The sequence below is a fragment of the Lissotriton vulgaris genome, chromosome 8 (assembly GCF_964263255.1).
Source record: "Lissotriton vulgaris chromosome 8, aLisVul1.2, whole genome shotgun sequence".
Lineage (NCBI taxonomy): Eukaryota > Metazoa > Chordata > Amphibia > Caudata > Salamandridae > Lissotriton > Lissotriton vulgaris.
Window position 1 is genome coordinate 1118267878 of NC_141696.1, and position 72089 is coordinate 1118339966.

Sequence of the window (72089 nt, forward strand, 5' to 3'; positions counted from 1 at the left end):
AATGTTAGGGAAGGGAGGGGATGTGTTATGATGTAACTTGTTAAGGTTTCTAGAATGGAAGGCTGAGAGTGCTCCAAGGAAGTCAGTTGCTCCTGGCTCCTTGGAATGGATCGACGCCAGATTGTGTGATGCAATAAATTATCTTGAAACTACAACCCTGACAGTGCAGTGGTGTCTTTCTTACAACACAAACATTTGGAAATCAGGCCAGTTTTGAACTTGTAAAGACACACTTTATGCAAAGTATGGGAGACGTCATGCATGTGTGTTTTCCGCATGCAACGTTTGTGGCAATATCCGGGAAATCAAAAGTAGAACCCGGCCCACCTGGTCATAAAACCGGCCCACAAAGCCTTAAAATCGGGCACAGCTTGATTGCCCTATAGACCTGTCCAACCCTGCCCACTACCACAAAGACTCCATTGTAGGAAGGTGGATATCTGACTATGGTTACCCCCAAACTTTTTGCCTGGTGTTTAGCTGGTTTTTGACATAGTTGGCCTGGGATCCTGCTATTCAGGGCCCCGGGCTAATTGCTCTCTCGTTAAAATGGACTCCATGTACCTTAGGTGCATACACAATTGGAACTGGTTCACCTTATAGGCCCCTGTAACAGTGTACCATAGGTACCCAGGGCATAGGTGTAGCCAAGGCCTACCAGGGGCTGCAGCATGTATTGTGCCACCCCTGGCCTGGCCTCCATATTTAGACACAACTGGCTGATCACTCAGCTGGGGTAAGTTGGTGTAATCACCTCTTGCTTAGATATAGTATCCCTATATCTAACCTTAACTGGACACATGTTAACCTATAAGCCATTCCTATGGAAGGCCCCTGCAATCCTGGGGGCAGAGTGCGTGGTTTCATGTGAGATGGTGCTCTAGCATGAGCTGAGCCTGTCTGCAGCTGTCGGGAACAACTCCCTTAGCTGTTCCGGGATATTGCCATACCATATACTCTTAAGTGCATTATAATGCTCGCGGTTATATGCTAACTTTGGTTTGGCTTTATCAAAACATGTCGAGTAAGGTGTCATACGATTTGGAATACTATCCCCTCGACAGTTCTGTCGGCGGGGATAGCATTCCACCCTTCTAGTGGAACACGACATGTACCTAACCTGAACCCCGGTTAAAGTTAACCAGAGCCTCAGCATCACAAAATGGATGCTGCCACACAGACACAAGTCTGACCTCCTGCTGCTGGGAGTCCTTCCAGCGAGGGAGGCTTGGACAAAGGGTTTCCTGCCTTGGGAGGTGCGAGCACCACCCCAGACAGGATTTTGTGTATTGGGTTGGACCTGGCTGAATAGAATCAGACATGCCCGGGGCACACAAGGTGTCCCTGTGCATAAGCCAGTCCAAACCGGTCCTGGGACTTTCCAGACACAGGCCTGGCGAGGAGCTGGACAAAGGAAAGGGGGTGTAACCGCTCCCCTTCCTGGTCCCATCCAGAGGAGGGACCTAGCAGGTGATCCACCCCTCAGATTGGGAAAAAGAGTGGGAGCAGTGCCATAGCACCTCAGATCATCCTGAATCAACTTGAAACTAAGAAGACGACTGGACTTCGACATTCTGCTGCACAGAAGACTGAAGAGCATCTCCCTTGTGGCCTAGGAGTTGCCACCCTGTGAACACAGGCACCATCCAGCAACTCGACGTCTGCTTTGCCGCCGCCTCCCGCCGGAGCCCGAGCCCAGAGCCTGACAAGACCCAGACTCCCAGACTTCTCACCGCCCGATCCACAGTCCCTGCAAAGAAGGGACCCGTGGAGGCACCGAGAGACGTGGGACCGGACCTCTTGAAAGAACCCCGAGACGCTGACTGCCCAGCACCCGAGGCACCCTCGATGTTGTGCTTTGGGGATTGAGAAGCCCCACAACCGAGCAGCCCTTGCACCGAAGATCACCCCCCCAGCATCTCCACGATCTACGTGGGGCCCTTTTGCATCATGCCACTCGATGCGCCATCCCGGCCACTTGCCACGTGGTCAGTCTACACTGCGGGTCTGGTTGCTCCAGACTTGCCCTCGCTCCTGTAAAAGGGAGCACCCGCTCTGACCTTGCTGGTCACTTCCTGCGTGGCTTGCATTAGCCAAGGCCTGTTTGCTCTGATCAAGTTGCCGACACCGCCATCAGCTAGAGCCATCGTGGGACAGCTTGTGATCGACTCCTGGACGTCCTCGACCTCTTCGTGTCCACGTGGCTGCTGAGAGAAGCTACACCTCAACGCCTGTTTGCACTCGACATCGCCTGGTTCCAATCTGGTCCACGGTAGTCACTGGCTAGTGACTTTGAACATTGTCCCCTCTGCTTTCAGGTCTTCACCACTTCCGATCCACCCTTGGATCCACCGGAACTCTTCACATCGAGCCGCCTGCAGCATCTTCAGCTCCAAGCACCATCGACCTGCGTGACGAAACCCGACACTACTTTGCACCTGTGCACCCGCTTCCTGTGGGTGAGGTAACTCAGCAACGCCGGTGTTCCCACACTGGTATACACCTCTAGTGCCTGTGTCTAAAGTTTCATCCTTATAGGTCACTCGGAAGGTTCAACTTTGTAACTTTTACGCACCATAGACAATGCATTGGTGAACGCGTGCACTTCAAGCACTGCACCAGAGTCCCGCGGGCCTTTCCTGACTTAGTCACTGCTAGTCCCGATCAGCTCCAGCGATTCCCAAGGCCCTAGGCCTATTTCCTTTTCGATTGGTATCTCTTATACCACTTTCTTAGTATATGGTTTAGGTGGCCCCTAGGGCTCATCCATATTGTGCAACTTTTGTGTATTTAAACTGTGTTTTGTTTTAACGCTTGTGCTTCTGTGCTCATAAAGAGTATAGGGGATATTTGTAGTTAATAAATATATATATATTTTCAATATATATCTGTGTGGTGTCCTTTCATTTGGTATTCAAGGGGGTTGTATATGGTAAAACAGCTTGCTTCACATGCCTTTCAGAGTTTAGCCTTGTCCACGCTACCACTAGGATAGCTGGTCTATAAGGTTGACTTACAACCAATCATCATAAGGGTTGCTTGGCATGGTACAAGGTGATCACTAGAACTAGTGAGCATCATATACCAGGCCAACTTCTCACATCCATCATCTCGGAAAACGTGGAAATGGTCTAAGAGGTATAGCCTCATACCTCAAAGCTTGGTAGACATCTCACTGTTGCCACTCTGTACCCCACCCTCCTGGGGTATGGTAAGGACTGGCACCCCTCAATACACCCTTCGGGCATCGAAACTGGTACCCAAACTATTTGATCATTTCAAACATTAGTTTCAAACATGATTTTCAATGTGTTCCTTTTGCTGTGCTTGTTCCTTCTATTTCTTAAAATCAATTATTTAGTGAAAAAACAATTAGTCTTTGTATAAAAAGCGTCAAAATAATTACAACAGCTTTAGTCAAAGTATTTCGAGCTGATAATGCACCTTTCCAGGAAAACAACATTCAAAACATTTGAACTGTGGGGAAAAAAGAGCAGGTTACTCATGTAGGTAAGCGCTTCGGAGACTCACTCAGAGATAGTAAGCGCTAGGATAAATGTTACAATACAATATTGCATATTGCTGCGGGGAGCGTGAGGTTGTTTTCTTCAGACAAGTCGGCTAAATCTGCGCACTGCAGACGAGGCGGTCCATGTTGACATTTTTAGACATTTATTCATTTGCATTTATTGTTTATGACCGAATGATGATAAGACGCCCGAGTGTCGCTATTTAAAAAAAAAGTCTGCTGTAGAAGTGACACGCTTTAATGACCCCAGGACATCACACTTACGGCAGAACAGATTCATGAATTTCCAATTGCGGTCAGGCAGGAAAATCGGGATATTAATGCCTGTGACAAAGAGAATTCGTTGAGCTCCGCCCTTCGCTTCCACTCGTGTGATGCCTTTATGTTTCCTGCACTGACTGGTGTGTAATAATTAACAGTTGCGCCTGCCTCCTCCCGCAACCTGTTTTTTAAGTTTACATCACAACTCCAGCCGGCTTAAAGGCAGTGGATCGAAATTTTATTTCATCTGTCAAATGGACTGTTCCCGGAGCCAATGAGAGGGTTCCTTGCTGTGCTGCGCATCTGCTGGTACCCGAGGTAATATATCCAACCAGTGAGTCTGAGCCACGGGAGGGAGCGGGGAGAGGGGGGGCGGGGGGATGGGGGAGGTCACTGGGGGCCGGTGCGCTGTCATTGTCTCGCGGGCTGCTTATACACATAGCCTAAAGCCAGGGGTATATTGCCCCCCACCGTTATCAATAATAAGTCCGGGGAAAACGAGGCCAACAGAGCGGATGACGATATTGGACAAGATCACACAGCGCGTCAAATAGAGAAATCGTATCATCCAAGTCAGTTAAGCTACTAACCCTATCTTTAATTCAACCCTCTGCCCTTCCTGCTCTAATACCACCATTGAAACACCGACAGCCCTCCATTCTTACCACTTGCATATGTGTGTTTATTGCTAACATTCATAATTGTACATTGTTTAGTCATTTATGATTTTTAAATCATATGTACGTATAGGGGAGTCGCGAGTTTTTTTATTGAGCACTAAAGCCCTTTATGGAGGATCGTCGGGTTGTGTGTTTTGCTGCGCTGGCAGGTTTAGTGTTGTTGACCCCTCACACGTGGAAGCGCACACTGCACAGAGATGAAACTATTCGCTGTCTGTTTTCATTCAACCGCTCCCTCCCGGAACCGCCTCCGTTAGGAATGCGCACGAGCCCATGGCCAACTAGGAAAACAAGCACCGTCCGATTAGAGATGTATCTTATTTGAAACATTAGAATGTATGCAGGGAGCTCATTGCATACATTTGCACTCTCGCACGACAATTTTGCATTTGCGTTTGCATTGACCAACCAATGGAAAAGCACCCGCCACTGGTGCAAAATCACAGTTTTTACCTGTCAGTAGGTGCACATGTGGTTCCAAATTCGATGTTTAGTGTAAATGTATGCAAAGTGACCAATTACATTTCCGATACAGCGGTACAAAAGGGGGTGGTGATGGACTGAGCATCTGAATCAATCAAACACTCACACCCAGTCAAAAGATCTGGGTTTAATCCATCACCGTTCTTTAGCCCACCCTGCCACCCCAGTTCAGACATGGCCATATGCAAATCAGTCTGACCCTGTGCCTCATGGGAACAGTCCAGCCCAAACTGCCAAGCCATGTCTTCCCTGGACCGGAAACAAGCTTCCGAGGACCGGTTTCTGGCATTCCAGCCGTCTTCGGCCCGGCTTGCTTTAATCCAATGGCAAAGTGATTGAATCCAGTGGCAAAGTGAGCAAGGGACTCACGTCTGAGCATACCCTGCCACACTAATGGCGGCCAAAAGCGGTACAAAAGGGGGTAATGATGGACAAGCATCTGAATCAATCAAACACTCACACCCAGTCAAAAGATCTGGGTTTAATCCATCACCGTTCTTTAGCCCACTCTGCCACCCCAGTTCAGACATGGCTATATGCAAATCAGTCTGACCCTGTGCCTCATGGGAACAGTCCAGCCCAAACTGCCTTTTGTACCACATTTCCGATACAGGCGTGAACAATACAGTGCTAGCAATCCCTTCATCCACTTGAGAGAAAAAACCTGCACCTGACAGTTTTGCTGTAGAGGAAAATGTTTTTTATTTTTTAAATGCATGAAATAAAACTGTTACAGAGTGAATTTGACTTTTCTGGAAACGTGTAGTAGAATAGGTTATCATAAAACGTGATTAATTAAAAGATGAAATGCTGTTAGCCTTTGTAGTACATTGGAGCTTCTCAAAACATAAACACTGACCAAACCAATTCACTCAGACTTGTGAAATAATTTAACAGTTTATGAGGCCGCTCTACAACATTCCATGTAAATATCCCACTTGATAAAATGCTCCAGGTATGCAGATGGATTATTATCTGGGTGAGACACGGAGAGGGCGTTTAACTACCAATTTAATCATGCCCCCAGCATGCATACCCCCTGTCTCTTTTAGTGGTACGGTATTTATTTTAATTGACTTTAGTATTTCTCATTGTTTTACGGCAAATCAATTTCCAAATACGTTTCCTACAAATGTATTCTCTTTACTTGCAGCCCTGAGCGCAAAAAAATCCTGAAACATTCCAACCCATTAGGGCCTGGCACGAGACTCAGGGGCGTTGTATCTCCACAGCAACAGGTCATGCATGTGCTTAGGTGAACATTGTGCTACACCCAGGGCTGGGTGGGTTGGGGGTTCTTGGGTCCGGTCGCCCACAGCCCGCCAGGTGGCTTCCTGTGGCCCATATGACACTTCTTATGCGGAAGAAGAGTAACTTCTGTTTTTTTATATTCTGTCAGGAAAACGCCACAGGCTCGATTCTCACCCCGTCCAGAAGAGTGCTGACTGGAGAGTTTTGAGAAGGGTGGCTGACCCCGAGTCCTATCTGCACACTTCACACGGCCACGCCAGGCCAGCTGGGGAGGAGCCGGCCACACACTCAGAAATGACCATAATGGACTGCTTCACACACAGCAACCTGCAGCAGTGGACGAAGGACCTGGCCTTAGAAGACGCACATGAAAACCACCACATGGCCAGGCAGGGGCCTCTGCTCGCCTCTATCTCTCACCAAACGGTGGCCCTGAAAACCCTCCGGCATCTGCAGCAGAAGAAGGGCCTGTGCCCTGAAGGCTCAAGCGTACCTGCAGGGGCACTGGATGGTGGAGGTACCCCTCATACGCATCAAGATGGAGGTGACACGTCACGCGTGGCCTGTGACACGAGCTGCAGGGTTGCCAGGGCGGAGAGTGACCCAGAGCAGCAGTGCAGCTCCAGGACAACCGAGAGGAGCGCAGAGGGGGGTCTGCGGCCTACTGCGCACTCCGGCCGCCAGAGGGCGCTCGCTGCCCGGAGCTCGGCTCAGCTGGCTGCATCTCACCTGTCCGGCTCCGGCCGTGTGACCCGGACCCTGGCAGAGAGGGCCTCGGACAACAGACTGTCCAGGGTGACGGACTTAACCTCCCAGCTGCTGTCAGTGGAGCAATGGTTGCTGACCCCACTGGCGGAGAACCAGCCCCTCGACGTTCATCTGAAGGTAGGTGTCGCTGTCACCTGATGTCACTTTGCGTCTTGGTTTGGGAAGTTGGCACTTAAGCACTACGCAGCTTGTAAGGCGCTAGCTTGCAACCAACGTGCGGGCATTGCAGCACACCCTCTTGAAACTCAGTACTTTTTTTTGCAGTGCACTACATCACAGACCACAACACACTATGTCACAGTTTGGTGATAGATTTGGATTTTGGAAACTCGGGTAGGATTTCAGAATGCGTTAATGATTTAACACGTTTTTGAGATATTTGTCAATACTTCGCGATATTTTCTTGTGGGTTCTACTTAACAAACTATTGTCAAACACTCTCATAAGTATGAATTCTGTCTTTCTTTGGGCAGGCGTGTTTTTTAATTCATTTTTATAACACTAGCGAGGATCTGGGTGTTAAGAACTGGAAACTAGTAAACATTCCCCTTGGGATATACGGGCATGTTCCCCTGCCGGAGTGCACATTTGCATGAATTTCCGAATCCGACATTTATCTTGGCTCTGGTGTTTCTAATCTAAGCGTGTGTGCAGAGAGCAGAGGCCTAGGCCTACTCTGATGTGAGGACCTGTCCTATGACCATGATGGATGCACAAAGGGTGCTCTAATTATGGGCAGTGTACGACTATCTCTGTCCTGGGCATAAGGCAAAAGCGGTAGTGGCATGGTAACATGTTTATAGAAAAGATCAGTAGTGTGGGCAGACTTCTTTGTCTGTGTCACAGGAAATGATACCTTTTGGCCTACTTCATTCTGGTGTTATGTGTAGGTATGCTCAGACCCCCACACTGGCATCCCTTGTATATGTTGAGTGCATATGCAAGTTGTGTAGTGCGTGTAACGCATGTGTAGTGTATGTGAGTGTGAGCCTGAGTAATGGTCGCCAGTGGTATCCATTTTGAATGAGCCTGGCCTGACATAGCACACGATGGAGGGTGAGGACTGTTCGCCCAGACAGTGGAAGTACGTTGACTGCATTCCTGTAGCTGGAGGGTTGGAGAATCAGTCGCTCAAGTGAGGAGGATGGAGGCAGGGCTACCTTTAGACATTTCATGAGGCCTTTTGTTAGCACAGAGCTGCTGATTGGTCTTCCTGAGCACTGTCAATTGATTGATGGGAGAGGTGAGGCGGGGGACTGCAGTTTCTCCTGTGTGAGATGATGACGTTTCTAGGTGAGAACTGCTCTTTTGTCTGTCCCTGATTCTTCCTTCAGTTGAAGGTGCAGGAATCTTAACCTCATTATGCCTCTGATATGGGTGCATCTAGATGGAGACAGTCCCAGTCCTATCCGCTGTGAGAAGCATCAGTCTATTCAAAGGCTGTGTCTGGAGAGCAGCCTGAAATGGACACTTGAAAGAAGAAGCACCCCAAATAGATTCTGCAGTTTGAGATAGTGGATCCACATCCCCTGTCTAGAAGTTGTGTATGAAAGTGAGACCCAAACCACCCCACTATTTACCATTTCCAAGTCATTTATAACAATTGCAACAAAGTGGTCCATGGAGTTCTCAAAGAACTGTTGTGCAACTATGGCTGGTATCTGTCTGACAGCCAGTCTCCAAGAGGTTAGGGGCTATCACCTGAATTCTGTACTTTCAGCTGGAGGCAGTGTGGATCTACCTGAAGCACCTAGAAGTCTTCTTGCCTGCCGAGAGAGGGATGGAGAACGTCTGTCTTGGAGACTCCTTTCTTTGGTCTCTTTCACTGGTACCTGGCCAGAGCTGCAACTTCCTTGATCATAGTACCACCGGACAGGATCAGCAACTGTCATGATCATCGTAGGCTTGGAACGGGCCGCCACTACAATGATCATCAAATGGCCAGATGGGGATTGCAACCACTGTGATTATCGTAGGCATGGGTTGCAACTATTGTGATCATTGTAGGCCCAATCATGACCAGAGCTGCTATGACCACTGTTGGCTCAGTCTGGCTGCAACTGTCCTGATCCTAGGCAGGTCCACATAACCGCAACCATCTAAGACTTCTGTAGCTGGGTCTGCACATCACCTCTCAAGGCTCTGAGGCTGGGTAGACTCGCACATGGACGAGACCCACACCCGGCTTCTATCGCAGCCGAACACACTTGCTGCTCACTATGGCCTCCATATGAGATTCACAGGAGGGTCGTTCAAACCATAAATACATAAATAGACAATGAGGACTGAATCATGCCTACCTAATACACAGAGGAGGTAAGACTTCAAACTGAGTGGCTCATGTGACTGTGAGAGATAAAAGGCTGCACTTGCGTTCAATTCACACGATTACCGCATTTCCCAGAAAGGGGGTGGGGGACCCACAGCTAGAAGGATATCCAAGAGGGATTGGTAAAGGGATCTGGTAGGGTGTTGCACCTCAAAGAAAAAGTGCATCCATGGACTGCAACTGGTATAGCAAACTGAACTGTGTAATATTTAGTGCCACTGTATATTTAAAAGTACTTTATTTTCTTAAAAGACAAGCACTGAGCTGTACAATGGAGTTATTGTGCTGGTGAATTGTTGAGTGCTGAGCTTTATCAACCCACACAGCCTCTCTGAGAAGATTATGACTGCTCATCCCTGCTACTCTGAGAGTCAAGGGTGGAAGAGATTGTACTTGGAGCAGTGTGCAGAGTCACAGTAAGATGGTGTCAGATTTATCAGTAGCAAACAACCTCAACCAATAAGGCTGAGGCCCAGTAGACCCTGGCTGCCCTGTTACCCCACAAACTGGGGCTGTCAATACATGCTTTTTAAGGCTTTATGTTTAATAAGCTACGATTTCAATAAACATATGTTTAAACTAAACTGACAATTCCCAACATCATTTTGCACATATGTTCTTACAGGGGGACTGACTCCCTTAAAGATAAGAGAGTAGAAACTTCCCTACGAGCCACAGTATTGCTTGGCCTTTCTATTGAGACAGGTATTCTAATTTTAGGTGTTTCAAATTGGTGTGACAGGTTTTGTGATGGGGAGTGTACTGTATTCAAACAGGTACACGTGCACACCTGGATCATATCTGAGAACATCTACTGTCATATGTGTAAACAATATAATTGATGCCAGCGGTCAGTCTCAAACCTGCATTTATAGAGCTAATGGTCTCACAAAACCAGACTAGTTCAAGTTGAGCCATGTGGTTCCAAGTAGATATAGTATTGCCGATGATGAAATATGCTGCATACAGCCAAAAAAGGAATTACAAGTCAGATTACCATTCTCAACGATTTATCATGACACAATAATGAACCTTGAAAGGATGATTTGCCAAATTGACCCTATCGACATGTGTGTCTGTAACCTACAGCCCACATACAGATATCAGTAGAGAGCGCGTACGCCATTGAGCAGTCTTGTTGACAGCAATATAATATTTTGAGGCAACAATCAAGCTCATGTCACAAAATATAGACCCCCTACAACGTATAAAGCAACTTGAATGGAGTATAGGCCATTAAATATTTGTGTAGTGCATTACGAAAATGGCTTGGAATAAAAGCACAGGAAGTGATAGATGGAACAATTGCACTTACCTGAGCTTCAATCAGCATTCCCTTCCATTGTTTTCTGGCTCGCCTGTATTATTACATATAAGATCCAACCATACGCAAAACGGTTTTGGCTCTATCCTGCACAGGATGGTTCCCAGTGACTTGCCAAACCAGATCCTCTCTAAATAGGAATGCAAGCAATCCAAGACCGGTTCTGGTCTTGTTGGGCCTCATCAGTGAGGGGACGTTTGAGTCCAATGGCACCACGAGTTTGGGAGCCACTTCTTAGTATTGCTATCCTATTTAGGGAGACTCACTTAGAAAGCACAAAACCTGATTGATGGAATACTTGAACGAATCTCTGCCACTGATAATTACTATGGGCCACATTTCAGTCCATCATTTTTTAGTTTGTCTGCGCGTTTGCAGGGATATGAGAATCATTTGTTGTTCCACCCCACTGTGGACTGTCTGGAGCAAACTACCAGACCAGGTTTCTTCTGATTGGCTACACGCGCAAACCCAAACAATTTTTGTCCTTGTTGAGTCTCATTAGTAAGGTGCAGCTTGAGTATTAATGCACAGCAAGCTCAGGACCCTCGTATTGGCATTGCTTGTGTTCCCAATCCTTTTGGTATAGTGGTAAACATCAGTGTATCTGAATCATGTCATTACTTAGCAACACAGTTCTGTGATCCGAAGACTATATTATGCACGTAGCCCTTCTTTCTGATTACACCCAGGCTGGGGCATAAGAGAAGTGCCATAGTAAAGAACCAGGAATCCATGTAAACTGTTAGATGTCTCATAATACAAAGCCCTCTGCACCTGTCATCGAATCTTGAACGGCAGGGCGCCCGACCCTCTGAATAAATTGATCGAAGTGTATCAACCAACACGAGCGCTCCGATCCGCAGGGGGCGGTCTTCTCAAGATCCCCAGAGTCAAGAAAGCTCGCATGGGAGGCAGGTCCTTCAGATGCTTAGCGGCTAATAACTGGAACAAACTACCAGTGGACCTGCGCTTGGAACCGGAGGAAGCCAGGTTCCGAGCGAGATTGAAAACATTCCTCTACACAAAATAATTGTCCGCTCTGCTTTTGTGCTCCCTGCTCGCTGCCTCTCCCTCTTTTAGCACGTGGACACGCCGGTGCGCGTAACGCAGCGCTCTACAAATGCCCCAATAATAATAATAATATCTTGGTGGGACGTTGACAACAAGCATTGGCAATGCCAATAGGTCTGCCTTATGAATGCACTGTCAAGCCAGACATAAAAAATATTTTACGTTAATGACTGCTGTATCCTATCTGTGCTGCTGCCAAAGAAAACACCAAAATATATCCAGTTATCTAAGACACTTTAGTAGCATTACAGTGTGTGCGCCCCTGAAAGTTCAAGCCTAGGCAGCTGGATAAATAAACAAAATTATCACAGCTATGTGGAAGACAAGCACTTAAGCAAAAAACTTTTGCCCAATCAAAACATGTATTGCTACTTCCCAACAAGTGGCGGAGCCAACCGCCTCTCCTGGTAGTTCTCAGCAGTTGTCTGACCACTGCTGCGCTGTCAAGCCAGACCATAAAAAGAATACACATGAAATGTTATTACTAGCAAGACAAGAAGATAAACACTTTGGATTATCCCAATATTTTTCCTATCTAACACTCTAAATTTTGGAAGGAGGAGTTCACAATTTCCTGCCAAAGAATTCAAAACATACAGCCAGATTCATCATTGTCCCGTTTTGCGAGTCCTTAATAGCGATTATTACGGAATCGCTATTAAGGAATTGCAAAACGGGATTCATGTAGGAATCGCAAAATAAATTGTGATTCCTACAGCTTCCTTATTTGCGATTAGCAAATTGCTAATCGCAAATAAGGAATAACTCCCCATTCATTCCTATGGGCCTGCCTAAAGGCCCATAGGAATGAATGGGGAGTTATTCCTTATTTGCGATTAGCAATTTGCTAATCGCAAATAAGGATGCGATTTCAAGGGTGCCAGGGGTGTCCAAAGGACACCCTGTAGCACCCCTGAAATGGAAAGGTAGACTGATGTTGCGCACACACATGTCCAAAGGACATGTGTGTGTGTAACATACAACTTAGAAAAATGCACTAAAGTGCATTTTTCTAATTTTTCGCTATTTACCACGAAGTCAGACTTCGCGGTAAATAGCGGCCAAAAATTGCGAATTCGAAAATAAAAAATGGTTGATGAATTGCATTTAAGGAATCTCTAATAGAGATTCCTTAAATGCAATTTAGCGATTTTGCTATTAGCGATTATTGCATTTGGGATGATGAATCTCAAATGCAAAAATTGCGCTCGCAAAGGGCCAGATTTACAGAATCTGGCCCTTTGCGAGCGTAATTTTCAATGATGAATCTGGCTGTAAGATTAGGCAAATTTGAAACAGCGAAAATCTAACTTTTACACTCACTATTCCTGTAAGGAAGTTTAAACTTTAAATAATTTGTGTTATTTTATTAACATTTGTATAGTAACACCTACCATTAATTTGGCACCATTGTTTTAAGTTTAGAAGGAGTTAGCAATTTCCTGCCCAAAAATATAAAACAAAGATCAGACAAATTTGAAACAGCGAAATCCATTTTTTTTACATTCATCATTCCTGTAAGGAAGTAGAAACTTTAAATCATTTGTGTTATTTTATTACCATTTCTATAGCACATTTGCCATTAGTTTGGCGCCATTGCACACCCCAGTGCTTCCTTAATCTATGTACCATTTTTTTTAATTCAGTTCTAGGATTTCCATCTGTTAGTGCTGAATTACTTTTTAATATGTTGTCTGTAACAAGCCAATTAAACAAAGTGATACATCGATAGAGAAAACACACACACTCAAGGTGTAGTGTGAAGGAAAATTATAGTGTATTTTCGTAATAAATTGAAATTCCAAAACCAAAATTGTAAAAGCGTGCCTGAAACAGGAAATAGAGCTGGGGCGGTTATGAGCAATAGCAGGCGGTATCTGTGTACAAATTATGAAAACTGTTTCAAATATTGTCGGGAATGCTCATCATGCATTCAGAGGTTGTTGTTCCTTGGGCCTGGGTGTGGTGATTCTAAATACGGCCGCGCCTGAAGGGTGGAAGGCACGTGGCCTCAGAAAGCACTTTGGGTGCTTATTAGCATGTGTCTCGCTCGCTCTTCCATTTGTTTTAGCTGATTCATACAACCAGTTTTGAAGTTACGTTTTTATTTTGTTTAATGGGTGGTGTCCTTGATATGTACCGGAAGCGATACTAAATCACATTGATACAGCGAGTTAATCAATGCTTAATTTGTAAAAAAAAATCTTAAGTGCCCGGGCCGTCATCAATAGGCCACCGCAGTTTGCACCACACATTGCCACTGTACTTACACAACCACTAACCATCACACCGTTACAAGTATGACAATTTAGACTGTTTGAGGCAGCCAAAGCTTTAGGAATGGCTTGGGTAGTAGATATTGTTTTTAATCTATATTGAAATAACCAACAACTGTTTTTCTGCTTATCTTTAAATTGCATAAACAGCGCCACCAGGTGGCAGATTTCATAAGTGCAGGTTCCGGTAATTAAGTGCCAGCAATTGTGTTGGTGGGCCCTGGAAACCACCAGCTCAAATCAAGCTCTGTGATTAGTTCCTAAGCTGTAGGCCATTGGTACTCACAAACTTTCACTCGGGGCCCAAATTTACAGTGTGGTTTGTGTCCAAGGGCTGTACTGGTGGGGGCGGGGTCAGTGGGGAAGGGGGCGGGGCTGGGGCTAGAGCAACAAAAAAAACTGTGACCATGAGGTTGAACACAGGTCCCTGCAGCAGACGCCTTCGTCCACTGAGCCACCAGACCCGACATACACACATCTCTCTCTCTCTCTCTCCCTCTCTCTCCCTCTCTCTCCCTCTCTCAACCTCTCTCTCCCTCTCTCCCTCCATCTCTTCCTATTTCTCCCTCTGTCTCACTCTGACTGCCTCACTCCCTCTCTCTCTCTCTGTCTCCCTCTCTCTCTCTCTTTGTCTCCCTCTCTGTCTCCCTCTCTCTCTCTGTCTCCCTCTCTCTCCTTCCCTCTCCCTCTCTGTCTCCCTCTCTCTCCTTCCCTCTCCCACTCTGTCGCCCTCCTCACTCTGTCGCCCTCCCCCTCCCTCCTCCCTCCCTCTGTCTGGCACCCTCCCCCTCTCTGTCTGTCACCCTCCTCCCTCCCTCTGTCTCTCACCCTCCTCCCACCCTCCTTCCTCCCTCTGTCTGTCACCCTCCCTCCTCCCTCCCTCTGTCTGTCACCCTCCTCCCTCCCTCTGTCTGTCACCCTCTGTCTCCCTCCCTCTCCCTTTCTCTGCCTCCCTCCCTCTCCCTTTCTCCATGTCCCTCCCTCTCCCTCTCTTTGTCTCCCTCCCTCTCCCTTTTCTGTTTCCCTCCCTCTCCCTCTCTTTGTCTCCCTTTGCCTGTCTCCCTCCCTCTCCCTCTCTTTGTCTCCTTCTGTCTGTCTCCCTTTATTTGTCTCCCTCTTTGTCTCCCTTCCTCTATCTCCCTCCTCCGTCTGTCTCCCTCCCCCTCTGTCTCCCTCCTTCCTCCGTCTCCCTCCCCCTCTGTCTCCCTCCTCCCTCTGTCGCCCTCCTCCCTCGGTCTGTCGCCCTCTCTCTGTATCCCTCCCTCTGTTTGTCTCCCTCTGTCTTTCTTCCTCCCTCTGCCTGTCTCCCTCCCTCTGGCTGTCTCCCTCTCCCCCCCTCTGTCTGTCTCCAGCCTTCTGTCTGTCTCCCTCCCTCCATCTGTCTCCCTCCCTCTGCTTGTCTCCCCCCTCTGTCTCCTCCTCTGTATGTCTCCCTCCCTCTGCCTCCCTCTCCCTTTCTCTGTCTCCATTTCCTTCCCTTCCTCGCTCTCCCTCTGTCTGCCTCCCTTTCCCTCCCTCCCTCTCCCTCTGTCTGCCTCCCTTTCCCTCCCTCCTTTCCTTCCCTACCTCGCTCTCCCTCTGTCTGCCTCCCTTTCCCTCCCTCCCTCGCTCTCCCTCCCCCTCCCTTTCCCTCCCTCGCTCTCCCTCCCCCTCCCTCCCTCGCTCTCCCTCTGTCTGCCTCCCTTTCCCTCCCTCCCTCGCTCTCCTTTCCCCTCCCTTTCCCTCCCTCACTCTCCCGCCCTCCCCCTCCCTCCCTCGCTCTCCCTCTGTCTGCCTCCCTTTCCCTCCCTCCCTCCCTCTCCCTCCCTCTCCCTCCCTCCCTCTCCCTCCCTCCCTCGCTCTCCCTCTCCCTCCCCCTCCCCCTCCCTTTCCCTCCCTCCCTGTCTCCCTCCCTCCACCTCCCTCCCTCGCTCTCCCTCTGTCTGCCTCCCTTTCCCGCCCTCCCTCGCTCTCCCTGTCTGCCTCCCTTTCCCTCCCTCGCTCACCCTCCCTCCCTCGCACTCCCTCTGTCTGTGTCTGCCTCCCTTTCCCTCCCCCTCACTCTTCCTCCCTCCCCCTCCCTTTCCCTCTCTCGCTCTCCCTCCCTTTCCCTCCCTCCCTGTCTCCCTCCCTCGACCTCCTTCCCTCACTCTCCCTCTGTCTGCCTCCCTTTCCCTCCCTCCCTCGCTCTCCCTCCCTCGCTCTCCCTCTGTCTGTGTCTGCCTTCCTTTCCCTCCCTCCCTCCCTCTCCCTCTGTCTGCCTCCCTTTCCCTCCCTCGCTCTCCCTCCCTTTCCCTCCCTACCTCACTCTCCCTCCCTTTCACTCCCTCCCTCGCTCTCCCTCTATCTCCCTCCCTTTCCCTCCCTCCCTCTGTCTCCCTCTGTCACCCTCTTCATCTCACTCTGCCTGTGTGTGCCCCGGCTGAGACAGCTTCCGATCACACACACAGCAGCACCCCAGCACTTCACAGGTCTTTAAAAGACCATTTGTATGTTAATGAGGCATTTTTATTTCACCTCTTAGCGCCCCTGCAGCTCCACTATGACTATCACTGGAATAACCCGGCCCCCACAGAGCAGCAGAGTCTCAGCGCGCAGCGTTTGCAGACACTCTTTAATTTTTTAAACACGGGTAAATTGTCTGCAAGGTCCGCGGGCCGCCAAGGAAGGCTTGCCGGGCCGCTGGCGGCCCACGGGCCATACTATGAGTACCCGTGCTGTAGGCAGTATGTATTATTATTAGGTCTTCATGTACGAGCACAGTTGGTCTTTAGTTATTTTTTTATTGAGAGAGTCGTGGTGAGCTCCTGGGTACACTCAGTGGGGGGACTGAAGGATAATGGATGGGGACTGAGATGATAAACTATGGTAACACTCGCACTTAGTATGTTACAGCATAAACTTGGCTTCTCTTAGTAGAGAAGCTTGAGAGATACTGGCAGTTAACTCTTCATCTACCTGTAAGTGACTCACCTGTGCACAGCCCATCCGACTAAATTAAAAGTTTTGCTTGACTGAATTTTTATATAGGTACGAAAAAATGAAAAGCCTGTATTTTTCAGAACTCATAAGATGGTGTTTGGAAATAAATGGCTGTTTTTCCAAAATATGTTTAAATCTGATATTTGATTGATAAGTCATGTAACTGTGTCAGATGTGGTCACTATAACAAAACACTAATGATTTTAGTCGCTCTGAATGATTTTCATTGAACATATGTAGCTCTTGTTGAAAAAAAGGTTGTAGAACCCTGGTATAAACTCATAGGGCAGAGTGATGTCAGTCAGGATAAGGGTAGCTGGTTTGGGAGCAGAAGAGGGTAATAAATGAATGTCATTGTCAGCAAAAGCAAATTATATTGGAATCACAGTCACATTTAAAACATGATCAATATTAGAGTCAGTGAGTCTCATTGAAATGCACTCCTCGGGTTCTTAGTGTGGATTGAACTGGACTGATAAAGATGAAAGGTGTACCGCTGCATAGCTTGTTTATAGGTATTTTGTATTTAACGATATTTGTAAAGCGCATCAATCGTCCCAAGTGACATCACAGCACTAGGACAGGTTAGAGTATACATCAAATACATCAATGGTGGGGTCAGTGTTTAGGAAACAGGATGGTTTTCAGTTTCTTTCCGAAGGTCGAGTGGCAGGCCGTTCCAGAGGACTGCGGCTGATTTGGAAAAGGACCGGTCTCCCATTCTGACCGTGGTTGTACGCTTGACTGAGGCAAGGGCTTGGTGACATGATCTCAGGTTACGTGAGGGGATGTGAAAGTGTAATTATTTTAGATCTCGCCCCTGGCAACGCAGTGCGAAGCGCTGTGGCCAGCGAGACCTATAGTTGTCGACTCGGGACTTGGCCCTAAAAAGGAGACAGGAGATGGGCACGCACAGCATGCCGGAATCGGATCGGGTCGCGCGCGTGAACACGCGCTAGCATCCACTGTGAGCCGTTCATTAACTTTCACTTTCATTGTTAGACATGTACAGCTGCGCCCTTCCCTGCAAGTCGCACGCAATTGTACATTACTTTTTAGGCGCATTGCGAAGTTAACTTTAATCGTGGGCTGGTGATGGGTTCTGCAACAGTGCACTTTGTTGTAGCAACGCGGTGCTCGCAGACACTGCAGTGCCACCACTCACCCATCTTGGTGGCCTCCCGGTAGCTCTTCTCGGGCAGGCGGTCTTCTCGGGCGTGCAGCATGGCGTGCAGGGGCTGTTTTTTTGTACCTTTGCCAGCACCTTCCCACAGCTTCACAAGCCGCGCAGCACTCCTCAAGAACAGTGGGCGAAGACTGCAGGTGCCGCCACTGGGCACGAGCCGCAGGGCACGCCAACGTGCACGCTCACAGCGTCTTGCTCCTGCCCTCCCCCGTCTATACCGTCTTGTTATTTTAATGAGCGAGGCGCCCACTAGGAACACCTTGCTCACTTTATTTATTTTCTTATTACGTTTCGTGCATGGTGGATCATCATCCGACCGTAATCACTCAGAGGCGCTCACAGACTTCTCCCTGGTCCGCGGAACAAACTGAATCACTGTGTGCAGCCGGTGCCGAGCGGGCTCTGTGTGCGTGTTTATTTACGTGCTTGGTTGGTTGGTCTCTGGCCCCATGACTCAAGGAGTTTACAGACCTCTCCCTGGTCCGTGGGTCGGACTCGATGCCCTCACCGGTGCCGGGTCCGCTCGTGTTTGCCGAGCTCCTCCCGGTTCCGCGGAACTCGCTGTGTGCATCCGGTGCTGAGCTGTTTGTTGACTCGTGGGGGGTGGTTGATCGCCGGCCCCTTCTCCCCGGTCCCAGTGAACAGATTGATTCGCACAGAAGATGAACCGCTATGTGCAGCCGAGACCCCGGAAAGAAAGGCAGAGAAAAAAAATGAGCGACCAAAGTGTCCACCCTTGTTTGGCCGCCTCCATTGTCCCCTGCCCGTTCCACAGACTTAGACAGCAGCCACCAGCTCCGCGAAGAAAGGCCGGCCCTGCATCTGCTCCGGGCAGTCCAAACAAAAAAAGCCATTTGCTGGGTATTATCCACCAGCACCATCTCCCAGATCCCTTTTTGTGTGCCCTGATATGTGTGCTAAATGAAGTCTTAATTGCATCACTTTTGAATGATGATAAAACAATGCTAATCAGGCAGAAGAAGTAAATATCAGTTTCCGCCGCGCCTTTACTCTTTGCTGCGCTACTTGTTTTGCAAAGAAATTACATAAAAGCCGGCATAAGGAGCAGTGAGCGTAGTACCTCACAGGGAAAGACAGGGAGGGTACATGGGTTGGCACATTCTACCTACACCAAGGGGCAAAACGTACGGAAACAAAGGGCCGAAAGCCAAAGCTCCCCCCGGTAGTGGCAGACTCACCCTTTTCCTACTCCACAGCATAAGATACCCATCCCAGCATGCCCATATCTCACTCAGAGGAGCCCCTCACTCGAAGCATAAAAGCACCAGCGAGGCTGTGCACTTTGAGGTGGTGTCAGCACAGAAGCATGTTGCAGGCAGACCTCGCAAACACTCGTATACAGGCCGTCGACTGCGGGACAGACTGCAGAGATATATCTTCCCTCTCCCCCCCGCACCCCCCACCATGTACCCAGAAACTCAGGCCTGCTGGAGACACACACAAAGACTCAGGTCCTCACCCAGTCACTGCATAGGGCTGCTGCGACACAAACAGACTGAGGTACACCTACATTCCAGCTACACTTACAGCACAGCCAGTGGTGCTGACACAGGCATACTAACATTCACATGCACTCGCACACGTAAATACACGCTCACCCGCAAGCATGCATACAACATACATTTTTTTTTTTTAAAGACCTTTATTGTACACTTTTGAATAGAAAAACACAGCTTATGGCCTACAACCCCATGGGCCGGCCGCGTCATTTGTATTTTTTCATCCAGACCTACGGATTAAAACACAGCCCTTTAGCCGACAACCCTAGGGTCCGGCGGCGTACATTCTGTAAGTGTACCTGATTGCAATTAGTTCTCGATTCGGGTAGTTCTACGGTTTAACTTTTATTTTAAAACTTAACTTGTAACTGGGTTCTAGATAACAAACTTTCACGTTGGTTGTCACTATGTTCATGTTATTACACAGCATAGGTATTTACGTGTACTGAGCTGGAGATGTGAAGTATTCTGTGTGTAGTGGTGTAGCACAGTCAAGTCTACCTAGACTCTAAATCCCTCTATTCTCTATCTAGATCTCCGCCTCCTCCTCTTCTGAACTAATGTTATCTTCTTCTGGCAATGGGTCACACAGGTCTCCCCTGTATGTATTCCACGCTGACCATACTTTGATCCATTTACGGGGACACGCTCTAGAGACATACACCGCCCGCTCTATCAACATCAGTATGTCCATGTTTTTGCTCCATTGTGACAGTGTGGGTAGTTCTGATGCGCCCCATTTTTGTGCGATATCTCGTTTCGCTACCATTATGGCTAGTGTGCCCCATATGTGTCCGTGCCTTTATAAGTCGGTCGGTTCCCATATATTTAGTATACACTTACGTGGTTCTGGCACTAGTGAGACTTTGAGAGTTTGTGAGAGGGTGCGCATCACTTGACGTCAGTGCTCAGCTATGAGTGGACAGTCCCAAAGTGTATGGAGGAACGTACCTTCTTCGCCACATCCGCGTAGGCAATATGGGTGTGGTGTCCTATGTAGTTTATGGAGCATGGTTCTAGTATAATATATGCGGTGCAATATTTTAAGTTGCACTAATCTGAATTTAGCCGAGATTCCCACCTCCCTTGGGATGCCAGCGCCTCGTTCCATTCTGAGTCATCCATATCACCAAGCTCTTCCGCCCATCTCTCTCGTAATATTAGTGTAGGGTCTGCTAGGTTATTGATTAGCTTTCGATATGTGAGTGAAGTTGCACCATGTTGCATATAATCAGTGAGCAATCGGTCCTCCAACGGTGAGGATTCCGGGACATCAGTGTCTGTTGGTATAGCCTGTAATAATGCATGTCTGATTTGGATATATCTGTAAGTTTCGTTTGGCCCCAGGTCATATTGTTGCTGGAGTAGGGTGAATGGGATCACAGTACCGTTATCCCACAAATCTCCCACCGTGGAAATGCCAATGCTGTCCCACTGAGCAAATCCTTTTCTCTGTCGCAAACGCCCTAGCGCTTTCGTATCCCAGAGCGGGGTAAGTTTAGTAATCTTCCCCTTCCAGCCCAATTTTGCCTGTCTCGTGGGTCCTATTAACTTCGTCGCCTGGCGTCTGTTATAAAGTACTGAGAGCATGCTGTTGGTTCCTAATTGAGCCCTGTCGGACCTATATGCAGGGTCCTCCCTTGGTGCGTGGATCCACTGGTTCACTATTTTGAACTGCGTGGCACAGTAATATAACTTTAGATTTTGTAGCGCAATCCCCCCCTCATACCAGCTTCTGTTCAATTTGATGTGTGCAATGCGTGCCAGACGATTACCCCATAGTAAGTTAGAAACTAACGCGGTGACCTGTTGGAAGTACCATGGTGCGATCAGATGTGGGGTGTTTTCCAGTGCGTACAGGAATCTCGGGAGCGCCATCATTTTATAGAGAGCTGCTCGACCGAGAAGGGTCAGTGGTAGGGCTACCCTGTGTTTCACGTCAGTATGTAGTCATTCCAGGGGTGGCTTTAAATTCTTGTCGAAGAATTCCACAGTATTGTCGGTAATATGTATTCCAAGATACTTAAATGAGTTTGATGCTAGCACCAGCGGACAATCCGCTGTCAGTGAGGGCCGTGGTCCCTTTAAAACATATATCACCGATTTTGACCAGTTGTGCGTATACCCTGATGTCTTCCCGTGGGCATCACAGATCGCGAGGAGCGCTGGGATGCCCCTGTCTGGATCTGTCAGGTATATTAACATATCGTCCGCGTAGAGCGACACACGGTCCTCCCATCCCTCTTCCCAACTAAGCCCTTTCAGTAACGGCGTTGACCGAATTAACGTAGCCAGTGGCTCCAAGACCAAGGCAAAGAGCAAGGGGGACAGGGGACAGCCCTGACGAGTTCCCCTCGCTAATGGAAATGTGTGTGAGATGTGGCCATTAGCGGTGACGTGAGCGACTGGGTTGGCGTGTAGGAGACGGATCCAGGTGATGTATTTAGGGCCAAAGCCCATATGTGACAAGACTGCAAATAGATATTCCCATTCCACCATTTTGAATGCCATTTTGGCATCTAACGAAAGGATCACCGCGATTCTGTCAATGAAGGGGCGCGTGCCAAGATCCCGTGTACACGTCTGAGGTTTAGGGTCGTGCTCCTGTTGGGCATAAAGCCTGACTGGTCAGGGTGTGTCAGCTGTGGGAGATGGTTCATAAGTCTATTAGCTAACAGTTTTGCAAGAATTTTTGCTTCTGCGTTGAGAAGGGAAATCGAGTGATAGGACGAGCAATCTGTCGGGGGTTTACCGGGTTTCGGTATAGCTACGATCGTTGTGGTGCGATGTTCCAGCGGGAGCTCCTCCCTTGTCAGGCTCTCATTGAACATCGCCAGCAGTGGCCTGCTGAGTTTATCAGACATGAGCTTGTACCATTCTATGGGGATCCCGTTCGGGCCCAGAGCTTTCCCCGATTGTATCGCAAGGATCGCCCTTTGTATTTCTTCCACTGTTAGGTCTGCTTCCAGATCTTGGACCGCCTCCGGTGGGAGCGTCGGGACTGTTATGTGACTGAGCGGATCCAGCGCCGCTCGGCCCGTGACCTCTCTCTCTGGGGCATAGACTGCCCGGAAGTGGTCTGCTAGTGTATGTACATTGTCTTCTGGATGTGACTGCAGCTGCCCCTCACTGGTGCATAGTTGCTGTATGCCCCTGTTACTCCCTCCTCTTTTATCCGACCACGCCAGCATTTTCCCTGCCTTGACCCCAATCTCATAAATTCTGTGAGTCGTGCTATTGTTATCTTCAATTACGTGCCTCTTTAGATGGTCTTGGTACTGCTGCTGGTGCAGTTTCAATGTGTGTGCGGAGTCCGCCGTAAGGTCCGCCATGTGATCCAAGTTCGCTGTATGAAGCACTAGTTCCAGCTCTGATAACTCCTGACGGTGTACCTGTTTGTGCCTGGATATGGACGCAATAGCCTGTCCTCGCAGGACTGTCTTATAGGCTTCCCATAGGATCGAGGGAGAGGTCACCAACAGCTCATTTTCCGCAAAGTAAAATGTGGTTGCCGACTTAAGATCTTTCCTGATTATTGGGATTTAAAAAAAATTGGGGTATATAGGATATATTCTTTTTCGAGATTTCTCCTTACTAGAGAAGGTCAATACCACCGGGGAGTGGTCCGATATGCCCCTGGGTAGTATATCTATGGTGTCTATGTTGCTCAAGCCGTTACCAAGCATCAAGAAGTGATCTATACGGGACAAACTATTGTGAACTGGTAAATGGCAGGTATATTGCTTTGCTGTGGGGTGTTTGTGTCTCCAGATATCCTCCATAACCATCGCTTCCAAAAAGTCCGGGAAATTGGAAGATCTGGATGTATGCGTTCGCACGGGGAATGTGTCTAATGTTGGATCTACTATTGAGTTAAAGTTTCCCCAAATGATGGTGTTCCCCATCGGGAGGTTCAGTAGAAACTCTCCCTGCGCTGGCAGAGCCACGGATTGGAGGGCTGGAGGTACATAGACAGATACTATATTTAGTAGTCGGCCTTCCCATTGTCCGTGGATAGCCGCAAAGCGGCCCTGCTTATCCACCTTATGTTGCAGAATAATGAAGGGTGAGGTCTTTTTCACCAGGATACCTGTCCCTCTCGAGCCAGAGGTAAACTCCGAATGTGCAGCCATTTTATAGCCCCGTCTATCTAGTGCTTGGCACGACTTTCTTGTAAGGTGCGTTTCTTGAAGTAAAACTATAGTTGGGCCCTGACGCTTCACTGCTTGTAGTACCATCCCTCTCTTTATTTTATCTCCCAGTCCCCTTACATTCCAGGTAAGTATTTTAAGAGGGGGGATTGAGGTGTGGGGGGTCGTGCCGTCAATGTTGGCGGATTGTGAGTGACGTGCCATCATGAGATGTTGTGGGTGCGCCTCGCCTGTCTATCGTCATCACTGTGACATATTTGCTGTCTCTGTGGATTGGACATGTATTACATTTGACATAGTGGGTTTCTACGTGTGGATCTCGAACCAAAACAATTAAACCCCCCCCCCCACCCCAACCCCCCTCCCTGCCTCCCTGCTCCACGGACATTGAACCACCCGCCTCCCCAACTTGGCAGAGTGCTTTACCCTTCCCCAACCCATTGTACTTGCTTGCGGGGGTAAGAAGTCTCATGCTGGTGGCGGCGTTGTTCACCCTCCTCGGCTTCACCCGGTCTAGAGTCCCAGTGCAACTCGTCCGCCACATGAGACGAGTGTCTCTGTCACTGTGAGTTTGTCGTATTTAGGAGTCTGGGTGCTATTTGCCGTCGTGGGAGCCCGCTTCAGATGTCTGCTCCAAAGTTCTGGATTCCGATGCCTGTGTTGCAGTGGGTGTTCCTGTGCGATGGTGTCGGTGGCCCTTGTTGTTGCGGCGAGGTGCCCCTACTTGTCGCCAGCCCTCTAGCCAGTCCTGGGCTGTCTCAGGCGTGTCGAAAAACCAGGTTTTCCCATCAGCGACAACTCACAGTCTCAACGGGAATAGCATGGAGTAGGGCAATTCCTTCACTTTTAGTGCTCTCTTGACTTCAAAGAAAGTTTTCCGGCGACGGGCCACCTCTGGCGTATAGTCTGGAAAAAAGGCAAGTGTTGAATTTTGGATTTTGATGGGAGGCAAGATTCTTGCTGCTTGAAGTATGACATCCCTATCTCTGAAGTTGAACAGTCGGGCCAGTACTGGATGCGGTGCGGCCCCCAGCTTCGGAGCCCCACCGGGCACCCTGTGCGCTCTTTCTACCGAAAAGAATTGCGACAGACCTTTAGGTTGCAACTTATTTTTTATTAGATCTTCAACATAGAGGTCCATTGCTCTTTTTCCTTCCGATTCTGCCGCTCCTAGAATTCGCACGTTGTTCCGCCTTGCGCGTCCCTCCTGATCGTCCAGTTTCTCCTGCAGCTTTTTAGTCACTGTTTCCATGCATTCCATGGCAAGCTGTAGCTCTGAGGTGTCCTCCGTTAATGATTTCGTGACTACTTCCTCCTGTGCCACCCGTTCCGACATTTTATGAAGGTCTGCCCGTAATAAATTGACATCGGTGGATATCGACCCCACTGTTGTCTGTACATTGGAGAGTATCTTCATGATATCCTCCAGTGTCACTTTCTTAGTCCCTTCATTGTCTTGGCCTTTCCCAGCGGAGGCTCGTCCCTCTGTTTGTGGCGGACTGTTTTTCTCAAAAGCGTATTTCTCTAGTCTGGCTTGCCTCAACGTGTTCCGCGGTCCTCTGCCTGCCATGGCGCCCGCTTTCACTGTGTTACTGGGAGTGAGCCACTCCGCATCCGCGGCAGTACTACCTTTTATAGTTCGTTTGCGATCCCTGGCGCACCGCGCCAGTCGAAAGACTCAGTGGGGTGATATTATGTCCTCACAAGTCCACTGATCCGATGTCGTGGCGCTTCAGGGGTACGCCGGTGTTTGCACTGCCAGGGGTTAGTTTCCGCAAGGAGGGGGCTCTCGGCTCACCATGGTCGTTGCTGGATTGCGTGTCTTTGCTGCGTTTTTGGCGGTGAATCTGTTATACCGTAGCTGGTGTCTCGCTCCCTGGGCCGTAACAATTCTCCCAGGGGGTCACCTCGTCAATCGCCCCTCTGGCCCTGTTTCTTCTGAGTTAGCCAGATCACCTCTCCTCCGGTGTGTGCCGGTCCCTCTTCGTGCCCCGCGGGATGTGGTTGGCGCCAACTGTCCGCTCTGTGTTGGTGGGACTGTCTAGTCTTGCCTATAGAAGGGTCTTGTATCCCTTGAACTTCTTGTGCGCCAAGTGTCTGTGGCTGCGTAGGGCTCGCTAAGTCGCCAACATTAAACAGTGGGGGGAGGAGCGCCTCTGCCGCCACGGTAAGGGGTTTAATGCGGTGTGTCACCTGATTGTTGTTGTCTCTGGACCCCGCCGCCATTGTATTATAGCGGGACAGGCTGCAGCGCTTCGTGCCACGGCAGTGTCTCGGTCTCAGGGGGGAGCGGTCCAGTCGGTATTTCTACGGCGATATTTCGCCTCCGATCTGTTTTTAAATTGTCCCCCTCTGTGTTCGCGCAGTTAGGAGAGCCTTTCCAATACACTTCTCCCGTGCAGATTATTGATTGCACAGTGTATTCACTCTCCTCTCCTCCTCTGACTCAGGGTACGTGCAATAGAGGCCGATGTAGGCGTAATGGCTGCAGGCCGTCACTCACCCCCGCACGGCTGTTCCGGTTGCCTCGTCCGCAGCTGGTATGCTGCGTTCCGAGTGCCGTGTTGTTCGCCACCTCGCAGGACCGGGGCCTCACCACTTACGCGCCGCTGCTGGGGGGGTCCCGCACCTCTGCTGATTCATTAGGGATCGCTCGTTTGCCTCGGTCTGCTCCCTGCGTCGTTGCTCCGGCACCGGTGGTACCCCACTTCAGGCCTTGGTGGTCGCGGCTCCGCTACAGCCAAACTCTGTCTCTGCACCTCCGGGGCTTTGGTCAACTTCCGCTTTTCGCGGCCGCCTACCTCTCACTTCCGCCTGGGCCTGGGATCCCTCGAGGTCGGTGGTGCTTATCTGGTGGCAGGCCGCTTTCTAGTGCTGCGTGTTTTCTCCGGTTTCCGGCGTAGGATTTTCGTCGGAGTTGGGTCGGACGGTGCAGACTGCCCTCTGACCTCGGGATCCACCACCTGGGTCGAACTTGGACCGGATAAATGTTCAGATTACTGGTAATTGCCTCGTAGCTCACAGAGCTCCATCGCTAAGCAGCCACCATGCTTGGCTGCTAGCCACGCCCCCCACAACATACATTTAACAGTATTTTTTTTACTTACTTTAGGTTCCAGATAGGGTCATATTCTAGCTAATATACTCCATTTTATATAACACTAACAGTTACGAATATTATTCACAATTTGCTAAATTAAACAAGCATTTTCAATGCAATTGGTCTCCTATTTGCAATAGTTCAAGCTATTGGCATTGTAAATGACAATGTCTTTGATTTATGTTTTAAAAAAACAATACATAAATAAAATGCATTGTCATTTACAATGCCAATAGCTCAAACTTGCGTAAATGCGAGACCTATTGCATTGCAAATGCTTGTTCTAGGATGTGTGGTCCTTTTTATGTAGGGTTGTATGCGCAAAACAGAGGAGCTTGAAGGTAGCTCTCTGACGGACTGGTAGCCAATGTAATTCTTTCAGGCAGTAGGATGCTGAATAGTATTTTTTTTTTGTTACATATTAGTTTGGCAGTGGCACTCTGGACCACTTGAAGTCTGGAGAAAAGATAGTCTGCCATGCCAACATAAATGGCATTGCCGTAATCCAGTCTGCTCATAAGCAGAGCTTGTGTGACCGTTTGTCTGCAGTTCTGTGGGATCCAGGGGAAAAGTTGTCTAAAAAGTTTTAGTATAGAATAGGCTTTTCCGCACAATGTGGGTATTTGGTCCTACATAGATTGAGTGTCATCAAAAATGATGCCCACGTTTTTTGCCGCTCGTTTGGGTTCTGGAGCGGTGCCTAGTGCCTTAGACCACCAGCTATTGTCCCAGATGCCCTGAGCCCCTCTGAAAAGTATTATTTCAGATTTCCCGGTGTTTAGCTTTAGACAATGTTGGGGCATCGCCTGCAAGTTCAGTTAGACAATTTATTGGGTTGTTCTTAGTATCAGTATTAGTCAGCCTGTCTAACAGGGGAATCACCAATTGTGTGTCATTGGCGTATGAGCAGATGTCAAATCCCCATTTCCTACTAATATCCACCAGAGATGAAACATATGCATATTTAATGCTTTTTGAGGTGGAAGTACAGGATCCCATCTGAATTGTTTGGGTCAGATCTTTCAGAAAGGAGGCGAACCATGCCAAGGCTTTAGAACTGATCCCTTTTTTATGCAGGATTTGAAGTAGTTTGGTGTGTGATACAGTGTCGAAGGCCCCTGTGAGATCCAGTAGGATCAGTGCTATCGCTCTACCCCGATCAACTAATGATCTAATATTATCAGACACTGCCAGTAGGGTGGCTTCAGTACTAATATTGGCCCTAAAGAGCTTAAAAGCGGTGATGGATCAAGCCCTGATCTGTTGACTGGGTAGGAGTGTTCTGCTTAATTCAGATACTCTGTCCATCACCACCCCCTTTTCTGAATCGTTTTGGCCCTAAAGCCTGTCTGTGAGGGGTCAAGTAAATTGTTAGTTTCAAGGAAGGTGGTGTTTTGGCTAAGTAAGGTTCTTAGTTTGACATTATGTCATTAGTGATGTATGTATGTTCCACATTCCACCACTGAATGTTTACTCATGGCTATAGCGCTGGGTCGAGGTCCGTGAGGGTTGTAATTTACTTCTCTTGAATTGAATTAAATCCAGATTTAAACTAATCTGTCTCTGGAAACCTACTTTTTATCATTTGATGATATTCCAATCCCAATTATCTCTGAGCTGAGCTGACTCACGACGTGTTCAAGGAGATGACGACAGGAAATTGGAACCATATGGCAAGTACCTCTGAGTGACTGAATGGTTGCAGAAGGTACAAAAGAATATTCATGTTCTGGACCTCAGATCCTAAAGCATAGATGTTGTTAAGTACAAGTGGCTGGCGAATTCCAGTATGAGGATGAAGTAATTAATGCTGCGAGTGAAAAGATAAACCCAGCTATCAAAACCGGAGTGCCCGCTACAATCGAGAAACTCATCGTGAGTACCTTTTGGAGAGGAATTTTAATAATTTTAGCATGTGGAAGCTGAGCCGTTAAGTTTAAACTGCAGCGCGAGCTGGTGGTGATATGCGAGAGCGATCTCGAGCTGACGAAGCAAAACGTCATGAATGCTCGATCGCCTCTGAAAATATTGCCGAAACCACGCTCAGTATGCAACAGGAACAAGGTCAACATCCTGTAAAAAAGATGTCTAAACGACGTAGCGGCCATTTTGGATATCTAATAAATCTCCGGATACTCACAGTTTGGAAAGAAGTATTTTGGTTAAGAGACTAGTTTAAAACAATTCTTATGGGCATCCGTTATAAACGATAGATGATCTCTACATTGTGGTTAGCCCTAAACGAATTTTGAACATTTTAAGTGACTTCATGTCGAGATTCTTTGAAGTGATGTTGACTTTATACAAGTTTCTTCTGAAGGATGAAGCCTCATTATAATTTACTTAACAACAATGTATACTTAAGACATAGATTTTAATTTTTTTTTTCACCTTGTGAACTTCTCTTTTCAATTTTGTGAACGGCGGTATGGACACTTCAAACTGCTATATATAAAGAGGTTTGCAGTATTGACTTTCTGGATTGTTGTATGTTACCCACAATCTACTTTCATTTCTTGTATTCAATTATTAGACTGTGAATAATTTTTGTTATTTTTTTCATGTCAACATGTCTACTTCATCTGAACCTCCTCATTTCTTAACTGAAAAAGGTAAACCTGTGTTACCTTGGAAAAGATAGAAACTTATTTTTGATTCCTACCTCATAGCTATAGGTGGAGAAAAATGTTCTGTCTGTCGCAAACAGGCCATACTTTTACACAACTTAGGCATTGAAGGTAGAGGTATATATGAAAGTCTTGATGTGATTGAAATAGGGAGTGAGTCAGGAGAACCTAGTAATGTTTATGACATGTCTATATTAATGTTAGAGAGACATTTTGGTTCACATATAAATATTGTCTTGGAAAGGCATCCATTTTTTTCCAGGGTGCAAGGGAAGACAGAAAAAATTTCAAACTATGTTGCTGCTCTTACAACACTAGCTCGGACCTGTGATTTTTAACATCTAACTGAATCTTTGATTAGAGATCAAATTGTCCGGTGTACAAATAATGTTGAAGTTCAGGAAAAGCTTTTAAGCAAAAATTCTTGTTTGAAAGATGCAGTGGCAATAATTGAAGGTATGGAGAACACTAGTATGTGGGTACGTGAAATGAGGGATGATAAAAGTAGAGAGAATACTCCTTGCACTAAAGAAGACAGTGGTGAGTCACCTGTTAATGAGGTATACAGAGTCAACAATCGTAATGAGAAAGACAGCAATAAAACTTTTAGTGATAAATCTGTTGCATCATCTAACAAAGAATCAGAAAAGAAATTTGAATTTTTTTCCTTCTTCTGATACTAAACCTAATGGTCCGAAATGTTACAGATGTGGGAGTGATGGGCATTGGACTAATAGCCCAGGATGTTTTGCGAGATTTGAGTTTGTGAAATTTGTGGAAAGAAAGGTCATTATGCTTGTGTGTGCAGAACAGCAAAACAAAAGAACACAAATCACATTGGTCATGATATAAATGTTGTATCAAGCATACGTGAGGATGGGAGTGTAGATGAGGATCCTATTGAGATGCCGGAATGTGAAATAACTGTTGGTGGTCAAAAAATATTAGTTTTGGCAGACTCAGGATCACCATACACGATGATTGGTGATAAAAATTGGGAAAACACATTTGGGCATGAGATTATAGAATTGTTGCCTTCAGACATTAATCCTATATGCTATGGAGGAGTAAAGATTGATGGTATTGGATATTGTGTTAAGAAAATTCAATTTTCTGATCGTGAGACTAGGTAAGGTTTATGTAGCAAAAAGGGGTGACAATCTCCTTGGATGGAGACATCAAAGGGATATGGGAATTACACCAAATTCTAATAGCAAACAAAAAGTATTGTTGCTGGCAAAACCTGATTTACCTACTGATATTTTCATGAAATTTCCTGAGGCTTTTAGTGACGATTTGGGTCTTCTAAAAAATTTTGAACACAAGATCATTTTGAAGAGTGGTGCTGTACCATTTCATTTTCCTTTATTTCGATCCGATAGATCATAAAAGGTGACATCCAATAATTTAACAGTACAAATGGTCATTACAAGTCAGTCGACGATGATTAAAAAAGCTTTACAGTTTCCGCCCTTGTGAAAAAATCAAACAATAACAAAAGTTTACCTATCATACATCACAAATTAAAATTTTAAAATGACAGAGATTGTGTGCACTGTGTTTCATTTACAAATCAGAAATACTTTAGAAAAGGAAAATTCTAAAACTGCACCAAGTCAATATCAGTGCAGACAACGAGTACGAATGTGCTACATTGCAGTTAAAAATTTGGCTACCGCAAACACAATTGGAGGCGATACGTCCGTTTTTAGTATTCTTTAGGCAGGCAGGTAGTGCCTGGACCCCAGATTTTTAAGTAGGGGAACAAGCCAATACTTTCTTGGTTTCTGATAAGCCTTACAGAAAAAGATAACATCCAAATCAGTTTCCTGTCGATACGAGCATGCTGGACATAGCTCTGGGGTGGAGGGATGGGACCAGGTACTGCTAAATGCTTTGAGGGGGAGTGTGCCGTACCTCTACTGTAGAAATAATTTTCTTGTGAGAACAGGGCTAATTTTATCAAGGACAAGTTCCCGTTGATAGGAGTCTTTAAATTTAATAAAAGAATGTGTCAGAGACCCCATGCATGAATTCTGTAATGATGATGTTAGTTTAAATTCATAGTAGTCCTATGATAAGGATTTGCGGGAGACCCTTTTACAAGCATTGGCTGGGTCCAGCCACAATTCCGGCCTTCCCAGACTCTCGCATATCTTTTTTATATATTTCAGCCAGGGAATGTTCGTTGATTTTGGTAGAGATAAAATCTCTTGCAACTCCATCCTGTAGCTCATGAGTTCTGGGGTACTCCATATTCGGCGCCAGAAAGTTAAAGGTTTTAATCCCAATTCTTCCTCAATGGTTCTTAAGCCCAGATCTAATCTGAGCAGCAGGAGTGGGGTGCTTGGCGGTAGGGCCACCATCTGCCTAATGAATTTGTTCTCTGTGATTGTCAGATTTTGGGCGGGTATGTGCCCCCAAAACTCCCCCGTGTATGACTGCCCCCCGGGCCTGTATTTTGTAGATTTGGAGCACTGGGCCGAGGGGTTTGTGGGTTGATCTATTTACCATCCTTGAGATACCACCCGTTGACTGAGCCAATTTGATGTTAGCCTTTGTCCAATGTGTGTCCCAAGTCAAATTTTGATTGATGGTCACCCCTAGGTATTCAAATGTATTAACCCTCTCTAGTCTCAGTGTACCTATGGTAGGGTTGGGGCGTGTTGAAAGAGGAGGATTGAGAATCATGTATTTAGTTTTCAGCGCATTGATCTCCAATCTCCGGTCGACACAAAAGGCTTCGAACCCATCAAAAACCCGTTGGATTCCCATCGGGATTTAGACAGCAGCAGGGTGTCGTCCGCAAACATTATGGCGGGCACCCTGCTGCCACTGAGCTTTGGGGCCTCAATATCGACTATCCTGGTCAGGTGGTCGACTACCCCGTTTACAAAGAGGCAGAACAGTGTGGGTGCAAGCACGCAACCCTGCCTCACCCCCTGTCAACGGGGAATCTTCCTGAAAGCGTCCCATTTCTACCACACCTGACCCGTGCGTAATTATCTTGGTGCAGTCTTATCAAGATGTTCAGGATATCCGAGGGGATACCCATCTCCGCCAGCACGGTCCACAGTCTGGATCTTGGGACCAAATCGAAGGCGGCACGCAGGTCTACGAAGACCGTATAAAGGCTGCCTCCTTCGATTATAACAGTTTTCCAAAACAAAAGATTGAGTCGGAAAACCTGGTCTGTTGTTGAGATCTTCCTTCAAAAACCGCCCTGGTAGGGGGTGAGAATGGAGAACTCCTCAATCCTGTCTTGGAGGCGATCAAGTATCAGTCTACCAAAAAGTTTTTGAGACACATCAATGAGGCTGATGGGCCTGTAGTTGGCTGGAAGCAGAGGCGATCCCTTCTTAAATTTAGGGACAATCTCTGCTCCCAGCCAAGTACAGGGCACCTCCATGCCCCTCAAGACGGCGTTAAAGATTGTCAACAGGTAGGGGGCCCAGATGTCCGGCTCTTGTGTGAAAATATTGCCCGGGAGCCCGTCCAGGCCCGGCGCCTTTCCAGAGGCCAGCCTAAGAATGGCCACCTGTACCTCAGCCTCTGTAAATAGATCCATCTCCAGCTGTGTTCCAGTGATTGGGAATGCCTCAGTTGGGGCCCTATCACCATCTGTGTACAAGGCCTGGAAATGATCTTGCCAGACCTTGGCTGAAATATTAGGCTCAATGGCAGGGGAAAGGTCCTCCGACCCGGCATTCACTAGACGCCAGAACTTCCTAGAGTCCCTGACGGCTAGTGTGGTGGTCAGATTCTCCCATTTGTCAAAGTCCCATTCGGCCTTGGCATGGGAAATCAACCACTTGTAGTCCCTTCTCCTTTCCTGTATGAGTGTTCTGCTTTTACCCTCCTTGATGCAAATCAGTAGGTCAGTTTTAGCTTTGCGACATGCAGCGTTGTACCAGGTGGGTCGTTGTGGCCTTCCACCCCCTGTCCCTCCCATGGAAAAAAGAACTTCTGCCAAGGATTTAATGAGGTCCTCGTGTGCCAACCAGAGTTTTGTGTGCGCATCACCAATGTTAGGATATTCCGTTAATGCGCACACCCTTTCAAGTATCGGAATGACTCGGTCATACAGCCCCACAACCTTCTCTGGGTTCTCTGTTAGCTTTTCCCACCTCACTCTCCGTCTGTTATTTGCCAGGGACAACCCCATGTCAGGTGCATCCACAACAGCCCCATTTGCTGTGTCTATGCCAGGGAGTGAATATTCTAGTTCTAGGGCATTATGGTCGCTGTCCTCCCTGGGTATTACCCTAAAATCCTCAATGTGCGACCAGGAAGACAGTTGAATAAGGATGTAATCCAGTCTTGACTCCCTTCCCACTCTATTGAATGTGCATTTTGGGGGGATGTCAGACTTCGTACGTCCATTACATGCCCTAATGCCATGATTAAGGGTTAGAGTGGTAATTTGTACTGCAAGGCGTGTCCAAGCTCTGGGCGGGGGGGCACCGTAGGGGGAGCTCGCCACATCGCATCCTCCTCCAGTGGTATACCATCTACTAATCCTGGTAGAGGCTCGAAATGAGAGTTTAAATCGCCTCCTACCAGGAATGGAGTTCCATGTGGGAGATCGCCCAAGAGGGAAGAAAGTTTCTCGATGGTGCTCGATTCCCTGGTTACATTTACCGGCCTGGAATAGACATTTACCAGTGCCAATTTACTGGAATTTATCCACTCCAGAATAACACATAGAATGTCATCCGAAGCTGTGAGGTGGAATGCTGCTTTACAGCCTAGGTGTGTGGCCACCCAAATTGCAAGGCCCCCAGATGGCCTCCCCTTGCCCCCCCACTTCGCAAGTGTGGAAAATACTGCAAAACCTGGGCGGATGTGTTCCTCTCGAGCCCAGGTTTCTTGAAATAGGCAAATATTTTTACTACCCACAAATGAACTCCATTCCGGGCATTCAAGCTTGTTTCCGACACCGGCCACATTCCAAGAAAGTATCTTTAAAGTATGCGGTCTTGGATTGAATGCAGGACATGCGGGAATCCTCTTGTCATAGGGACTAAGCGGGAATATTATGGTTTCAGCCTGGTCCCCTCTGGTGCCTGGCAGTTCCCGGTGGATGGACAAGAACCCCATCAGCGGATATTGGCCTTCCTGATCTTTGTGCTGTTCTGCACAAGTCAGAATCCCTGCGATTCGATCAGTGGGGTCATTTAATCAACTAAAATTACCATCCTGGTCACCCCTGGTTTGCTCATGTCCCCCCCCCCCCCCCGCCGCTTCGGGGAGTGTCAATCAATCCTATCCAGGTAGCTAAACCTGTTATATGTGTTGAACTGGGCAGGCTGTCTGTCTATATGACGGTAGGAATCTCCTCTCTCCCAACCTCCCCGACCACCTCGCCTAGGCACTGTCTCCCATCCCTCCTCAGCAAACAGGTTTATCCTGGGTGGATAAAAGAAGGAAAGAGGTAGGGATTGGATGGAAGTCCCCTGGTCAGGATGTGGCCAGCCACAGATGTAGGATACAGTCCTAGGATCCCTGAAGTTGATCACGGCACAGTCCCCGTTGATTGATTTCCTTGAGTTGCCAACCCAGGGGACTCTTCTTGCCATGAGAACCTCACTCACTATTCCTTGGCGAAGGGGTCGATTTAAAGAAAGCCAATTGACCACATGTTTCTTAAGGGAGGTGGCCGATTCGATGGTTTCCGGTTTTAGGTCCTTTATGCCAGCCAATATGACTACATAAGGTCCGGCCTCTGGGGGGAGACTCAGGGGCCTAAGTCTTTGCGTCGTGACTGGGGGTCTTGGAATGGCTAGGATATTGGACCCCGGGTGGGTCGGTTTGGGCACTCCCTCAGTTGGATTAGGAATAGTGGGCTGGGCAATGAGCTGCTCGCGCTGGATGGTTTTTGACAGCTGTCTAGTATCCTTCACTGGTGGAACTAGTGTACCCTTCGTGTTCTTAGGCTCCGCCCGCCCCTAACAGACTTGTTCTCAACTTTAAGGACATCTGCTGTTGGACCCTTGACTTTTCTATAATCGATAGCCTAGCCTCGATCTTTATTAGTCGAGCTTCTAGAGGGCTGAGGAGAGACTTTAGAAGAGCAACAATCTTAGTGATGGAGATATCGCCTCCTTCAGACAGGCTAAAGTTAAGGTTCGCAAGCTCCATTGCCTGCAAGGGTGAATCCACTATAGATGTCGATAGAGCATTCTCGGGTAGTGTGGGTGCACATTTACTAGTTTCTACTGGGTCTGCCTCCAGTAAGGGATTAAGCTTGGTAGCTTTAGCCTTGCGGCTACCTGGGCCTTGCGGCTACCTGGATTTTGTGTCCCTCTTTTCCTTTTCGGGATTGCTCCTTCCCTAACTCCCTGATTTAAGCGAGTATCTCTAGTTTTGGGACTTGCAATATTGACAGTGAGGGGGGGAGCTAGATTGTGTGAGGCTCAGGGGTGGAGCAGATGGGTGTGGTAGATCATTAAAAGAAATCAAAATATCTACGTCAGACATAGCCGCTACCCCACTATTACCAGTAACCCCTGAGCCAAGAGGCATGTGATCAAGTTCTTTAACAGGGGTCTTTGCGTGAGCTATAGTTCCCATGGATGATCTTCTTACCCACTCGATTTCCTGGGAAATGCGTAGTTCCAGAACTGTGATTTCGTCAATCAGGAGGGCGCCTGCTTTAACAAAATAATTGTCCACAGTGCGAGTAGGAGCTCCTCCGGCGAGGGCACTTTTACTCCTAGTCTCTCTGGATGACATGGTCCTTTCGCCACAACCAGAAGTCTTGTTTGCAGATGCAGGAGAAGAGCCAAGGGGGGTGGCCCGGTCCGGTCTCGCCCTTGCTCGAACGGCCTCAAGCGGCTCGCCCTTTGCCCGGGCTTAGCCCGGCGCCCGCCGCACGCGTCCCGCGATGCGCGAAGGAGGGCGTGATTATAAAGGGTAGCAGGGGGCGGGAAGAGACACCAGGTGCGCTGTGTTGGTCAAGCGCGATGAACCCTGGGTCTCGCAGTCCCGGCCCCTAGAGCACACGTTGTCTGGCCCAAAGTCGGCAATTCCTCCCGGTATCAGGCTCCGTAGTAATCCATGAAGGCAGGAAAGGTAGAAGCCAGAGTGCTCTGACCACAGGAAGCGGCTGCGAGCGGCTCCCGCGGAGCGGGGGCCGTGAGCCGTAAATAGTTGCGAGGGAGCAGGGGACAGGAAGACACACCAGGTGCGCTGTGTTGGTCAAGCGCGATGAACCCTGGGTCTCGCAGTCCCGGCCCCTAGAGCACACGTTGTTTGGCCCAAAGTCGGCAATTCCTTCCGGTATCAGGCTCTGTAGTAATCCGTGAAGGCAGGAAAGGTAAAACCCAGAGTGCTCTGACCACAGGAAGCGGCTGCGAGCAGCTGTACCATTTGTGTCAAAAGTCAGGAGAGCTCCTCATATGATGATGGAACCATTAGGGAGGGAAATCAGTAAACTCAAGGAGAGAGGAGTAATGGAGGAGATATAGAGTTCTGAGTGGCTGGCTCCGGTGGTTTTGGCACCAAAGGATGGTGGAAAGGAATTTCGTATATGTGCGGATTTGAGAGGTTTGAACAAATATATCTGGGTTGACAGACAACCTTTGCCAAACATAACTGAAATTTTGACTCTTATTAAGGATGCTAGGATTTTTAGTGTGATGGATTTGTCCTCTGCTTACCACCAGGTTAAGCTACATCCTGAGTCTAAACACTTAACATCGTTTGTTACACCGGTGGGGGCTTTCCAATTTGTGAGGATGCCATTTGGACTTGCTTCCGCCGCAGCGTGTTTTCAAAGAATAATGAAACAAGTGTTACAAGGTTTGAGTAAGGTGCTATTTTTTCAAGATGATATTTTGCTGTATGGTAAAGACGTTTGTGGACATGATGAAATTTTATGGAATGTGTTAGAGAGACTACGTTCTGCTGGTTTGGTGATTAAGAAAGAGAAATGTAAGTTTAGAGTGACGTCTGTAACTTTTCTTGGTCATACAATTTCGAGTGAGGGGTTTAGTCCTAAATTAGAGTTAGCCAAAAGTATAATTGAACCTCCCAAGCCAACCAACACAGACCAGATACGTTCATTTCTTGGTTTAGCAGAATTTTGTTCTAAATTCATACAAAATTTTGCTTCTATTTCACAACCATTGAGAACTCTTTTAAGGGGACCCTGATGTTGTTGCGGGCAAGATGGCAGACGCATCAGCGTCCGAGTGAGCAGCATCGCTAGCGGTCTCGCTGCCTAAAACCTTCCGACCTTCTGATAGTACTCGCCCGCAGCTATGCAAACTTGGTGTCTCAACGGCTAGCAGCACAGATCAATAGGAGGAAATTGGACCTTCTCTGCGACATTTAAATCTTCAATCTTTAAAAAACCTCTTGCCTGTTTTTCTTTCCCGGGATGCGGCTGGACCTTTGGTGTTGGTTCCGCCGGTCGCTGCAACCTTCGTGGTGGCATTCATCTCTCCCGTGTTCAAGGGCGAAGCCGGAGCCGCGGACTGGAGCGGGGGACAGCTCTGTGGAGGATTTCGACTCGCAGCAGTCTGCTGCTCCTGCCAAATGACTTCACACACAGCAACAACGTAAGGGAGTAATGGCACCGAAGAATCCTGCGACGGCGGCTCCTAAACCTCAAAACAAGCCAAAGACGAGGGTGACCACGGCTGCACAGGGAGGCGCTCAGAACGCCCAGAGTGCTCAGAACGCGCAGAACGGCGGTACTGCCGGTAGTGCTATACTGCAGGATAATCTCCAGAACCCTCAGCAGGTAACTTTTAACTCTGACTCTGTCTCTGTGCCTGCCCTGACACCAGCCCCAGCAAGCCCGGCTGAAATTACCACCACTGCTACCACTCGCTCGATAGTGGGGGATTCTGGGAGTTGTAGGCAGGGAGCTTTTCCCAAAATTCCAGACATGTTTGCACAAAAAAAAAAAAAAAAAATTTACAACCGGGGAATATTCACTTAAATGGCAACACTGGGAAAAGTCAGAAGAGAGCCAAAACCCAATGCCTCCAGCGACGGTTATTTCGGAGTCCCTTCAGACATCTGGAGAATCAACTCATAAGACATTATTAGACTCAGCACAGGACGCACCAGAAACTCTACTAGTTGTGGAAGATGTTGAATTAGTAGATTCTGTTGGTAATTTTTACTCTATGACTGACCTGTCGGTGGCTTTAGAATCCGAAACCCTTGAGGCAGATGGGGGATGGGGGAGACAATATGAGTGGTAAGAGTCTGGGATCGCAACAAGAATCGCTTGGCTCAGTGGGACAGGAGGAGGGTGAGGAGGAAGATGAGGATTTGGATGCCCCTCAACACAGGTCGGAATGGGGTGCTAAAGACATTACAGTACTCACAACACATGGAGATACTCTCCCTGATGCATCAATTACGGATACACCACAGGAATCGCAGACCCAGGATAGTACACAATCAACCGGTACTACGCTAGATACACTTTGTAAGCTCATGATCCAGCATCGGGAGGAGACAAGAGCAGAAAATCTCCGCACGCAAGGCGCTATTCGATGGCTCCAAAACAACCTAAGAAAAGTCACCAAATCCTGCAGCGAAACGTCTGCTAGAGTGACTGAGGCTGAGGGGAGAATTTCAGCGATCGAAGATACTGTGACAAATCAACAAACACAAATTTCATCATTGGTAGGGCTGAGAGATGAGATCAATTGGAAACTGGTGGACTTGGAGAACAGATCACGTAGAAATAACCTTCGAATCATGGGTGTTCCTGAGGGAAATGAAGGCGGCAATATAAGACAATTAGTAATTGATCTCTTTTCGGAAGCCTTTCCAGAGCTCGTGCAATGGAAATGGGATTTGGAAATTCAACGTGCACACCTATTTCCATTTAAAAAAAACACCAGACAGGATACTAATTCAAAACCTAGGGCAATCTTGATTTGTCTAAACAATTTCTTGGCAAGAGAGGCTCTCTATGACCTGGCCAGGCCAGATCGGAAAAGAAGGGGGAGAGGCGTGGAATTCTTCGTCCGGCCTGACTATTGTCATGCCACAGTGGAGCAACGTTGGCAGTTTCGACAGCTAATCCCTGCTTTCCAGGCTAAAGGCGCCCAGGCCTTTCTCTTGAACCCTTCTAAACTTAAAATAATCTTCAAAGAGAAATCGTACTTTTTGACCTCGGAGGGTGCAGCTAAAGAGCTTTTGGCCTCACTTTGACTGCAATTGCTGTAAAAGAGTATTGGCATTTTTTTCCCTGTAACGCTTTATGGGGGGCACAAAAGGGCTATTAAAATCTGTTAAGATCTGACAAGATCGCTGAAACTAATTATGTTTTTCGTCATGCACATACAGACTTATTGACACTTAGGCATTTAACCAGTTAACTAATTACTTGCTGACTAAAATAAGTAAACTTTTTTTTGATCTGGTTTTAAAAAATTGAGCCATAGTGGGTGAATAGCAAGAGATTAATTAAGGAAGGAGGAGGCAGTGAGACACCAGATGCTTCTCACAACATCCATACTAAGGACTACCAGTCCTTTTGCCCGAGATGGGTTGGGCTCAAGGGGAAGGGGGATGGGGGGTTCACCAAGGTGGGTGAGGGGTGCAAGCAAAATCAGAAAAAAACTGATATGTCATTCGATTGATGCTCTATCAAAGCTTTTTACTTTTTTGATTAAAAGGGATGAGAATAGAAATATGAGTTTGTATGTAAATAACCAATGTGCTAGACAGCATGGATGTACGAAGGTGGACAGAAGGGGAGACTGTATAATTATTGATGATGGGTAAACTCCGAATCTGCTCTTCGAACGTTTGTGGAATAAATAACAGAAAAAAAGGGGGATTTGTAACCAGATTATGCAGAGTATGAAACACATATTAGGTGGAGTGATAAAAATATGTTTAAAGATTTGGGTCTGCAATTATTAGCTTGTACTAGACAAGGCACTACCACAAAGGGTGTGGCAATTCTTATGAGGCAAGGACGGGGAAGCTTAAAACGCACTAAGGTCGATCAGTATGGAAGATGGGTATTAATAGAGCTTGAGCTAGATGCTAAGTTATGGACAATTTGCTCAGTCTATGCCCCAAATTCAGATGAACCCGAGATTATAGATTATCTAAGCCTAGAATTAGCGGACTGGCCGCCCTCAGTTATTTTTTGTGGAGATTTGAACATGCATCTTGAAGGGGGGATATATATATCTAGTGATGTTGTATATTCAGGTTTAAAAAAGAAGACCTATAATGCAGTCAAAGGTTTAGTAACAGAATATGGCTTAAGAGATGTGGGGTACGTAAAAAACCCTCTCTCATCTGGGTTTACTTTTTTCTCCAATCCCCATCAGAAATTTGTACGTCTAGACTATTTTTGTGTGAATTGCGGACTAATAAATAGTATTGTATTCGAAATTTCCCCCCGAATAATTTCTGACCACAATCCAATAGTACAAAAAGGGGGTGGGGTCGCACACCACTCACTCACTCACCAGCGGGATCGCCCCTAAGGACTATGGTCAGTGCAGTTTTGTATTCCGCGATGTATCTTTCTTCGCCATCCCTGGACACGTGTTTCGGGGTATTTACCCCTCATCAGCAGGGAATAGGCCATCTTCTTATCTTCTGGGGTTGCCGGTGGCTGCCAAATATTGCCAGGTCTAGTACCACACGGGCGCGCGGGTGCGGGGTCCCAGGCTCGTCAGCCCGCTTAAATATTTCAAAAAGGGGGTGGGGTCGCACACCACTCACTCACTCACCAGCGGGATCGCCCCTAAGGACTATGGTCAGTGCAGTTTTGTATTCCGCGATGTATCTTTCTTCGCCATCCCTGGACACGTGTTTCGGGGTATTTACCCCTCATCAGCAGGGAATAGGCCATCTTCTTATCTTCTGGGGTTGCCGGTGGCTGCCAAATATTGCCAGGTCTAGTACCACACGGGCGCGCGGGTGCGGGGTCCCAGGCTCGTCAGCCCGCTTAAATATTTCAAAAAGGGGGTGGGGTCGCACACCACTCACTCACTCACCAGCGGGATCGCCCCTAAGGACTATGGTCAGTGCAGTTTTGTATTCCGCGATGTATCTTTCTTCGCCATCCCTGGACACGTGTTTCGGGGTATTTACCCCTCATCAGCAGGGAATAGGCCATCTTCTTATCTTCTGGGGTTGCCGGTGGCTGCCAAATATTGCCAGGTCTAGTACCACACGAGCGCGCGGGTGCGGGGTCCCAGGCTCGTCAGCCCGCTTAAATATTTCAAAAAGGGGGTGGGGTCGCACACCACTCACTCACTCACCAGCGGGATCGCCCCTAAGGACTATGGTCAGTGCAGTTTTGTATTCCGCGATGTATCTTTCTTCGCCATCCCTGGACACGTGTTTCGGGGTATTTACCCCTCATCAGCAGGGAATAGGCCATCTTCTTATCTTCTGGGGTTGCCGGTGGCTGCCAAATATTGCCAGGTCTAGTACCACACGGGCGCGCGGGTGCGGGGTCCCAGGCTCGTCAGCCCGCTTAAATATTTCAAAAAGGGGGTGGGGTCGCACACCACTCACTCACTCACCAGCGGGATCGCCCCTAAGGACTATGGTCAGTGCAGTTTTGTATTCCGCGATGTATCTTTCTTCGCCATCCCTGGACACGTGTTTTGGGGTATTTACCCCTCATCAGCAGGGAATAGGCCATCTTCTTATCTTCTGGGGTTGCCGGTGGCTGCCAAATATTGCCAGGTCTAGTACCACACGGGCGCGCGGGTGCGGGGTCCCAGGCTCGTCAGCCCGCTTAAATATTTCAAAAAGGGGGTGGGGTCGCACACCACTCACTCACTCACCAGCGGGATCGCCCCTAAGGACTATGGTCAGTGCAGTTTTGTATTCCGCGATGTATCTTTCTTCACCATCCCTGGACACGTGTTTCGGGGTATTTACCCCTCATCAGCAGGGAATAGGCCATCTTTTTATCTTCTGGGGTTGCCGGTGGCTGCCAAATATTGCCAGGTCTAGTACCACACGGGCGCGCGGGTGCGGGGTCCCAGGCTCGTCAGCCCGCTTAAATATTTCAAAAAGGGGGTGGGGTCGCACACCACTCACTCACTCACCAGCGGGATCGCCCCTAAGGACTATGGTCAGTGCAGTTTTGTATTCCGCGATGTATCTTTCTTCGCCATCCCTGGACACGTGTTTCGGGGTATTTACCCCTCATCAGCAGGGAATAGGCCATCTTCTTATCTTCTGGGGTTGCCGGTGGCTGCCAAATATTGCCAGGTCTAGTACCACACGGGCGCGCGGGTGCGGGGTCCCAGGCTCGTCAGCCCGCTTAAATATTTCAAAAAGGGGGTGGGGTCGCACACCACTCACTCACTCACCAGCGGGATCGCCCCTAAGGACTATGGTCAGTGCAGTTTTGTATTCCGCGATGTATCTTTCTTCGCCATCCCTGGACACGTGTTTCGGGGTATTTACCCCTCATCAGCAGGGAATAGGCCATCTTCTTATCTTCTGGGGTTGCCGGTGGCTGCCAAATATTGCCAGGTCTAGTACCACACGGGCGCGCGGGTGCGGGGTCCCAGGCTCGTCAGCCCGCTTAAATATTTCAAAAAGGGGGTGGGGTCGCACACCACTCACTCACTCACCAGCGGGATCGCCCCTAAGGACTATGGTCAGTGCAGTTTTGTATTCCGCGATGTATCTTTCTTCGCCATCCCTGGACACGTGTTTCGGGGTATTTACCCCTCATCAGCAGGGAATAGGCCATCTTCTTATCTTCTGGGGTTGCCGGTGGCTGCCAAATATTGCCAGGTCTAGTACCACACGGGCGCGCGGGTGCGGGGTCCCAGGCTCGTCAGCCCGCTTAAATATTTCAAAAAGGGGGTGGGGTCGCACACCACTCATTAACTCACCAGCGGGATCGCCCCTAAGGACTATGGTCAGTGCAGTTTTGTATTCCGCGATGTATCTTTCTTCGCCATCCCTGGACACGTGTTTCGGGGTATTTACCCCTCATCAGCAGGGAATAGGCCATCTTCTTATCTTCTGGGGTTGCCGGTGGCTGCCAAATATTGCCAGGTCTAGTACCACACGGGCGCGCGGGTGCGGGGTCCCAGGCTCGTCAGCCCGCTTAAATATTTCAAAAAGGGGGTGGGGTCGCACACCACTCACTCACTCACCAGCGGGATCGCCCCTAAGGACTATGGTCAGTGCAGTTTTGTATTCCGCGATGTATCTTTCTTCGCCATCCCTGGACACGTGTTTCGGGGTATTTACCCTTCATCAGCAGGGAATAGGCCATCCTCTTATCTTCTGGGGTTGCCGGTGGCTGCCAAATATTGCCAGGTCTAGTACCACACGGGCGCGCGGGTGCGGGGTCCCAGGCTCGTCAGCCCGCTTAAATATTTCAAAAAGGGGGTGGGGTCGCACACCACTCACTCACTCACCAGCGGGATCGCCCCTAAGGACTATGGTCAGTGCAGTTTTGTATTCCGCGATGTATCTTTCTTCGCCATCCCTGGACACGTGTTTCGGGGTATTTACCCCTCATCAGCAGGGAATAGGCCATCTTCTTATCTTCTGGGGTTGCCGGTGGCTGCCAAATATTGCCAGGTCTAGTACCACACGGGCGCGCGGGTGCGGGGTCCCAGGCTCGTCAGCCCGCTTAAATATTTCAAAAAGGGGGTGGGGTCGCACACCACTCACTCACTCACCAGCGGGATCGCCCCTAAGGACTATGGTCAGTGCAGTTTTGTATTCCGCGATGTATTTTTCTTCGCCATCCCTGGACACGTGTTTCGGGGTATTTACCCCTCATCAGCAGGGAATAGGCCATCTTCTTATCTTCTGGGGTTGCCGGTGGCTGCCAAATATTGCCAGGTCTAGTACCACACGGGCGCGCGGGTGCGGGGTCCCAGGCTCGTCAGCCCGCTTAAATATTTCACTGGTGAGTGAGTGGTGTGCGACCCCACCCCCTTTTTGAAATATTTAAGCGGGCTGACGAGCCTGGGACCCCGCACCTGTGCGCCCGTGTGGTACTAGACCTGGCAATATTTGGCAGCCACCGGCAACCCCAGAAGATAAGAAGATGGCCTATTCCCTGCTGATGAGGGGTAAATACCCCGAAACACGTGTACAGGGATGGCGAAGATGGATACATCGCAGAATACTTAACTACACAGACCACAGTCCTTAGGGGCGATCCCGCTGGTGAGTGAGTGGTGTGCGACCCCACCCCCTTTTTGAAATATTTAAGCGGGCTGACGAGCCTGGGACCCCGCACCCGTGCGCCCGTGTGGTACTAGACCTGGCAATATTTGGCAGCCACCGGCAACCCCAGAAGATAAGAAGATGGCCTATTCCCTGCTGATGAGGGGTAAATACCCCGAAACACGTGTCCAGGGATGGCGAAGATGGATACATCGCAGAATACTTAACTACACAGACCACAGTCCTTAGGGGCGATCCCGCTGGTGAGTGAGTGGTGTGCGACCCCACCCCCTTTTTGAAATATTTAAGCGGGCTGACGAGCCTGGGACCCCGCACCCGTGCGCCCGTGTGGTACTAGACCTGGCAATATTTGGCAGCCACCGGCAACCCCAGAAGATAAGAAGATGGCCTATTCCCTGCTGATGAGGGGTAAATACCCCGAAACACGTGTCCAGGGATGGCGAAGATGGATACATCGCAGAATACTTAACTACACAGACCACAGTCCTTAGGGGCGATCCCGCTGGTGAGTGAGTGGTGTGCGACCCCACCCCCTTTTTGAAACAATCCAATAGTAATAGAGGTTCCGACAGAGACTCCAGCTGTCTTCAGACCGGCTTGCTTGAATCCAGTGGTGTGGAGAGCAAGGGACTCACGTCTGAGCACGATGGATTTAGGCCCAGATCTCTGTACTGGGGTGAATGTATGACATTGTTCTGCATTCTGTCCATCAACTGTGATTTTTGCATTTGTCACCCCGAGTGGGTTTGGTATGCTCAGACGTGAGTCCCATGCACTCCACACCACTGGATTCAAGCAAGCCGGGCTGAAGACGGCTGGAATGCTAGAAACCGGTCCTCGGAAGCTTGTTTCCGGTCCAGGGAAGGCATGGCTTGGCAGTTCGGGCTGAACTGTTCCCATGAGGCACAGGGTCAGACTGATTTGCATATGGCCATGTCTGAACTGGGGTGGTGTAGAGTGCAACAAAAACGATGGATTTAGGCCCAGATCTCTGTACTGGGGTGAATGTATGACATTGTTCTGCATTCTGTGCATCAACTGTGGTTTTTGCACCGTTCACTAATGGGGAGACCGACTGTTCTGAAGCTGGATCCTAGTAGCCTCTAACACGTCCGCTGTGCGTCGAGGCAGGCATCTGTTTTTATGATGCCGGTTTGTAAGCTAGACTGCTAATCGCAGTGGTGCTTCCTGCCGGGAGTAGGACACTTCCGGTTTGCATTGAATTCCCTCGACACAAGCTGAACAATCCATGGTGGGCCGGGGAAGACGCAGTGGGGGCAAAGTGCAATAGATCTTAAAATGAGGGATGTTTAAAAAATATATTTAATATGCTGACTGGGGCTCTCAGCTAACACTCTTTATCCATTGGTCTGCTATTGAGTCATTCACATTTTCTTCCGGCTACTGTTTGGAGCAGTAGTTTTGGAGCATTCTTTTCTTTCACAAGGAGCATATCCACAAACAAAGTAGTTCCCTTAAATGCCAATGACTACTTTGGCAGTGTGTAATTTTTAAGACTAAAATAATATTTTTGCATTTAGCCAATTGTATTTTGTTAAAGATTGATGAGGGCTCGACAGCGTCCCCCAAAATAATGTTTTGCCAAAAACACAACAAAACAAAACAAGAATTGACAGATCCAAGAGAATGTCAGCCAATGCATTCTACACTCCACTTGATGTACCATTGACCAGACACTTAAATTAATGGCTTAAAAGGTTTTAGAACGTTCTGTAAGGTACCTAGCATCCTGAAAAAAGCTTGCACATTCATCCAGTCTTCCTAGGCTGCCCGGAACCTACAAGTCGAATAGATGTCCTTGGTCACATTTGTTTTTTTTGGTATTGATATAGGGATTTAATCCAGTTTACCAGATGTTGTAAATGTACTGATTTTTCTAACTTTACTGATGAGTAGGCGAAGTCCTAACATAGTCAAAATAGATTCTTCACTGTTTCTTGCAGCATGCTTCTTCAGGACAGAACCTTTATTGGGAGCAACTGCACGCTTCAAAAGACTTATTGGTGTAAGTGGTCCTAATCAATCTCAGTAAAATACAGTTCAAGCATTTGAGGCATGGGAGGTCTTCATGCTTCACGACGTTATTATAATTTTTTGGGGTCCTACCACTGCTCAGTCATTTCATTATTTACTTCATTCGGTTTCATTAGTAGGAAAACCATAAAAATATAAACATCTTTGAAATATTGCTTTTTCCAAAGTAAAAGAAATTACATTAAATTATTATTAACAACTTTACAGTAGATTATTTACATGTTAAAATTTACAATCAAAGTTTTTCAGTTAAAAACCAATAACGGTAATTTAAAGTGCATCAAGAACTCATGTTACAAGTTTGTTCTATGTCGAATACAGAATTTAAAAAACCTAACTAAATTTATGGCTAAAAGATCTGATTCCAAGAATTGGAGTACCATGAAAGCGGATCGGCATTGGCGTAAGCCCAGGCTTTTTTAGATTGGAAGGAGCCACTGCTTTCTAGGTTCAATATAACATTTGCAAAAAAGGGTTACATGTAAGAGCGATTGATGGGATATTCCGTCGCAAGGACAATGGCTTAACAGCTTAGACCAATCATTTATCGTTGGAAAAGTGACAAATCGATGAAAGATGTTTAATCTAAATCGGGTTAGTAGGAATCTATCAAAGCTGGATAGCTTCCAAGTTAAATATGGCTGGATCGTCACAGTTGTTTGGATTGACAAAGAATGTTGAACAGAGGTTTTATTTACTTTAGCTATCAAACGATTGGTTCTTTAACGTCTTTCTTGAAATCTGGACCATTTCGTGGGGGTTATGATAATAATTCTCCAGACACAGGTCAAGTAAAAACTTCCTAACATATTCTAACCTTTATTGGGAGCAACTGCACGCTTCAAAAGATTTATTGGTGTAAGTGGTCCTAATTAATCTCAGTAAAATACAGTTCAAGCATTTGAGGCATGGGAGGTCTTCATGCTTCACGACGTTATTATCATTTTTTGGGGTCCTACCACTGCTCAGTCAATACTGGAAATTCATTCATAATAATAGAAATAATATTATGCACATTTCATGCTTATTAGCAATGTTCCGAAATGTTGGATACCTTTTCAGGGTTGTTTATTAAGTCAGTTGAGGTCAAATATAATCAAGGCCCAGCCAACCCAATCCTTGTTTTATGTTAATTCATTCCAGTAGCACATCCAACAAATACAGGTCCTTTATTGTGCACAGTTGCAATGTCCTCCAGGGGGTATAGCGAATGTGTTCATCATTATTCTCAGAGAAGTATTGTCAAGTTACCGAGGAAGGGCTACATGCCTTACAGCCATTGTGGTCCAAACTGTTCTAAATATTTATTGCAGTTTCAATACTGCTCAGTCAAAACTGGAAAGGTATTATTAATGATATTGGTTATATTTTGCATATTACATGCTTTTTACCAATATTCAGACACGAATAATGCATACCTTTTCAGGATGATGTGCTGTTCTTCAATTCAATTTTGGTGAAATACCATCTTGAAAACAACGTTGGATCCATCTATGGCTATGAGCTGTGAGCTGTGTTTTCATTTTCCAGATGGTGTTGCATAAATATCATTGCTCAAGACTCATCCCTCTAAAGCGACCATGTACGCACTGTATTTCTGATGCTGATCAAAGAACACTTTGAACTAGAATCATTATAGACTTGTGATTTAATGGGAGTAGCATGCACGTGAATCCCGCCTAAACCAGCAGTCTGCTGAACACACCTTATTTTGTAAATACTGAGCAAACAACTCCTGGGCAAGAGCTGAGAAAGGAACTCTGGGGAGCAAATCCTGTAGTCATAGGTTGTAATATTCAGTTCTGTTGTCGAAGAAAATTGGGACCACCTAAGGTATACAATTTTAACGGTGGATTAACTGGCGATAGAGGAAAATTTATTGATCAGTTTGAGGGGATAAAGGACATTGATTGGTGTGATTACATTTTACTCTATGTGTCTGGAGAACAGAAGAAGAGTAACCAATTACTTTAATGATGCAGTTGATCATACAAAGTATGTTTAATAAAGATACCTCTTAACTTTTTTCATACGTAGATTGGTCTGAAACCACACAGTCATATCATGCTGGCCCTCAAAGCCCTTTACTGAGTTTTATGATCGACCTTTAAAACTCTTTTCTTTGTACACAAGATGCTCTATTGTTATTCACCGAACCACCTTAAAATCTGATTAACTTGCATCTACTGAGCCCAATCTTCAGGTCTTCCAATCACATACTAGAAATTCGGGAGGTTACTTTTTAGAGTCTTGTGTCACGTTTACACCACGTAAAGTGGTACATGCGTGACACAGAGCTCTGAATCAGATTTATGAAGCCACGTAAAGCCACCCTGCGTGGCTTTAAGAGGCCTCATATATCTTGAATAAGGCTTTGCAGTGTAAATTGCTCCTACCCCATACTCTACACCCGGCAGGCATCCTATGGGCGTTGCAGTGGGTGTTTTCAAATAACACCCATGGATTTTGACATTGCCCCTGATTTTCAAAATCACGCAAACCTGGGGAAGAGCCAGATTCTTACATTTTTTGCAGTGAGGCGTAACGAGGAGAAATATCTTTATTTCTCCTCGTTTTTTCCTCTTTCCATGTGTGCTGTAGAATGTAGCACACATAGAAAGAGGAAAATGCCTCTTAGGATTGTTTCTGTGCAAGGAGGTGCCCCTTCCTGCACACAAACTGGCCTATAGGGCAATCATGCAGTGCCCGGTGGTATCAGTGTGTGGGCTGTTTTTTTTTTATAAGTTGTGAGACAGTTTTATGGCCAGGTGGGTCGGTTTTTTCTATTGCTTTCCCTGCCATTACCATATTTTTAGGAATTTGCTTTACTAATAGGGACCACTTTTGTTTGGTGCCTAGGGTCTAGTTTTTGTCTCAGCCTGACTCTGTTTGCACTCCCTTTCCATGCTGTATTTGTTACTGGTGTAAAATAGCGCCCCTTGCTGGTGAGCTCTAATTCTTGACCCAGTAGCGGCTGTTACAGGACCCAGGTTTTGGGGTGAGTGGCCAAAAAAAGAAAACAAAAAAAAACACTTTACCTGAAACGGCTACTGCTTCTCCTTAGTCCTCTGTCCCTCTGACATGTTCCTGCTCTTCCGGTCAGCAGAAAGGAAGCAACCGTCCTCCTAGCCTCCGAATAGCCAAACACAATGCTGCAAAGCAGCGATGTGATTGGTCTGAGTGCCGTAGATCAGCGCTCAGACAGGGAGTGGGAGGGTTTGCATGTTCCTCACCAGGCTGTGTAATGCAGCCTGGAGGGGGACATGCACAGTGCAAAGGACATCTGGGGCGGCCCGAGAGGCCAGCCAAGCAGCTGTGCGCACTTCAGGAGTCAAAACCACTCCTCTCTCTACTCCGCCAGCTCTCCCCACTTGAGAGCCACTGAAGTATATAGGAAAAATAAAACGATAAAAGCAATAGTTATTATAATTTTATTTTTCCTTTGCTCAGTGGGGTTACACTCCTCCACCTTAGCTGATGAGCCGCCACTATCTTGACCTTAGCCTTGTGTTATAATCGACGTGATGGCGATGTGTGGAAAGAGGGTGATTTGGCGAGTTATCTGAGAGGTGAGTCCTGCAGTCATTGGCGAGAGTCGACTAAGAAGATAGTCAGTAAGGGGTACACTTGTTAAGGTAAGACGTGCTAAGCGCAAGAATGGAGATTTAAGCTGGAGCTAATACATGTCAGACAGCTGAGAAATAATACCACCAGTGGGGGACTCCTTGCATTTGCACCCTACTTTTAAATATGGCATCTAAAAGGATTGGTCAGCTTGAATTGCATTTGACATTTTGCGGAACACTAATTTTACATATATAATTATTGTCCCAGATATATGTTTCACAAATATAATTCTTGCTGAGTAGCATGTGACAGAGTAAATAAGGACGCATGCCAAAATACTGACTATGTATTGCTTAATCATGTTTAATACCTTCACCACACCCTATGAGTTATTTTTAAAGTGCAGCAAGGTGGATTTAGCTTGTAGCTGTACGACCATTGCTAAAGCATTATGTAAACTTGAGGGCAGTGTAATATAAGGCTCATGTATCTACGAACATACTTCATTGCATTTTATTGTTAATCCTGGAAGTGCTGGACTGAAATGTCAGCATTTCTCAGAATGAATAAGTATGCTTTGAAATGTTGAAGCTTGTTCCTAACTGGTGACTACCTTGGGTGAAGAGACTTTATCTCTGGAAGGACAGATCTAATTGTAGAAGATTAGAAGAGGTTTCTATGTGGTGACAGAAGGCCAAAGTTAGTCATTAAGTGCAAGATATAGCCATTCATTAAATAGATCAATTGATTGGTTGTGGATTAATTGTATTCATTGTTGGTTGAGCGCGTGACCTTCTGTGAATGACTGCAGTTGGTGTCCCCATGATTCTCTTGGGAAGTAAAACACAACCCGCCTTACGCTTCAAGATGGGACCAGACCCCCTGCTTCTCTCTTTGTCTGAGGATAGAGAACCAAGCATGCATGGAAGGTTGCTGCTGCTCCTGTAGATTCAGAAAAGGGGGTGGTGATGGACAGAGTATCTGAATTAAACAGAACACTCGTACCCAGTCAACAGATCAGGGCTTGATCCATCACCGTTTTTTAGCTCACTGCACCATCCCAGCTCAGAACCTGGCTACATGCAAATTAGTCTGTCCCTGGCCCAGTGCATCATGGGAACAGGGCAGACCAAACTACCAAGCCAATTCTTATACTGGAAAGGAAACAAGCTTCCGGGGACCGGTTTCTGGCATTTCAGCCATCTTCGGCCCGGCTTGCTTGAATCCTGATGGTGCAGTGAGCAAGGGACTCACATCTGAGTATACCCTTCCACGCTTATGGTGGACAAAACGATTCAGAAAAGGGGGTGGTGATGGACAGAGTATCTGAATTAAACAGAACACTCGTACCCAGTCAACAGATCAGGGCTTGATCCATCCCATGATGCACTGGGCCAGGGACAGACTAATTTGCATGTAGCCAGGTTCTGAGCTGGGATGGTGCAGTGAGCTAAAAAACGTGATGGATCAAGCCCTGATCTGTTGACTGGGTACGAGTGTTCTGCTTAATTCAGAGACTCTGTCCATCACCACCCCCTTTTCTGAATCGTTTTGTTCACCATAAGCGTGGAAGGGTATGCTCAGACATGAGTCCCTTGCTCACTGCACCATCAGGATTCAAGCAAGCCGGGCCGAAAACGGCTGTAATGCCTGAAACCAGTCCCCGGAAGCTTGTTTCCTTTCCAGTAAAAGAATTGGCTTGGTAGTTTGGTCTGCCCTGTTCCCATGATGCACTGGGCCAGGGACAGACTAATTTGCATGTAGCCAGGTTCTGAGCTGGAATGGTGCAGTGAGCTAAAAAACGGTGATGGATCAAGCCCTGATCTGTTGACTGGGTACGAGTGTTCTGCTTAATTCAGAGACTCTGTCCATCACCACCCCCTTTTCTGAATAGCTGCTCCTGTAGAGCAACGGCTGAGGATGGGACTAGAATGTCCATTGACAGAGGTCCCTTTAAATTCTGCATGTAATTGTCTCTCAGAATGCCTTCTCCTCTTGTGCACACTGAAGCTGGGGGTGTGAACACAGACAGCAAAATGAAAACTGCAGAACAGGCAGTGCCTTCGTACACACATATGAAACTGCAGGAAGAGCGCTAGCAGGGCTGAGGCCCGAGGTAACCCCTTGATGATGTTGCCCGCTTTCTGGATAAATGGGCTTAATTTAACTAGGTGATTGAAGCTTTGTAGAAGAATTCATACCATGGCAGGGTTGTATGACTGAGGCACGCTAATGTTGCCAGATGATCAAGGAACACATTGTGATCAACCATGGCAACTGCGGCTGAGAGATCTAGTAGGGCACAGTTGCTGCCTAAGTCGCTGGTGTTGAGTGTTTTTTTTCCAGTGTTCAAACACATGATTTAATTCCCTCAGTGACATCAAAATCCAGACAGGAAATTATGTAACAAGACATTGGACTAAAGATGTAGGGCGAATTTGTGGGTGAAAATGTATTCTAGTGCGTTGAAAAACAAGGTCTGCTGAAGATGAAATGAGTACAGATTTGTATAGCGCTGGCTACCCGGGGGCATCCCAGCGCTTTAGACCCATGTCAGACAAATCACTCAGCAGAACAGGAAGGTCTTCAGCCGCTTTCTAAACTGTAAATGATTAGGCTCAAGCCGCAGGTAATCGGGCAGCTGATTCCAACTTTTTGCTGCCTGTACTGCAAAACGTCGGCCCCCTATACGAGAACGCTTGATCCTCGGGACAGAGAGCAAATTGCGGTGGTTGGATCTATCAAAAGATTGGTCAATCATTTACAACAGGGGTTCTTAAACTGGCCATCTACTCCGCGGGTTCACATCTGTTTAGAAACTAAATAATCTTAGCAGATTAATAAAGTGTATGTACATGAAAAATCAAAACCTACCATTTTAATACCCTCTGTAAATGTGAAGGAATTTGAAACGGGAGGATATCCCTAGCTTGACTCATGGGAGCAGGAAAAGTACAGCAAAACTGATATGCTAGAGTCTAGCACATTGCTTTGCTTTTTTAGAATTATTAAACCTCATTTTGAGAAGCTTCAGCCTTCCCATTGAAATCAAAATTTCAAAATTTGTATTTTTATGTTGGTGAATTAAATTAGAATATTTCATAATTTGTGTCTTTTGTTGATGTGTACTTGTTTCTGTATATTTTTGTGTTTTTTTGAGGTTCAAATTGCAGAAATTGCTTCCAATAAGGTTTCATAAGGGGCAATCGAAACGAAAAGGTTAAGAACTGCTGATTTTTTATAATATTGTCAGGACCAGTAGAAGGTTTCCTTGATGATTACCTGTTTTAGAGCTTTGAGAGTGTCCACTGGGGAATGAAAGGTATTGATTAGGCTGATGACAATTCGGCAAGACCTAAGTTGATGACTTTGGTATTGCATGTGTTCCATGACATTTTTTTTAAGAAAGGCAGGGATGTCCTTATGTCCAGTTCATTGATAGGGATGAACTCATAGTGCATGGGGGCAGGGCTTTAAGTGGGTCGGGTCTCACAGGTGCTGAGCACTAGCAGTTTTTTAAAGGGGGCCTCAAAACGGGTCTCTATCGGGGTCTGTTTTGTGCCTGGGACAGGCGGTCCGTTTTTTTCCGGACTTAGTGACAGCTGGTACATCGATGTGGCGTGCTCACACTGCATTAAACGGCATAACGTAATGCCAGGTGAATGTTGTAGGGGAAGGGAAATCCTTTAAAGAAAGCTGTTTTCTCTGTGGATTTCCCTTCTCTTTTTGAAACTAGGGAGCAGCAACATTGTTGTGGTTTCACCAGGGCTTTAAGTGGAAGCCTTTTTAATATTATATACAAGCCATAAGTGCTGCTTATTTATCTTATGCAACTAAAAACCATTGACAACGCCAATAGTCCTGACTTGTAGGTATGATGTTACTTGTTGAATCATATATCTGTATGCAATGACAGAAGCAGCTAAATACAAGCTAAATACAAGTTGGGCGACACAGTATGCTAAGCACAGATTTTTAGCTTACGTTTATGTAAGCCACGCCTTTAATTACACTGGACACGCCCCTTTGAGAGACCCAGCTGTTTTTTCATCCCACTTAAAGCCCTGCATGAGAGTATAGAAACTATACTGTGGGTAAAAGGAGGAAGCGGGTCGATTTGATAGGCATCTAAATTCTCAGTTAATTTATTTGAGACTGGAGCACCCATTACTTGGAGGGCATTTGAAGCAGCATCTATTAAGCTTGGTTATGTTCCAACCTTACTCATTCTTGGCCAAAACTCCTACAATGGTGTGGCACAGAAACGCTTCATAGTAGGTCACATTCAACCTGAAAGTGGCCAAAACCCCAAATGCATGCGGTTACAACGAGATAAACCTGGAAGGCACTTGTGGGGCCTTTTGGAGTTTTCAAAGTTGAAAATAAAGCTGGTGTGCACTACCATTTGAATGGATATTCCCAAGCTGTTTCTTTTTTCTTTTTATTACACTTTATTAGTTGCATCTTGTGACAAAATGAAGTGCAAGCATTTACAGAAGTGCAGTTCAGTGCAATGCATATTAACAACTGTGATTCAATGAGTATTTTCAGTTAATGAAACAAACAGTATGTCATTGTCTAACAGAATTTGTTTTGTATTCTGTAGGATAGCATTGAATTTCGAAACATTTGCAGCCATATGGCTCTACAGCTGGAAGGACAGCACTTCGACAGGGATCTTATCGCTGCGCACCACTGCTTGAAGGCCATAGTCATGAAGTTGATCCAGTCCCTGGCAACCTTTCCTCCAGACTCTCATGATGATGCACGCTCAGCTCTGAGAGAGATCCTGCAGAACATCCCCGACATCTGAGACAGCACCAAGCCCTACCGATGAGACGATCTGATCATCAGCATCAAAGGCTGATGCAAAATTGACCAATAAGCATCATTTCAACGCATTTATTATGTGCTGAGGAGACCTCCTCTACTCTTCTGACTCAGTATTATGTTTCCCAGAAGATCTGAATGAGAGCCCAAAGAAAAGTTTGTTGCGTGGTGGATAGATTTTAGGCTTCTGCATACAAATTTGCCTTGCACATGATTCCTGAATCACTCCTGAAGTTGTTTTGTTGAGGCCATTGGGAGCTGATTTCAGAGAAGAACATACAACACATGCATGAAACAGTGGATTGATTCATAAATAATATGTAGATCCACACAAACTTCATTTTGAAGCTTTGCCACATTTCCTTCTGGTGGCAAGCGCGCAATTGATTCCTTTTGTGTTAATCAATGTGCAATACTTAGACAAATCGTTATTCATTCAAGCACATCCGATTCTTCCCTGTGACCCCAATGTGAATTTTCCCTCAATATGAAAATAATGTGACATCACTGTAATAATTTCCACCATCAACAGCTCTCTTGTAGCAGAAGTGATCATACCTTCCTTTGACTTCTGACCTACATTTCTGAATTCCTGCTTTCTGTGTTGTACGTTCTAAACTACTACCGAGCTCATTCTGCTTGACTACTTAGATTGTTCTTCTACATTTACAAATACTGGTCAGGCAACGACTTTTCATTCCTTTTGAGGAGCCAAGCTTGAGTTTGTATGTTGGATCTTGCCCACAGAGTACTGCTGTGTGAGCAGTGCTTAATTTGTATAACAATAAGTGCTGGGGCTCTCTTGAGGAGCCCACTGCAGCTTGCACCACACATTGCTCCTGCCAGCTGCCAAGACAGTACACACACACAGCTACTAACAATCACACTCTTACAAGTCTGACAATTCATACTATTCCAGGCCTCCAAAGCTATATGAATGGTTTGGAAGGCAGGTATTGGTCCTTGTAAATGTATATTGAACTGATAAATGGCTGTTGTTGTGTTCTTACCTAAATTAACCAGACAGCGCCACCATGTGGCAAACTGTCATAAACCCTGGTGCTGGCAATCAGGGGCCAGTGCCGAACACAGGAAACCACCGGCTCGAATAAAGTACTGCTGCGTGAGGTATCATAGGCAATTACAGGAGTGCTCTTACCTGTGTGCAGAATTTCATTCATGTATTCGAAAGTGACCTGTTGCAAACAAAGAAATTACGTCTTACCACCAAGACACAATGGCGTCCTCTCACTCTGCTTTCTTGTGTGTTGCCATGCACAAGGAGGAGGCTCTAATGTTGCAGATTAAAGTTCCATGCGCTCTAACACACTGACAAACTCCCTCAAAGGGCAGATTGTTGTGAAATTATATTGAGCGTTTTTTGTGCATCACAGTTTGTCAACAGAGCTACACAATGTTCTTAAAAGTTGTCTCTTGTAGATCCCTCTTGAATATATTGGAAGTGCCAACACCACCACCGCGTATCAGAGGGAAGTGGGAAGTTTCTCTTTCATTGTATTTGCCTAAATATTACAACAGCCTTTCAGTTGTATTCTCTAGGTTTAAAGGAAGATGTTCATTTGTGCCAGATTTATTTAAAAAAAGGCTGATTTTGGTCGGTTTTAATATTTGCTATTAGGTATATACTCATTGTTTCAGATAATGAAGGATGGAGCAAAAACTATCCTTTGCATCCCCTCTTTTAAATGAATATAGAAATCTAAGCTTAACACCCTTCATTGCTAGCCCAAATGGTGCTTCGACTTCTACCAGTAGGTTCGTGTCTCATGCAAATATGTGAGGAAAAGACCTACATAGTTAAGGAATCTCAAACACTACAACATTTCTGTAAGTGAAGACAAATCCATTTGCGTTATGATACGTCAATTTTTTGAGCTTGAGGTCAGAGGACATGCTGGGAATCTTAGAGAATGCCTGCAGGACTGGTTGCTTTAAATTACTTTCATGGTTATAGCGATGTCGGTTGGAACCATTGATGAGCCAATATTTAATCATGTTTTTATGTTTACACATACTAAAAGTAATATTTATGTCTGCTTTGTTTGCTTGTGGTCTCGTTAAACTATAATCCGTTATGCTACAGGCCAACTGTTTAGTTGCATGAATAAAAGAACTAAAAAGTGGTGCGGCTTGTTGTCTCAAGCGGAGGTGTTTTAAACTTGTTCAAGTTTTGTTCTTTTAGTATTTCATTGGAGCCATATTTATTGTGCAAGCTGTAACTCTTTATTTTAATGTTAAAAAAATCCTTGGTTTTAATAATAAACAACATATTTACTTCATTTGTATTGAAAGGAATAAAGCTGTAACTAAAGAATTTTATTTCACTGATGATCCAAATACTTTTCGCCATTAAACGATTTCACAATCATGTATAAGATAAGAACGCTGATATGGCAACATATGTCATTATAGAATATACTGACATATTCAAAACAGCACAAAGACATTTCTTCACTTTGGTCAAATGTCTAGATATTTCATGCGGCTAAGAAATCAGCCACAAGGTTATGAAACACAGGGTGGTTCTAGGTATTATAATGCTGACTTCAAGATTAAGGAAACACCTTTCCACTAGCCTGAATGGTCCTTTGTAGACCTGTTGACTCTTGGTAACTTACTTCCTGATATCTGTGTTAAATTATCTGCAAATTTGCAGGGCGACTTTTGTCTTCACAACTCTCAGACAGTGAGTGCATTGCTTGCTGAGTTGCTGGGGCCCTCTAAGGCTGCCTGACTGACTGGTTCTTTTGTACAATGAGATGTGGGGCTTGGACTGGGGTGTCATCAAAAACCTGTAGAGTGCATTAATTTCTGAACTATTACAACTCTCTGAGTCTAGATTTTACGTCATATACATACAGGTTGCCAGCATTGTATGGCCTTATGTTAAAAAATTAAAATAAATTGCTGAGGTTTTAATATAACCTTAACAAGATTACTTAAATGATTTTTGCATAGGTCTCAATCACCTAGTTTTACATTTAATTCCTGTTTTTATGTCACAATTTACATCACCTTTTGTAAATGATTTTAGGTTAAAAAGAAATTCTTTGAGGGAAGTACCTGTATGTTTTGGCAATCCTATTCAGAAGGCGACTGGCCATCTGTCTAGGATACTCATGACAAGGGCTTAAGGGAGGCCAGACTGAAATGTAAGATCTTGAACATCAGGGCTGGACTGGTAACCAAAACTGACCCTGGCAAAGAGCTCGGCCGACTTGGGGGGAAGGAGGGTGGGCAGGGGTGGGGGGGGGGGGGGTGTTGGAAAGTTTTGTACCGCTTTTCACTTTTGTTGCAGGGGGGGGGACATTACCGGCCCGGTAACAAAAACAGCACTCCCAGGAGTCTAAAACTGGCCCTCACTCTGGCGGCTCACCGGGGAAGTGCCCGGTGCCCGCCATGGCCAGTTCGGCCATGTTGAACATGCAGTCCTGTGCCTCTCACAAAAGTCATTGGGTCAATCACTCTAATGATGTCTAATGCCAGGGATAAATTCACCAGATTGTGTCCTAACACATTTCCTGTGGTCATTCACTTCTTTGGCCCGCTATTGGTCTGATATTTGACAGGAGTTTAATGCAAAAGGGACTGTGGCTGAATCATGGCATTCTCCCTGGTATGAACAACTATGCCTACAATTGATGTGAGACATCCCAGCGGGTATCTCCAGGAGGAAGGCGAATGCATAAGGAGACACACACACAGCACTCTTCTCTAAGATACTCTGACAAATAAATTTAAGTTTGGACATAGTGGTGTTACACGATATGCTCAGGAATTTGGTTGTGTATATTGTTATAAAATGATCAGTACCATTAAGTAAATACAATCTATGTTGCAGTAATGCTTGGTTCAAAACAAATGGACGCCTGTAAGTACACTTAGAAAAGTGTACTTACAGGCTTCCATTTGGAAGGGCACGTGAACCTACGCCTGCAGTGGACTGGAAGCTGCAGAAATCTTGTCAGGAGCAGATTTGTTCAATGAATATATTCTGGAGCTATACGGTTTGAGTAGGAGTTAAGAGAATAGGAATACGCAGGAAGCAATCCTGAAAATAAACTCAAGGAAAGGTAAAACAAAGTAAACTAAGGACAAGCTGCACACTGTGCAGGGGTGTAGCTTAGTCAATATGTTTAGGGGGTGTGATTTTAAAGTTTCCCTACAAGCAATGAGGTGTACCAAACTACCTAGGACAGAGTTGGCTAGGGCTACTAGACGGTGGTAATGGCCCGAGCTAGGAATTTTTGAGTTCTTTGGAAAAGTAAGGCCAATCAGCGTAGGGCGTCAGTGAGATAGTCTGGACTCTGGACCAATGTTGTCTACTCTTGTCATTGTCTTCTTCACAGCAATGTAGGGCAGAGAGGACAAGGAATGCAGGTTAGCATACATTCTTACCTAACATCAGAAAACCAGGCTTAGGATAGGCATTGAGAGCAGACCTTTTAGTGACCCAGACGGAGCAGCATAACACATTTGGCACAATTACGAATCAGGAAGGGCAGGCTAGGTGAAAACTGCTAAATAGTAGAAAATGCTGTAAAATACCTGGCAATGTGTAATGATGTAAGGTACCTAAAACTCCAGAAAAGGAAAGTTTGAAACCAACTGGACCATAAAACCCCTGTACACTGTGGGGATCTACGCAGCAAGAAACTATTTATCCTTTTGTCTTTCTCACTTTTATTAGAAAATATAAATTGATGTGGAGGGAGCTTGAAGACTCAGACTCAGGCTCAGTAAGCACTTCATCTGCCCAAAGAAATACCCAGCAAAAAGGAGATTCAGAACAAAGGTTAAAGAGAATCCAGCCAGTACTGCCAGGAAGCTAGTTTGGGACTATTCAGTCACGTCTCAGATGTACCAAGATGGCGGCAGCGAGACTACACAAGTAGGGCAAGCCGCGTCCCCCCCTCAGACTCAGCTGCAGGCTGCCTCACTGGACCTACTGTTCGCCACTCTAAAACAGATGCAAGGGGAACAATCTGTACGAAGGTATGGCAGACAGAGTGGCCCAAGTTGAGGAAAGGACAGGAAGACTCGGGGACGATGTTAGTAGGTGGCAGTCTTTTAAACAAGCCCAGGAGAAGGTGACTGAGAATGCCCAGTGGAAGCTGGAGGACTTTGAGAACTGGCAGAGGCAGAACAATATAAGACTGCTGGATGTGGCTGAAGGGGTGGAGAAGCAGGATGCCAGGATGTTTGTGATTAATTGGCTTAAAAGTGCATTCCCCGAGATGACCTCTTGGAACTGGGAGACAGAGGTACAGAGAGCACACCGATACCCTCTGACCTTAAGGAGAGGATACGGGGCATCCCAGAGCCAAGCCAAGAGCAATTTTGGTGTATGTGGGCAACTACCTTCTGAGGCAGGAGATCATGGATAAGGCGAAGCTTGAGTCAAAGCAATCATTTAATCAAACCCCGGTCTTTGCCCGCCCAGACATCTGCCATGCCACCTTCGAAAGAAGATGGAGGCTAAGGCAGTTGATAGCTCCATGTCAGGGTCTTGGGTCTGAGGCATATTTGTTGTACCCTGCAAGGCTTAAGGTGATTATGAAGGGTCAGGTTAAAATGTTCTTCTCTGAGGTGAAAGCACAACAATATATAGAGATACTGAAAGGGCAGGTGAGGGTATGAGGTAGGGGGTATGACTACTGAGGACTAGACAGTCCATGTATCCTCCCCATGTCCCAATCATTGATAAATGGCAAATGCAATTATAGCGATCAATCTGCAGTGCATGAAGCAAGGAGTACACCTTTTGGATTCATCAGGGCACCAGGGGGGAGGAGGCTGCGACGGCTGCGAGCTTAGTGGCCACACATAGGTCATGTTTGACCTACTTACCCGTAAGGGGGGGCTCTCGCGGGGGGGGCTCTGGGAGGGATAGGACAGGGCTGGGGGGTCAGGGAGGAGGGGGGCACAAAGGGGAGCACACACAGCACAGCACAGATTAGCACGATGTTTAAAACTTTCTAATTTACTGGTGGAAAAGGTGGGACTCCCATTCGATGTATTTTAATGAGTGTTCGGATTGCGTCAATAAATGGTTGTGGCCTCAATGATCACGTCTAAAGGCAGCAAGTCGCCAGTATGCTAAAGGCAATGCGATTAGACCTGATATGATTACAAGAGACTCACATAGAGGGGATGAGGGTCTATCTCCTGGAGCAGTTAGGTTTTTCACTTCTGGCGCACACCAAGCAAGGCGCCAAGACTAGGGGGGTCGCTGTATTAGCCAAAAGAGGTGACATTATAGTGAACAGGAAACTTGAAGATAAATAGGGCAGATGGGTTCTTCTTGAGTGTATAATACACAGAGAAGTATTTACCATAGTTTCAGTCTACGGGTCAACGGATGATGAACCCGACATCTTTGAATACTTGTACGGAGAATTAGCCTTATGGCAGAACCAATAATCTGCTGCGGAGATTTTAATATTAATGGTTTGGCTTGCCTAGGGATCGAGGGTGGACAGGTCTATACGGGCCCTCAAAAATAGACATGCCGAGCAATAGTTAACCTGGCCCAACATAACTCTTTAGTGGATGTCTGGGCACGACTGAATCCTACAGGTACAGGTAGCACGTATTATTCAGCAACACACAAAGTCTGCGTTAGGCTGGACTATATCTTAGTCACTAATTCTTTAATGGCAAGAGCCCAGATAGAGAAATTCCCCCGGATTATATCCGACCATAACCCATTAGTTATTACCCTTAAACTTGACAGGTCAGTTAAAAAGGAGAGTTCATGGTCATTTGAAAGGGCATTATTAAAAGATGATCACTACATAAATTATATGAGCAATTGGATTGTCGCCTTTTGGGATATTAACAGGGGAAGTACCTCCTCATGGATGGTATGGGATGCATTTAAGGCGGGTATAAGAGGCGAGAATCCGAGTCATAGCCTACATAAACAAAAACAGGAAGGAATAAAAGTGAAAGAACTCTTTAAGGCGGTAGCAGTAGCAGAGGAGGAACTGAATATAGCAATCCAGCAGGGGACATCCTTGAAGCAAACGCTCCTTAAAATAATAGCCGCTAAAGCAGAGGCTGTCGAGAATATCGCTAGGAAGGCAGCAGCCAACTTTTTACTCAGGAAAGAACTTTGCCACGAGAGAGGGTGGGACACACTTTGGCGATATGTACAAGACAGAAGGCTGCAGCAGGAGAAATAAGGGATATTTTGGATGGCAGAGGTGGCACTATAACAGATTCTAGCAGGATTCAGGAGGTCTTTAGGATATTTTATGCTGAGTTATATAAAGAAGACCAGCCAGGGGATGCAACAGCGACCCAGGCGTATCTTAAAGATATATTAGCCACTGGCCTCCCTGAGGATGAGAAGGCGGCACTGACACTCCCCATAACTATTAAAGAGCTGCTAGCTGCATTAAATAGTCTCCCATTAGGCAAAGCGGCAGGCCCCAATCAGATACCCCTAGAATTTTATAAAGTTTTTAAAACAGTCCTAAGCAAGGATATGGGGGATACGATGCTGCGGGCACAGGTGGGAGAATCTATACCGAATACCTGGGCAGGGGCAGAGATAGTAATAATACTGAAGAAGGGCAAACCATCACTAGAGCCAGGGTCTTATAGACCCATAACTCTCATGAATACAGATGCAAAAATCTACTCCAAGATACTAGCTTCAAGATTAGCCAGAGTGATAGAGGGACTGGTCAGTCCCACCCAGCACAGTTTCATACCAAGAAAGGGCATGGTGCACCACATACGACAAGTTATTACTCTTTTTGATACAGCGGAAGTCTCAGGAGACCCTATGGCTGTCCTACTTTTAGATGCAGAGAAGGCATTTGATAGTGTCTCCTGGGACTACCTCTGAAGGACCATGAGGTGGAACGGTATGGGGGAGGGATTTATAAAGGCCATCCAGGCTTTATATAAAGGTCCTACAGCCCGGCTCAGAATTAATAGAAGATATACTGCGCCCTTACGGGTTAGGCGGAGGACTAGCCAAGGGTGCCCATGCTCGCCACTCCTCTTCGCCCTCTATATTGATCAACTGCTACGCAGACTGGAACCAAACAACAGAATTGAGCGATTAAAAACCCATGGGCGAGATTTTAAAACATTTGCATATGCGGATAACGTGACAATCGTAACTTCAATGCCAGTTAGGACGGTTGAAGAGGTTGAGAGAGAAGCTCAGGCTTTCGGGCAGATTTCAGGATATGCCCTCAACAGGGCTAAAACTCAGATAATTAAGAATAATAGGACAGTTTGCGATGACGTGACTAGTTCAGCTGTCTATCTTGTGATCAACATTTCAGCAGACCTCGACAAGACAGTGGAAAGGAATATTGGGCCTATGATCACTAAAGCTAAACAAGATCTCGACAGGATGCATAATCTACACCTGTCATTAGTGGGGCATGCAAACGTGATCAAAATGATTATTCTGCCTAAATTCCTGTACCTATTTAGGACAATTCCACTCTTTTTCGAGGCCAAATGGTTTGTGGCACTAGAGCAAACTTTGAACAGGTCTATATGGGCACACGGTAAGACAAGGAGAGCGTTTCGGTATATGACTCTTCCTAAGGCTAGAGGAGGCTGGGCGATCCCGGATTTTAAAATGTATTACTGGGCGGCGGCATTCTAGTACATGCAGGGTCTGTTAGGGGGACCGGCAGGGGACTTAAGAGTAAAGATTGGTTCTACTGATGTATATGCAGCAATTCTGGGCGAAGAAGTGGAGAACTGCCTCCTTAACTGTGTCGATTTTAGCTATTAAAAAAGAACAAGGTTCAAAACACTGCAGGCAGTTTGTAAGATATTGTTGTGTTTTATCTAGGACAATAATTAAATATTTCACATTTAAAGTAAAGGCCAATGCAAAGCAAATGCGGCAAGGCTACTTCCTTAGACTCCTAGAAAGCACAACGAGTTCTTACAACATACCAAACCTCCAGCAACCTGGGAATTCCCCGTGCTTTTGTGTTGATTTGTCCTAGAACTCCTGCGAGCACTAAAAGAACGGCTGTCCCTAGTGTCATCTTTTTATTGACGTCTTATGTCCAACCTTACGTCAAATACAGCACCTTCCAGGTATAAATATACCAACGTTTGTCTTAAGCAACACACGGTGGTGTGGAGCAGAGTGGCTATCTACTTATCCGAAGCCCAGCTGATGCAAGTGCCGAAGGAAGCCGCCCCTCCCACTTGACGCACTGAGAAAGACGCTCTCTTTTTCTCCTGCCGAGAAAATCCAGCTCCGGTGTTCCCAGTCACCCCTGCGGGTTGCCGGGAGATCGAGTCCTGAGAGCAAGGTACAAGACCTCCTCCATTCTAAGAACCAAGGTACGGAGCTGATTAGATCCCTAGAGAATTCTTGAATCAGAATCTTGGCAAAAACTAACTTAACTTAAACTGCAACTCATTTACTCCTTCCCACGTACTAGGCTTAGGTTAGGGGTAGACGTATTTAGAAGCACCAGTTGAGTACGTTTAGTCAAACTATTATCATTGTATGTAACTGTATATATTTTATACCTTTTAAGTATCATATGGCTCAGAAACCATATCAATGCTTTTACAGTATTATTTCATAATACTCCTTTTACTGTACGCACTTTACTTTATAACAAGTATTGCAATTGTGGCAATTCATTTCTCTTGCATGAGAAAGAAGACTGCTCAGAAAAATAACACCTTTTATTGAAAACACCGTCTCTCTATTTCTCTGCACTCTGGTGAAACTAAGTATGCACAATTGACTGAGTGAAATAGCTATCTATTGTTTTCACACGACTCTGGAGATATACTCCTTATTCTGGGGGAGCAAAGTTGTCATGTTTATGCGGTTGTCAGAAGCTGAATCCCTTCTTGTCTAAAACAGGGAAGTTCACTCCTCCATGTTCATTCGAGAAAGTTTCTAGTGACCTCTGAGCTAGCTGGCAAACCTAAATTAAGTCTAACATATTCAATAGAGACCTAGTCGACCTCAGTCCTACGTCTACACTATCGTTTAAGTTATTCCAATGCGCAGAGCCTATTGGGAAAATAGGAACTACACTACATGGCGCCCAACGTTTGGTAAGGCGATAATCTAACGCAAGACACTAGAGTAACTCAGTCGTGCTTTTTCACACAGACCCCTTTTCCCATAAAAACTCCAATAGACGTCTGGAGGGGGTGAAAGGTTAAATATCCGCCGGAACTTAGTAGGATGAGAATCCTATGTATTAGTTTACGGTATAGTCAATGTTGAAGTATACATTGTTCCAAAATATTGTGCACCTAATCTTTGTTTCCTTGAAACTTGATCTGCAACAAAAAACTTTCAGTCAGTAAAAATGTCAGAAAGTGACGACGAAAGGGAGAGAGTTAGACTAGCAGCTCAACTCGCAGCGGACGACACAACTGTCCAAAATACCGACTCGGATGCAATAATCATCCCGGTCAATTTAAGAAAAACTATAACTATAAAACTTATAGAAAATGGAGTAACATCAAGAGGTGGTACTGTCATATTTGTGGTAGAGGCACATGAATTTTGCCAGACAGAGGTATTCTATACCTGGATAAATTTTCCAGCAGCACACGCTGTAACACATGAGTTCCACTACTATAAAATAGCGGAAGCTCCAGAGGAATACTCTCCTTTCGAGGAAGTTGAAATTCCACTAACATATCAAGAGCACCTGCTCTTGTTTAATGGCGCCCTAAAACATCAAAATCACATTACCAGGCTCGGTCCACTAGGTAGACCAGGAGCCACATGGCCGGTTCTAGCCAGCTACACACCACATCCGGACATTGAAGCAATGTTAAACGGAGAATTTTTAGTTCAGTTAAAACAACTAATTAAAATACATAGACAATTGGTCCAATATGTCATGCGAACTTCAACAGTCTAACCTGCAATTAAAATTCCACAAAACACCCCTCACCAGGGGAACACAAATAAAATTACACCACAGAATATACAATCATGTCTTGGTAAAACACCCGCAAAACGGGAACAAATTCCATTCTGGTTAGCTCAAAAAATCACTCAGATAGAGGCAGTATTTCCTGATACTACCCCACACGAAAAACACAGAATTCTGACTATCTGTCTCCCAATGGGGATCGCACCACATGTGGAGGACTGTGACACTTGGGGCACAGTCTTTGCTTCTATCTACACAAAAACACACAGTGTCCTGTCTATGGCGGTTATACCAGATGTACTAAGACAGATTCAAAATGAATACAGTCCAGAACCTGCTTTAACTCTGGGTATGAAATTACTAAAAGACTTTAAGTAGGTTTCGGCTATATTATTAGCCAACATAAAAGGAGAAGCAGCATGTGTGGCAATCCGCCAAAAATTGAAGGAGACAGATATAACAGACCAACCTTTTGAGCTTGCTAAAATAATTGAAAAATCCTATGAAGAATTAGGCAGAGATAGCTTGGGTGGTAAACCAGTAAAACCCCAACTAATTGAAAATCCTGAAAAAACTTTTATTAAAAATAATCTCAATTCTCAAAAGAAAAAGTGGGAGGGTAACAAACAAACCACTCCCAGAGAAAAACAATTTCAGTCCAGAGGAAGGTCGCCCCAACGGAGAAATAGATCTCCAGAAGAGGGGGGCAAGTCTCCCCAAAGGGAGCCCTCTGAGAAAAGATACAACCTTAGAAATAGGACAATTTGAGGAAACCTGACAGATATCAAGATATTGATACACGCCCCTCTCGATCTTTTCAGACTTCCTCAAAGAAATCGGAAAGAAGAGGACGGTCAGAACATAAAGAAGAGCACGTCAAGTCCAAAGACAAAGAACCTGCTCATCAAAGTAAAAAACAACAATTTCCAAGAAAGAAGGTAGCGAGTATTAAAATAAAACATGCCAAGAATCCTGAGGACACAACTGAAAAACGGAGAGTGGGCCCAGACAATGCTAGACAGCGCAGCAGAAGTGAGCATAGCTCGCAAGATCCTGATGAATCTTCTGGAGACAGTGGACACGAATGAATACTTTCAAGTGGAAACTGCAGACACCCGAGTGAGCGTGCCCCATAAACTATATGAAATAACATTACGTATAGAGGGAGATAAAACTAGTAAAATAAAAGGTCTCTTTTGGGAGAATCTATCTAAAGGCTATAATATCCTTCTAGCAGAAAAGGACTGGCCACCAGAGTTTGTCAGGGAGTGCCCACATGGCGAAGAAATGATTATGCCTGCCTTCTCAAATCACATTCCAATTCATAAAAAATACACACTTGCTAGAAAATGGGCAGTGGCCCAAGCCCCTGCATTATATAAAAATCATGTAGGATGGGATGAGGATTCTCCTCATCATAAAATATAGTTAAAAAATCAACCAACTGCACAGAGGCAGTATCCGGTTAAGCAAGAAGCTAAAAAACAAGTAAAAGAAATTTTAGATCAACGTGAATATCAGGGGGTGATTGAAACATGCACCTCACAAATGAACAATCCTTTGTTTCCTGTCTCCAAGCCAGACGATTCATATCATCTAGTTTTGGACTACAGACATCTAAACTCCTGCTGTAAAACTTTTGCAGTCCAAAACTCACACAGTGCAGCACTAATGAATAACATCGTGCACAAAAAATATAAAACGACATTAGATATCTCTAATAGATTCTTCTGTCAAAACATTGCACCTGAAAGCAGGTATTTGACCACTTTCTCAATAATGGGGTCGCAAAAAAAATGTTGTCGTCTCCCACAGGGATTCAAGAACAGCCCAGGATTATTTTCACCCAGGGTAACAGAGTTACTACAAATATATGATGATGAGGCATTATCCTATGCCGATGACATCTATCTTACAGATGATGACCTGGAGACTCACTTGAAAAGAGTGAACACCATAATACTTGGGTTCGCTTCTGAAGGGTGCAAATTTAACTTTAAAAAATCAAGAATTGCCCATCTAACTGTCCTATTTTAATGATATGAATTATCAAGTGAAGGCAAAAGTCTAGCAGACAACTTTTTAGAGAAATGTGCTGTACTCCAGGCTCCAAAAACACTGAAGAACTTACAATCTATACTGGGTTTCCTGAATTTCAGAAGAACATACATTCTAAATTATGCAGAGAGGGTTAAACCTCTTTACGAATTAATAAAACCTGAATTTAAGCCAATTAATTGGACTCAAGAACACACAGAGATATTAAGATCATTACAGGCAGATATGTTAACTAAAACAAAATTGCAAACACGCGCAAATGAATGCAACCTTGTAATCCGAGTCATCCCAGGAAGATGCGGATTCACATACCTGACCTCTAATGAGGGAGAAATGGTACCAATAGCTTACAAATCACATTTGTACACACAAGCTGAAATGAAATTCAGTTTGTCAGAAAAAATTCTGACAGCGGTTCAAACTTCTGTAGCAAAAGAAAGAGCCCTAGCGCAAGGCAAGAGGATATCTGTTTTAACAGCAGAATCAGCCATGGAAGCATTAACAAGCCCACACAATCTAAATGCTGTGGCATTAGATCCAGAATGGATACAATGGGAAAATTTTCTTACTGCAGTAGACGTGAAACACTATTTTGATCCGAAAATGAAAAAACTAGAAAATCTGGAATATGAAAATGAATGTCCTCTGCCGATCGAAGTTCTGCCTCTCGAACAGTACACCTGTGTAATCTACACAGACAGATTTGCACAACACTACGTTGTGGAAAAACAGATTTAGAATGCAGCATGCACGATTGTTAAAGGTCACTGGCGCTTAGGTAAATTCAGACCGATGGTCACTAAAACTGAATCACTCAGAAACTGTTCAGCTCAGCGAGCTGAAATAAGATCTCTAAAGATGGCGCTTGAAAATGCCGATCATGAATTCCCGACACTAATAGTGTGCGATTCGCATTACTGCGTCCGATCTTACAATAATTCCATGCAGACCTGGATAAAAAACGGTTACAAAGATGAGACAGGTGCCACAATAAAGCATAAAAAACTATGGGAACAAGTAGTTCTTTTGCAGAAAGAACTACAAAAGACTCACGTGATACATACACAGAGTCTTCAACGTGATGGCGTTCACGTTGCAGGGAATTCATTGGCTGACAGAGCCATAGCGGCAGCTGATCTCTCGGCTTCCGTAGCTACAAAAAAGCGTACGAAAAAACAAATAGATGGCGAAATGCTGCTTGCAGTTAAAACCTCAATGGAAGGCAATTATGCGGCGTTACCTCTAAACTACCCACTCGATAATACATACATAATTGATGCGAACTGCGTTCCTTTTGCTCAAATCCCTGGAGTGGGGGATAGAGTAGGCATGGGCGAATTTTGCGAATTCGCAATTCGCGAATTTTGCGAATTTGCGATCCGCAAAATCCGCAAATTTGCGAATTCGCGGATTTTGCGGATTTAGTGGGAAATGGCCGGGCGGGAAAACGGTGCACATCGCTAGTGTGAGGGGCATGGCCAAACGGGCGAGGCTTATATGCGAGTTCACATGCCTCTTGTGTGCATAAAAGGACAGGCACGGATCAGAGAAGCTCGTGGTCACAGGAACTGCACAGGGATTGAGCTCGTGAAAGTCAATTATGCAAAGGCCTCCATCAAGCATCGATAGATATGGGGAGAGTGCACACCTACCCAGCCTTGACAAAACACACATTTTTGGGGTGCTGATTAACTTTGCCATCACACCAAAGAGCGCCGGGGTCCCTCGAGTGACCTGTCCATCAAGTGGGTAGAGGGCGCGAAGACGGTGCACATACCACTAGTGTGTGGGGAGGGGCCACACGGACGGGGCTTATATGCGAGTTCACATGCCTTTTGTGTGTATAAAAGGACAGGCACGGATCAGAGAAGCTCGTGGTCACAGGAACTGCACAGGGATTGAGCTTGTGAAAGTCAATTATGCAAAGGCCTCCATCAAGCATCGATAGATATGGGGAGAGCGCACACCTACCCAGCCTCGACAAAACACACATTTTTGGGGGTGCTGATTAACTTTGCCATCACACCAAAGAGCGCCGGGTCCCTCGGGTGACCTGTCCATCAAGTGGGTAAAGGGCGCGAAGACGGTGCACACACCACTAGTGTGTGGGGAGGGGCCAAACGGACGGGGTTTATATGCGAGTTCACAGGCCTCTTGTGTGTATAAAAGGACAGGCACGGATCAGAGAAGCTCGTGGTCACAGGAACTGCACAGGGATTGAGCTTGTGAAAGTCAATTATGCAAAGGCCTCCATCAAGCATCAATAAATATGGGGAGAGCGCACACCTACCCAGCCTCGACAAAACACACATTTTTGGGGGTGCTGATTAACTTTGCCATCACACCAAAGAGCGCCGGGGTCCCTCGAGTGACCTGTCCATCAAGTGGGTAAAGGGCACGAAGACGGTGCACACACCACTAGTGTGTGGGGAGGGGCCAAACGGACGGGGCTTATATGCGAGTTCACATGCCTCTTGTGTGTGTGTATAAAAGGACAGGCACGGATCAGAGAAGCTCATGGTCACAGGAACTGTAAAGGGATTGAGCTCGTGAAAGTCAATTATGCGAAGGCCTCCATCAAGCATCGATAGATATGGGAAGAGCGCACACCTACCCAGCCTCGACAAAACACACATTTTTGGGGGTGCTGATTAACTTTGCCATCACACCAAAGAGCGCCGGGGTCCCTCGAGTGACCTGTCCATCAAGTGGGTAAAGGGCGCGAAGACGGTGCACACACCACTAGTGTGTGGGGAGGGGCCAAACGGACGGGGCTTATATGCGAGTTCACATGCCTCTTGTGTGTGTGTATAAAAGGACAGGCACGGATCAGAGTAGCTCGTGGTCACAGGAACAGCACAGGGATTGAGCTTGTGAAAGTCAACTATGCAAAGGCCTCCATCAAGCATCAATAGATATGGGGAGAGCGCACACCTACCCAGCCTCGACACAACACACACTTTTGGGGGTGCTGATTAACTTTGCCATCACACCAAAGAGAGCCGGGGTCCCTCGAGTGACCTGTCCATCAAGTGGGTAAAGGGCGCGAAGACTGTGCACACACCACTAGTGTGTGGGGAGGGGCCAAACGGACGGGGCTTATATGCGAGTTCACATGCCTCTTGTGTGTATAAAAGGACAGGCACAGATCAGAGAAGCTCGTGGTCACAGGAACTGCACAGGGATTGAGCTCGTGAAAGTCAATTATGCAAAGGCCTCCATCAAGCATCGATAGATATGGGGAGAGCGCACACCTACCCAGCCTCGACAAAACACACATTTTTGGGGGTGCTGATTAACTTTGCCATCACACCAAAGAGCGCCGGGGTCCCTCGAGTGACCTGTCCATCAAGTGGGTAAAGGGCGCGAAGACGGTGCACACACCACTAGTGTGTGGGGAGGGGCCAAACGGACGGGGCTTAAATGCGAGTTCACATGCCTCTTGTGTGTGTGTATAAAAGGACAGGCACGGATCAGAGAAGCTCGTGGTCACAGGAACTGCACAGGGATTGAGCTAGTGAAAGTCAATTATGCAAAGGCCTCCATCAAGCATCATAGCTAATTTTCGACGATAGATATGGGGAGAACCCACTCCTACCCAGCCTCGACAAAACACACATCATCCTAACTAACTATTTTAGGATGGCGCCGGCAAGCTGCCAGCGCCATCCTAAAATAGTTACTAAATTAGCTTCATAAGGAAGCACTAATAGATAAAATAAAGCAGGTGCTCGAGCACCTGCTTTATTTTATCTATTAGTGCTTCCTGTTGAAGCTAACTTAGTAACTATTTTAGGATGGCGCTGGCAGCTTGCCGGCGCCATCCTAAAATAGTTAAAAGTTCAACAGGCTTGAACTTTTGCCCCCGAAATCCGCCGCTCGCGGATTTTCAGTAAATTCGCGGGAGTTCGCAGATCGCGGATTTACCGAAAATCCGTGAAATCCGCG

The 72089-nt window shown here is 46.4% G+C and overlaps 1 protein-coding gene across 1 annotated transcript; it reads left to right on the forward strand.

Moving 5' to 3' along the window:
* The first annotated feature begins 4014 nt into the window (after positions 1–4014).
* Positions 4015–57477, forward strand: DLEU7 (deleted in lymphocytic leukemia 7). Its single transcript, XM_086934947.1, has 3 exons — positions 4015–4108; positions 6353–7089; positions 54929–57477. Exons 2-3 carry the CDS (start codon positions 6499–6501, stop codon positions 55133–55135), a joined length of 798 nt encoding a protein of 265 aa, XP_086791073.1. The 5' UTR covers positions 4015–4108; positions 6353–6498; the 3' UTR covers positions 55136–57477.
* The last annotated feature ends 14612 nt before the right edge of the window (positions 57478–72089 follow it).

Bases quoted from the DNA above. Each gene is read 5' to 3' on its own strand.
- DLEU7 (XM_086934947.1), top strand. From the start codon at position 6,499: ATGACCATAATGGACTGCTTCACACACAGCAACCTGCAGCAGTGGACG. The intron at 7,090-54,928 runs GTAGGTGTCGCT...TGTATTCTGTAG, and splicing joins CCCTCGACGTTCATCTGAAG to GATAGCATTGAATTTCGAAA.